The 72,089-nt window shown below is 37.6% G+C and overlaps 2 protein-coding genes across 6 annotated transcripts in view; one reads left to right on the top strand and one right to left on the bottom strand.

The window, feature by feature from the left end:
• Positions 1 to 15,339, bottom strand: part of LOC149815829 (uncharacterized) — a 22,936-nt gene extending 7,597 nt beyond the window's left edge. The window contains exons 1-4 of one of the 5 annotated variants that reach the window (XM_089989621.1): positions 14,280 to 15,339; positions 14,057 to 14,107; positions 13,643 to 13,931; positions 1,135 to 2,912 (exon numbers count right to left, since the gene is read on the bottom strand). In XM_089989621.1, the coding sequence (XP_089845747.1) occupies positions 2,731 to 2,912; positions 13,643 to 13,931; positions 14,057 to 14,107; positions 14,280 to 14,801 (1,044 nt within the window). In that variant the 5' untranslated portion in view covers positions 14,802 to 15,339 and the 3' untranslated portion in view covers positions 1,135 to 2,730. Of the gene's footprint in view, positions 1 to 1,134; positions 2,913 to 2,977; positions 5,143 to 12,990; positions 13,555 to 13,642; positions 13,932 to 14,056; positions 14,108 to 14,279 lie in introns of those variants that run through there. The other 4 variants (XM_089989624.1, XM_089989623.1, XM_089989622.1 and 1 more) reach the window with 4 other exon arrangements.
• Positions 15,340 to 51,769: 36,430 nt separating this feature from the next.
• Positions 51,770 to 53,697, top strand: CRR28 (Tetratricopeptide repeat (TPR)-like superfamily protein). The gene has a single exon (XM_089988537.1). It carries the CDS (start codon positions 51,835 to 51,837, stop codon positions 53,632 to 53,634), a length of 1,800 nt encoding a protein of 599 aa, XP_089844663.1. The 5' UTR covers positions 51,770 to 51,834; the 3' UTR covers positions 53,635 to 53,697.
• Positions 53,698 to 72,089: the final 18,392 nt, after the last annotated feature.

The raw sequence follows: 72,089 nt of genomic DNA, 5'->3' as shown, positions 1-72,089 counted from the left end.
TGTATTCTTCTCTTAAAATCTAACTGTACAGATGTGATCTATATGATTGGTTTTATAAGGATCAGCTCTTGAATCATCCTATTATGATGCATAAACAAGATTTGTTAAGGCTTTAAAATCAATGGCTCATAATCTTCATAAATATTCAAGCATCCAAGAATTACATTTTTTCATCTAAAATACATGATCCAACAATTGATGCATAGCAAATTCACCATGACAAACATATCTACATGGATTTGCAAAAAAACGTGATGGAAATGCCCATTTCACAAGCTAGTTCTAATATTTCTAGTGTGCTGAATCAGTCTTTAGCGGTGGTTGCGTCCAATGCTAAAACGTCTTTTTGCGCCAGCGTCGCGCATCCTTGGCCATTCATCAACTGCAATGGACGGCATGGGAGTTTTGGCCAGGGTTGGTGGACAAACTCATTGGCAGCTACTCCCCCAACCCATCTCTCTCTCTCTCTCTCTCTCTCTCTCTCTCTCTCTCTCTCTATATATATATATATATATATATATATATATATATATATATATATATATATATATATGCATGTGTGTGTGCATGTTTGACCATGTCTCTGTGCTAATTTTTTAGAATTGCCATGTCATACCACACATATCCACATCGTAACCCATTGCCGCATCCTTATCAATGTGACAGTTAACAACACAAATAAACAAAGTCTGTTAATAACACTAACTGCACCTAATGGTTCTAGGCTTAAATATAATCTGCACTGGTACCAACACAAACTTTTTCTAAACATTATTCGGAACCCCTGATGCTCAGCTTCATTGAGATGGCACATCAACTGGCTGGACTAAAAAGCATGTGTGGTGTGTGTGCACGCATGCATGTGCACATATGTGCATACACATAGTCACAAGCATTAAAAAATATAAAATATCACAATGTTATCATGATATTAATTAATATTCAATTATCAATATTTTGAAAAAATCTCTAATTTCATAATTAAAAAGTGACTTATTTCTCTCTTTACAAATTAAACAAGATTCTTCTTTATATTCTTTATTTTTTCTTTTTTAAGAACTTTTCTATCAAGCTCAATATTATACTTCTAAAAAAGCATTACTAAAATTTATCTTTCCTTAATTTTCTATTATCATAATTAAATTATTTAAAAAATTGTCAATATTTTCCAAGAGTTTCCTTATATTTCTAAAAACATTCTCAAGAAATTGGCCTGTTGAGATATTGGTGAGACTCACACACACATGAGAGAGAGAAAGCTGAATCCTAATAGTTTATTTAGATTTTTAATTACCTTTTAAACATTAAAAACCATGTTGATTGTAATTAGAGATGAACTGAATTCTTTTTCCTCCCATCCTATTCAAATTTTGGATGTCCAAAGAGCACAATTCATTAAATATTTTGACCTAAACTCTTTAAAATATTTAAATTAATCGATCAATTCCTGACATCCAGTTTATGTAAAAACAGAAACAAAAAATGAACATTGAAACCTTCAAACTCACATTGCATTGGTCATTTGGATGCTATATTTGGATGTGTGTACATGTGTGTGCTTGTGTGTTTGTATTGCTCTCACAAACTACTATCAGCAAGCATCTAGTGCACCTATTCAGCAGGTCTCCAACAAATATTATGTCATGTCTCACAAGATCTTTTTCCAACACATACAGATACAAAAATACAAACCTTGGTTCTGCCAATAATTTTGAATTTCTAGTATCTTCTTCAAGTCTTCATAACTAATGGCTAGGAATCCCTTGGTGCTCATAACTCATCAGTTGGTTGTCTTTTTAAATTTGCCATTAAAGTATCAATTATTTGACTCCCTTCATTTGGGTGACAACTGTAGGACCCCTAGTGTGGCAGTAGTATTTTGTACATCACATGGTTAATCAATGATGTAGCCTTGATGTGAAGGCCTTGTTTTATGCCTTGTAACTGAGAGAAAAGGAAGCCATACCAGAAAGCATTTGTTTATGATGGGATGAAGTCCACTCAATGGAAACTAAAGATAACCAAAGTTATTTAATGCATGTGTGCTTGTGTGTATACACATGCAAAAAGTCTGTCCTGGCCACATAACCGTACCATAAATGAAAATAAAATAACATTCTTGAGGCTTGGCAAGGCGCAGTAGATGCGCCTTTTTTTTTACTGTATGCATTGCAACTCAACATTCAATATATAATTTGAGTACATGGATGCTCTTTTATCTAAAGGTTTTGGCACTCCTCAACGTGTCAGAGGGCCATGGGATTCAGTATAGAAACTGCATTGTTCTTGATATTCTTTCTGCATAAGCACCATCTTGTCACCAAAGGTCATTTCATGATCACTCGATGACAATGCAGAATAGACTATTAAACCTAGTTTCTCATCACAAATAATATTTATGATGGAACACATCAACCATCATTTCCCAGTATCACTTAGTATCACTTATTAGTCATCTAGACAGTAAATGACATGGAGAAATGTGTTATACTGCATAAAATCAATTGGCTTGTTCGTAATAGCATAACCAATTCTCATAATATGTTTTCCTGAATCTCTGTAGAACCTTTAGTATAGGAAGGCCAGTTGGACAACATGAAACTGAAAAGATCTTTGCTTATTTCTCACTATCTAAATATTAACACTAGCAGAAAATTGGAAATGGAAGGGAAAACCTCACATGAACTCCCTTGTTGACCATCGATGCCATGATTGATTGCTTTAGTTGTCTCAAAAGGCTATAACCAACAAGGAATTGAACATTTTGACACATTCAGCCCTATGGTTAACCACATTACTATCTGAACATTTTTCTCTATAGCAGTTGACCAAGATTGGTAGATTCACCAGCTTAATGTGCATGATGCCTTTCTTCATGGCACAACTTCTTGACTTTATAGACCACCGATTCCCTGATCATGTTGTTAGAATACGTTAATATGTATTATACAGCAGGGGTATATTTGTCCATGTTTACATGTACTTTATTATTGTATTAAGGGCAGTTGTGTAAATTTGCTATTCAAGCAGTTATATTAAAAGAAGGATGGACGTCCCTAGAGGAATATGACCTCTATTGCTTAATATTTTCTTTTCTTCTCTAACGCAGGGCACACACTCCAAGACTGCAGACTTCGCATGGTATCAGAGCAGGTCCAGGTAAGTCCGATCAGGTCATGATTTATTCTGCCCTTATTTTCAAAATCTTTCTCTTATTCCTCATTCCCTTTTTACTTTTCCTCTTTCTTGCTGTTTCTATCATTAGATCTAATCTATTTCTTATTGGGTCAGATCTAACCTGTCACGTCATTCAGATCTACATCTTGTATATAAAAAAAAGGGAAGTTTTTTTTTGTTTTGTTATTTCTCCTCTAAATCAATCCTATATTGATTTGCGTGAACCCTATTTTGGTCACCACGTTTCTTGATCAGAACTGATCTCCTATATTCAGATCTGTTTCTGCTGTGCCAGATCTATTTCAGATCTGATCCTTTCCTACAGATCTGAATCTGTACCAGATCTGATTCCTCTTGACTTCAAATCATCACCCTTTCTTCCTTTAAGCCAACTGTTGAATGAGGGAATAACCACTCATTCTCCCTTTACTAACTGTTAATACTGCTGCCTAAAAAAACAAAAAAAAAAAACGCTGCAGATCTGTGTGCAGGCCTTTGGCTATCCCGATTTATAGTTCAATTTCTTCTTTCCTTTAACTTCATGGCTTCCTCCTCCCTTACTTCCTCATTAGTCGACCAACTATATTCAGATCTGTTTCTGCTATGCCAGATCTATTTCAGATCTGATCCTTTCCTACAGATCTGAATCTGTACCAGATCTGATTCCTCTTGACTTCAAATCATCACCCTTTCTTCCTTTTAAGCCAACTGTTGAATGAGGGAATAACCACTCATTCTCCCTTTACTACCTGTTAATACTGCTGCCTAAAAAAACAAAAAAAAATGCCGCAGATCTGTGTGCAGGCCTTTGGCTATCCCGATTTATAGTTCAATTTCTTCTTTCCTTTAACTTCATGGCTTCCTCCTCCCTTACTTCCTCATTAGTCGACCAACTAGTTTCCGAAAAGTTAGATGAATCCAATTTCACAACTTGGAAAAAACAGATAATTCCATTCATTTGCAGTCATGACCTGATGGGACACCCTGATGGATCCAAAGCTGCACCATTGGTGTTTGTACCTGTGACTAGGGAAAAGACAAAAGAAAAGGAAAAGGAAACAGCAAAAGATCCTATTACTGAATCTTCAGTTTATGTGAAAAATCCAGATTGCATCACGTGGTTCAAGAATGATCAGACTGTGGTAGCGTTCATCATGGCTACTCTTTCTAGGCAGGTTCTTCTTCATACTCCGACAGGAGTAATGGCTCGAGAGCTTTGAGATGTTTTACATAGATGGTATGAACAAATATCAACTCCAAAGATGTACCATCTGAAATCTGAATTTGGGTCCATAAAAAGGAGAAGTGGAAGTGTTGTTGATTTTCTAGATAAGGTAAAATATGTGGTTGACTAGTTGGCTGCCATTGGAAGCCCTGTAGCATATGAAGATGTATATAGCCAGACTCTTTGAGGTCTAGGGGATGAATACAACTTGTTCAAGACAATGTACATGGGACATGATTTGATCAGCTTAGATCCATGTTGAAATTCGAGATAAATTTCGGTATATCTACCAAGAAATAGGATTTTATGCCTCAACATGAAGTGATGGTGGCCTATAACTCTACTCGTGGACGTGGTAGAGGTAGAAGTTCATATGACAGTAGGTCTGCCGAAATTTTGCTTAATCCTAATGTCACCAATGCAAACGGGAATCACCAAAATGTGATGTGTAAGATTTGCGGAAAACGAGGCTATTCATGCTCAAATTTCTATTGGAGATACATTCCATCATATCGGCCTTCAATTGTAACATACCCTGCCTGATTTCGTCAGTATGCACACTAAGGCAGCAACATGAATAGCGAAAGAGGCCCTCGGTCAAGAACTTTTAATGCAGGCTTCAACCCTAGATATGATGGCTATGCTCCCATGAATGCTGGTTCATCTTCAGTGTCAGATCAAGAACCAGATATGGATGCTTTGAGTGCCTCATTTTCACAGATGAGTACAGGCAGCAATACCTGACCAACAATGCAGAACCAGCATCAATCACCTTCAGCAAGAACCAGCATCAATCGCCTTCAGCAAGAACACCTTGGTCGATGAGTCCAAATCAGCCCACATGGACAACATCTTCTTCTTCTTCTTCTTCTCAGATATCGCAGTTGAGCCCCTGGTTCCTTGATTCTGGTGTTGTTCACCATGTCACAGGTGATGCACGCACCACAGGGAACCAGCCGAGTTCGGATGAGCGCAGGGATACGACAGCCAGGGCAGTACGGCACACCAGGGTATTCGGTTAGCAGTTAAGCAGGCAGGGTGTTCAGCAGCAAGCCAGATCGGATGGAGTGGTTTCGGCAGTGAAGATAGGCATTACGACAACATGTTTTGAATTGTGGGCCGCCCAAATGCTTGGCACCAAATGAAGAGGTCATCCCTATAAATAGGGCATGCTTTTGTAAATGGATCATTATGTAAATCTGATCGGTTTTGAGAAATAAAATTCTTTTGTTTGGCTCCATTTGGAGATGGCCTCATTTACGAGGATTGGCCTTACTAGTTCATTCCATAAACTAGCAAGGATTTCACTTCACTCCATCTTCTTTCTTCAGTCTTCATTGCCATAGGAGACTAATCCGGAATAACATCGCAAGTCCAGAACTGTGATCATCCTTTAACAATTACTGCAATACGAAGGCATTCTGCAGCAGTGAAGCATACTCAGCCGAGTGCCACACAGGGCCTAAGCTGTGCATTGCTGCAAGTGTATCAATGAGCATTAAGCTCATTAATGTCTTATTACTATCGACAGATGAGTGCAAGCACATCATTCAATTTAGCCTCACTCTTAGCCCGATCTGACTCATTTTACTTGTAGTTACAGTAGCAGTCATCGCACGATCGGAGCTTAGGATCATCGCACATCCACGAGACTAAGCACTTCATATCTTACGTAAAGCTTCCGATGTCTTTAAGCTTATAGCTTAGAGCGTCGATCAAAGCGTAAACAACTAAGTGCATCAACAACTGTTATTTTCAAGAATTGCTCAATTAGATTTGTAGCTTATCTCTTGATTGCAGGCTCAAAGCGGTGGAACTCACACATAACCGTGGCATTCCTGCTTTGCACGCCAGGCGAGCGCAAAGCCAAAACCGCATCCTTGTGCCGCTTGCCGCTTAGGTTGAGCATATTGGTTTCCGCATACGTTGTGCACCTTGCGCACTTTAGTGTTGTAAGTTGTGCGTTGCGTTTGACGTTAACGTCCATGCGCCTATAAGCGACAAACTCCCGCGTGCGCCTGTGAGGGCCGAGAACCTCCTCGCGCCTACGTGTGTTGCGATCGTCTCCACGCCTGCGTGCGTCGTAACACCTTTGCGCCTACGTACTCCAATGTTAGTCATTACTGTGTGTGCTAGCGCAACTGTGCACTAAAACTTGTAAAACTTCAGTGGTACAGCCTCCGCAGTGAGATCCTTTCGGGACCGACGCAACAGATTAGAACAACCACCGTTCACAGTCCTTCTGGTCCCTTCTGTCTTCCCAATACTTTCCTTGTTCCTAATATTACATATAATTTAGTTTTTGTGTCTCAGCTTATCAACCAATCTAATTCATGTGTTTTGTTTTCCTCTTCATCCGTTTTTGTGAAGGATATTCACACGAATCGGAACCTCGTTGAAAGGAAAAGATACAAAGGTCTATATGTCATCAATGAAGTTCCTGTCAGTCGTCCTTAAATTCTGGTGTCTGAAGTGATTTTCTTCAGTGATGATGTCATGTTGTGGCACAAATGATTGGGTCACTGCAATTCTGGTTTTCTTGAGATTCTACGTAATAAGGGACTTTTTCCTTTGAAAAATAAGTCGTTTAAAGGTTTAGCGTCATGTATTAAGTGTGAAGTTTGTAAGAGTCATGAGCTCTCTTTTAGTACTTCTAATAAAAGAGCTCCATTTCCTTTAGAATTAATCCATTATGATGTTTGGGGTCATGCACCCGTGCAATCCTTGTCCAAATCTAGATATTGTGTGATTTTTGTCAATGATTTCACTCGATACACCTAGATCTATTTTTTAAAATCTAAAGACCAGGTATTACATGTCTTTTAAAACTTCAAAATCCTTGTTGAAAACCAATTATATCGTAAAATATTATGCTTCCGCAGTGATGGTGGTGTTGAATACGTATCTGTGGGATTTTCTAATTACTTAGACGATAATGAGATTAAGCGTGAGCTGTCCTGTCCAAGGCTTTCTCTAAATTGGTAATCATCATTTTTATATTTTGTTAAAAATTTAATTTTTACACTAAAAAATCATGAAATTTAAGAATAGTCACTTTTATTTTACTTTTTATTTGTATTCCATTTCAATTCCCATTCAATTCTTATATTGTTTTTTATTCCTCGCATCCCGCTTCCTATACATTTTAAAATGCATAGCTTCTCGCTTCCGCTTCCCGTATTGTTTTCCGCTTTCACTTCCTAGTCTGACAGCCTTGGTATGGACAACAACCTGACTACTCTCTTAAGGACTTTTGGAAGCAGATGTTTTGTACACATTCATGATTCTATGCGTGACAAATTTTCTCTAAAAGCTCAATTATGTAAATTTGTAGGATATGATGATATATATAAAGGTTATCGATGCTATAATCCCACTACAACAAAGCTGGTCGTAACCAGACATGTCACGTTTTATGAAGGTGAATTTGATAATAATAATGGTGTCAACAGCAGCATAGACCCAAAATCATCCATGTTTTTTTGGCCAACCAGACCTATTATCAATGAGATAGCTTCAATAAATAATCAGCCAAAGGATGCAGCAGTAGATAGTAGTGACGTCATTAAAGAAAGTTATAACAGATTTGAATATGATTCAACTGCGAATCAGCTAGGAATGTCTTTGAGTATTACCCCAAGGTATATCATAGACGCAAACAGGCTGGAGTTGGTGAGCCTTAGAATCATGATAAATCCCATCCTTCTTCACTGGAAGATTCTTCTCAAAGTGCAGATACCTCAGGTGACACTTATCATTCAGATCATATTAGAAAATCACAAAGAATAAGGCATCCACTCCAAAGATGGGTAAGTTATGAGACCTTTTCAGAAGAATTTCAAACATTTGCTTTATCCATTGATTTTGGCCAAGAGTCAGGATTTTATCATGAAGCAAAGAATACTTCTAAGTGGATAGAGGCTATGAATGAAATTTTTTTTGCGTTTTATGAATGTGAAACCTGGGAAGTAGTACCCAGGCCTTCAGATAAAAACATAATTGACTGAAGATGGGTTTAGAAAATTAAGTATAGAGCCAATGGCAGATTGAGAGGTATAAGGTCAAATTAGTTGCAAAAGAGTATACTCAAGAATATGAATTGGATTTTGATGAAACATTCAGTCTTGTTGTGAGAATGGGTACAATTAGGATTGTATTTTCTCTTGGGACAATATATGGGTAGAATATTAGCTAGATGGATGTCAAAAATGTGTTTCTTCATAGCAACCTACATGAAGAAGTTTACATTGAACACCCACCTGGGTATCTCGAGGGAGATACTCAAACTACATTAACTCACTTGAAGAAAACTATTTATGGTCTGAAGCAAGCGTCTCGTGCATGGTTTGAAACCTTTAGTGTTGCAGTTTGTTTTTTGGGTTTTGTCAGAAGTCAGTGTGACTATTCATTATTTATTCACTTCAATAGCTCTCACATCACCATCATACTTGTCTATATAGATGATCTTGTAATTACTGGTAGTCATTATCTCAACTTAAATACATGCTCAACAAAAGATTTCATATGAAGGATTTAGGTTTTCTCAGGTACTCCCTTGGAGTGAAAGTTGATCAGTCGAATAACTTCTTAGTTCTGACACAAAGTATGCCATGGATATATTCTTCAGTCGACGCGGGTGCGGCACCCAGTTGGCCGAGTCCCTGTGACATAGACAGGATATATTCTTCAGGACGAAAGGTTGTTGACATAGAATTAGTCGTGTTGGCATTCTCAGATGTGAAATGGGCTAGCGATCCATCCACTATAAGGTCAGTTATAGGTTATGTTGTTTCCGTGGGATCACATCTAGTTTCTTGAGTAAGTAGAAAGCAAAAGAATGTAGCTCATTCAAGTATTGAAGCTGGATATAGAGCCATGGCAACCGTAACGGCAGACATTTTGTGGACTAGACACTTATTATTCAACCTTCATCAAAGGCTTTCGAAATCACTCTTATTTTGTGATAAGATAAGTGCTATAGCTATTGCTACCAATTCGGTCCAGCATGAAAAAATGAAACATGTAGAGATAGATCAATATTTTGATAGAGAAAAGGTTGATAATCAAGAATTCATCCACTCTTTCTCAGAAGCGAAGATCAAGTAATAAATTTGTTTACCAAACCACTTTCCTCTTTGAGACATTGATTTTTAAAATGCACATTGTCCATGGTTCATCAAGAACTCTGTACAGTTTGAGAGGGTGTTAAAATACGTTAATATGTATTATAGAGCAAGGGTATATTTGTCCATGTTTACATGTTGTGCTTTATTATTGTATTAAGGGCAGTTGTGTAAATTCGCTATTCAAGCAATTATATTAAAAGAAGGAGGGACGTCCCTAGAGGAATACAACCTATATTGTTTCCTATCTTCTTTTCTTCCTCTTTCTTCTTCTCTAACACAAGGCACACACTCCAAGACTGCAGATTTCACACATATGTCCCCAATATGGCTTAGAATAGGCCACAAGAGCTTGGTTTCAAAGACTAAGTTCCCACCTATGTCACACGAACTCGGCTAGGGAGGCGCCGCACCCGAGTCGACACGCCCCGACACAGGTGCGGACACGGGTGCAGCTTCGGACACGGCCCAGACTCGGTCAACGAGATGAGGTCGTGTCCATCATTGTTTTGGACCCGATCAACATTGACCGAGTCTAATTTTGTCCATTTTTAGGGTAAAAAACAAAAAAAATGATCTTTTTATATATTTTTTAAATATATATATATAGCATGAGTCAGCGGGACCCGAGCCGGGGGGAGCCCCACACTCATGCTGGTGCCAAACTTTAGAGGACAATATCCACATATATGCACACAGGATATATATATATATTTTTTAAATATATATATATATATATTTTAAAATATATATATATATAGCCGAGTCCCCGTGTCCAAAATTTTTAAAATTGCGCCGCACCCGTGTCGCAACTGCACCTGCACCCGCACCCATGTGACATAGGTTCCCACCTTAAATTTAGTTGGTTCCTTAGCTCTAGAGCAAAGGATTCATTGTTTATCTATAAGGATCGGATCCTCATATTCTGTACTTGTCTATGTTGAAGATATTCTTGTCAGAGACAACTCTTCCCACATCTTCCAACTCATTGATAATTTAGGCCAGAAGTTTTCTCTCAAGCATCTTAGTCCATTTCTCTATTTTATGGGTTGAGGCTACCACGACTCCAGGTAGACTCTTATCTCAAGAGATACATTTTAGATCATTTGGATCATGCTTCCATGACAAAGCCAGACTCATATAGATGTCATTTGCAATTGATGCAAATTCAAAGTTTATGATGGCTACCTTAATAATTCGATTTTTATCAAAGCATTATGAGAGCACTTCAGTACATGACACTAGTAGGCCTCGTTCTTTGTAATAAGCATTATGTCAGCCCTGAGGCTGACTACTAGGCCACAAGTAAATATGTGGTTTTCTTAAAACCTGATCTACCTACTTTGAGCTTTAGAAAACAACAAGTTGTGGCCTGCTCCAGTACTGAGCTTGACTACCAGGTCATCATAGATGCCACAAGAAAAACAATTTGGATTGAAACTCTCCTGACATAACTAGGCTCGCCATAAGTTCTTTGAAGCCATAATATTGGGGCAACATATCTCACAGTTAGTCTAGTTTTCCATCATCAAACTAAACACATTGAGATCAACCTCACTTTGTTCATGACCGTGCTGCAAGAACACCAGGGGTCCGATATCTTTCCTCTAAAGATCAATTAGTTTATATCATAGTCACCTATATCGTTAAAGGTAATTTCTTAGTAAGGGTTTTTCTTGGAGATATTTTGAAAAAGTAATTTTTGTTGGGAAAATTGAAAAGTATAAATAATAATAAGAAACATAGGAAAATAATAGGTTTTCTACTATTTTTTCTTGCAAAAAAGATAAAGAAACAAGTCTTTAAAGTTTTTAAAATACAAAAGAAACCAAAAAATAGAAAAACTGAACTTAAAATATATAAAAATAAGAATTAAAAAAAAAACATCACAAAAATATTGTGATATTTTCATTTTTATGATATTTTGAAAATATCAACGATATTGGTTACCATGGTTTATGTTCTTATAAAGGCTTTGGCTGCTAGTCATTTTCAGTTCTTGAAATCCAAATGAAATACTCAGTGTTTAGTTTGTTGGAGCGTGATAAGGATTCAAAGCTGGATAATATCCAGACTCAATCCAATAAAAGAAAGCTTTCAAATAGAGTTGGTCTACATGATCTCAAAAAATCCTATACTATGAAGGCAAGTATACAAATAATAAAGATAAGAATGATAAAGTGGAAACTTGTTTAAAGGATTATGAGAAAAAGAAGGGAACACGACCATTGACAATTTAGAAGGATCAATAGGTAGGTTTCCCTTGCCTTTTATAAGTAGTAACCTATAACTATTTTTAACTTGTACATTACCTTCTTGTATAAGATGGAGACCTGCCAACGATAGGCATAAGATGGAACCTTTGTATAAGATGAAAACTTGCCAATCATGCATACACAAATGTGAAGAAATTTAAGATTACTAAAGTAGAGTCTACATTTTACACAAATGCACACATACATACATGTGTGTGTTTGTGTGCAAAATGTAAATCTATCTTTATTTTTCTTTTTATGTGTATGCATGATTGGCATGTTTTTCATCTTATACGAAGGCTACAGTTGATAGGTTTCTTATACAAAAAGGTAATGTATAGGTTAAAGCTAAGATACATGTTACTATTTACACAAAAAGGGAGATCTACCTATTAATGCTTTTGAATTGTCAACAATCTTGTTCCCTTACCTTTTCTCAAAATACTTCAAACAACTTTCTACTTTAACATTCTTATCTTGATCATTTGGACAACTAACCTCCATCACACAAGATTCCCTAAAATCATATAGATAAGCTCTAATTAAAACCTTTCTATTATTGGATTTATTCTGGATATCATCCAGCTCATGAATCCTTATCATGAAGAAACAAAGAAACAAAAATAAGAGCAACCAGAGGACAACATAGAGATCGTGGGAGGATGTAATAATGATGACAATGATGGCAACAAGAAGGATGAGGGTGGCTCACAAGGCCCATCTATGCAGTCAAAAGTTGCAGATTGTCTCCAAAAGAACACATTTTCACAATTAATTTCTGCAAACTAGGCTTTTCGAAACTAATATCCTAATATTTACTTGCAAGGACTACTAAAATCATTACTTGAGCAAGTTGATGTCATGGTTTAAACTTTAAAGCCACTAACTCTTTTGCAAAAGGGATATCGCATGATCAATACTGAGGGTGGGTTACAACAAACCTTTGATTAAATATGCTCTTATGAGTTTATGTAATCCATTCCTAGTAAAAGGGTTACATATAGGATAACAATATAGAGGCAGAACCATCATGCAAGGGCAGAAATTGTTAATGAATTTCATGGATACAAGCACCTATTGGAACACAAAGTTGCAGCATCCAAAAGAACATTACCAACTTTAGTGAATTTAGGACTCTCTCTCTCTCTCTCTCTCTCTCTCTCTCTCTCTCTCTCTCTCTCTCTCTCTCTCTCTCTCTCTCTTGTTACGGAATAATTTGTCCTTGAAGAACATTAAGATGTAGACATTATTACAGTGATATTTACCAGTTGTTAAAGGATGGACAGTGAATGACTATCTTAATCCATTTGGTCAATAGGTTGAGACATTTACTGATATAAAATTTGCTGATGTTCAGTATTTGTGTATGTTGGAAGGTCCATGCTTAACATAAGAAGTTTGAGGGGTTAAATGCTTCAAAAGACATGGGGCACAAAGAAGAAGGTATTGAGAGTTGAGACACCAGGGGAGGAGGTTGCTCGGGCCCTTTGAGGTCATCATTCCCACTTAGAAATGTGGTGAATGCAGCAATGACAAAAGAGTATATTTCAACAGACTTGCATATCGGTAGGGAAACTACAGAATACAAATGAAAGTGAAAAGATATAATTTCTCATAAAAAGCAATGAAACAAAAGAACTATAAACTCAAAGTGTCCAGGCATCCAATATGATTGTGGAAGCATTTAATCTTCTAATTCCATCCTCAGCTTGATCCAGCAGAGGGTCAATTGTAGCAAAAGAAAATCAAAGAAAAAGAAATGAAAAATCAAGACCTGCAGCCACCACAGCACAAACAATAGCAATAACAATAAACAGTATAACTACCCAGAAAGCGGGAAAGGCAGGTGAAGAAAAACTCACATCTAGATGATGACTCAACTAAAACGATATGCATAGCCGTATTGTTCGGTGGAAGTTGAAGACGCAACGGGTAAAGCTTCCCGTTAAGAGGATTACGAGAACAGATTATAACATCGTGAAGTCCCGTTTCCTCCTCCACCTTCTCTGATAGATCGTCCAAGTTGGTTCCTCTAAACATAAACGAAGGCCATTTGGCGGTATCATCCGCATCATCATTTCCATCCGCAATAGCATAATATATAACCCGGCCTTCAGTCCTGGGCAGTGAATTGCTTATTGAAGAAAGAGACTGCAAATCAGAGCATATCAATGAATGAATGTGAAATATCCACAAAAGAATCATCGAAATCAACAAAATGTACCACCAGTTTCAATTGTAACTAAAGCAATAGTTGCTCTATAAACCAAACAGACCTCTGTTCTATTAAGACTTCCAGCAGATGCAGAATTTTCACCCTCATTTACCTACAACATACAATCACAAAGACAACCAATCACGATTTCATGTCCGTCTATAACGAAAAGAAGGAAAAAACAGAGGTTGTATCGTTAGCACCAAATTACTATCAACAACAACGCAATGGAATTCAATGGGAAAAATGATCAAAAGGGATCGAAAGATAGATAGTTTGTCTACCACTGCCTCAATGTTGGGTGGTGGGACTGAGTGCGGAGAAGCATTCTGGTGCGATAATGGCGAGGTTAGGGGCACTTGAATCTCAACGACGTCGATCTCCCACAAAATCCAATCCTGGGTAGACGTCCGATGTGGGATATCGTGGGTAATGGAGTTTCTCCACGGTGGTAGGCCTCCGTTAGCGCGGAGGAAGTTGCCGTAACGCGTCTTGAGCTTCACATTGAACCCTTCTCTGATGGGTTCCCACTCGAGGGACGAATCAAGCCTTCTGGGGAGCGTCTGAAGGACCTTCTTCCCCGTCATCCCAAGAAGGAAGGGCTCGTTGGACGCCGTCAGGTACAGGCCATAGCAGCTCTTGAGCCGAAGAACGTTGCTCCCCTCGACGAATTCGACAGTCCACCGGGCGTTGCGAGACGCACCATTACGATTTTGGCACACCGATTCCTCGTCTTCCTCCGCGTAGAGGTACTTCTCGTGATGGCTACGCAGCCGAACGGCCTTGGCTTTGTGGAAGAGATCCATCAACAATCTCTGAACGATCTATACGCTATCTTTTATAGGGTTGAAAACAAGAACACCAATACGTTTCTATATCAGCAGAATCAGATCGAATCAAGATACAAACAAGGGGCAGCGAATCAATTTGTGGGGAAGCTAGAAACAACCATTGAATTGAATCAATGAAGCAACAAAAACAGACCGATTTCTTTGCGAAGGAGGAGAAATCTAATTAGACCATGATATGCACCAATATGGGTGATAACAAGAACACCCCAATGAATCAAATCAAGCCAAACACAAGGGTAGTGGGTTCATTTCACAGCAGAATCATGTCATTTCTTGTGTATGGTAACGCGTACTTTTCGTGGTTGAGGGTCAAGAGAAGTGGGAAAGGGTAGAAAGATGCGTTGAACTGAATCAGCGAAGCAACAAAAAGGTAGCCAAAAGGGAAAAGGATGGGCAAGAAGATCCAGATAGCAGTTGAAGAAGAAAAGAAAGGCAGGAAGTGGTGGCCGCAAGAGAGAGAGAGATGGGAAAAGAAGGGTCTGAAAGGGGGAAGGTTCGAGCCTTCTGCGGGGATTTGCGGTCGAAAACCGTGTTTTTTGACTTTTCTTTGGAACTTTCCACGGAGGAGGATAGTTGGATTTTCATGACAGGTCTGACACATAGCAGAAGGAGAGAGAATGGGTTAGACAGCGAAAAGGTGCGTTCGTACTATTTCTTTTTGCCATGACCTGGGATCAAAAATAGGTAGTTTAATTTTATATTTTATGTGTTGAAACTTGAAAGTTGGAAAGTATAACTAGTTTAAGGGTCGTGTGTTTATGCAGCGTTACATCTTAACCACTTCTTCACACGGACATCCATGCATCTTCAGAAATGTATAATATGAGTTCTTTGTTTTTATGTTTATTCGAAAATGGTAGTGTAGGAAGAAGTTATAAGAAGACAACTAAATAATAAATAGTATTCAATTTGGATTTTTAAACCATTTGTTGCTTGTGGGAGTTTGCTTTAAGTGGTCACCCATGAGAGAGGTTAAGTTCTAAGTTGCCGTTGACTGAAGAGAATCAAAAGAACATTGGATGTTAAGAATACCTACATGGAGCCAGGATCAGGTGCCATCACATGGCACGTTTTGAGTATGCCTCTGCACTTGGCTGCCCTCTATCTGCTTTTGAGACCTACAACTGACAGACTGTCAGGCAAAGATGAAGGGCATCAGGTGCAGAGGCACACTTCAAAGTGTGCCATGTGATGACACCTGGTCCTGGCTCACCTAAATGCCCATCAAATTGAATGTCCCCACTTAAATGGCTCCACAGGTCATATCCATGCTGTTTGTATTTTCTAAGGGCATGTTAACGCAGATTGGCAGGTCACACCTCTGAGGGTGCCGACTGGAGTGTCCCGCACTGATGAGTAGCGGGACTGCTAATGCTGTCCTAGACGACACGTGGTGCACATATCAAATGTGAGACACCACCCAAACAGGGACAGGGCTGTCCCCACGCAGGTGTATCCCGCGTATCAAATGTACCCTAAATTAACAAGTTCGGTGGTTGCAAAATGAATGGTTGGACTTTGAGAGGGAGAACAACATCCAAGGCGCTTTTAGAAATGCCTTTGACCTGGTGGAACCAAGCTGATGCCAAGTCATCCTGACAACAAGAAGTTGACGATAAGTGTCAAGATGTGTTATCTTGACGATAATTGTGTCATGGGATTCGTCCACTACAAAAAAAAATTACTTTTACAGGCATGAAAATCGCACCAATAAAGACGGAAAAGCGGCACTAAAGAGATTTAGTGACATAGTAGTAAACATTGTCTTTATTGGTATTAAATTTATGTAAGTAAAAATCTCTTTATTGGTGCTAACATGGTGTCAACAGAGAGATTTTCTGACATTATATCTAAAAAATTATATCTTTACTAGCATGAAATTTTTTTAAGCCAGTAAAGGTCACTTTTCTGGCACATTTTAATGTGCCAATCAACATAACTTTTTGACATTTTAACACTAAAAAGTATTGTTTTCTTGTATGTATTTTGAGTCATCTTATCGCGATTTTACTTTACGATTTTTGTCTATATTAACGATATGTCCTAAAGCAATTTACACAATGACTGATTCATAAAAGGTGACAAAGAAAAATAATAAACATATCGACACGATGTTTGAACTTAGTAAACTACAAATCGAAGTAACTTCATAAATAGAAATCAATTTACCTTTTTATAAACGTGACTTTCTATAAGTGTATAAACTTTTTTTAATAAGTGTAACACACAATTACTGATTCATAAAAGGCATAAAACCAAAACAATATACAAATCGACATGACATTTTTAAATTTATTTTCTATAGCAATTTGCAAATGAAACAACATTTTTTAATTAATGCGCAATGTAATTTATTTGTTTATACAATTATATACTTTGCGTGCTATTTTTGAAAATGAGTAATATGTAAAATGACGTTTTCTTTATAAATGAATGGCATGTCGCATAAGTTCAAGAGGTTGTTGCTTCGCTTTGCTTCGTGAGTAAGAAACAAATGAACCGACGTTTCCTTTATAAATGATGTGTTTGTGAGTTGAACATATAATCTGATTTGTCACAAAGGGGGTATCGATGGCGATGAAGGAGACTTCGATAACTACACGGCCAACGATGATGAATCAAGCATATATTTTCTAAACCGCGTTACGAGTTTCTTCAAAATTTATCTCTTTTATGTCATATATTCAATTTGTTTTGTATACTATAGAAAGGAATTGCAATATAATGTGACAGATCGTTTATTGAATATTCTACTATTGTCAATGGAACATCCACAAAAAAATATGCCCAAATACTCAGCATAGAGCTCCAAGAGAACATCAACCGGCTGCAAGATGAATTTGCAAAAGGAAACACTGATAGTACAGAAAGCTTCGAGGCAGAGCTGACGAAGCTGTAGAATGTATGGGATTTCATCATCATCGATATGTGTCTACAGGCAGAGAAGATGGAACTGTATGATTGTAGCATATTTGTCATTGTTATATTCTGCATAAACTTCGATATACTTCATGACAAATACGCCACAGTCATTGTCCCCTCGTTTGTTTTAGATTGAGCACATATAAGGCTTTGTATGACCAACAGGCAACTAAGCCCTTCATTCATGCCTGTGAGCTAGTGCAAAAAGCTTCGAGGCAAAATCGATGAAGTTGCATAAGGTATGGATTCTAAGAGGCAGAGAAGATGGAGCCCGCACGACTATAGCATGTTTTTCATGAACTATATCGAAGAAAAGAGGAAGAGAGGTTCAATATATTAGGGTTTTAAACCTAGAAAATGGGTCGGGTCGGTGATGATGGACAACCTGAGCAACGGGTTTTAGGCCTGGACAATGTATTCTTTTTTGAATAAGCGTAAAACACTAGTACCACTGAGCAAATCATTGTAATGTTTGGCCTTCGTAAATAAAAATTGTAAAAGCGATTAGTGTTATGTACAGTGCAAATCATAATTTGCTTTTATGGTCTTCCTATCGCGATTTACATAATGATTGATAAAAAGTTGAAACGATTTGTACGTATGAAGGCTACGTGCTATCGCGATTTGCTTGATACTGATTGGCTTGCAACCAATTATAATTCATTATGTAATATAACATTCTATAATTATATAATTCTTTCTATAACAGATCAAGAATTTATTTTCATAGACGAAGTGTCTGATCACGACATGTATAGCCATAGACATAAAGCAGAAAAGATTTGTCCTACCGTGATTTGCTTTTATAGGCTTTGTCTATGTCAACGATATGTCCTATCACGATTTATATAATGATTGCTTCAACGGTACAAATCGACGTCCCATTTAGAATTAGTAAAGTACAAATCAAGGTAACTTCAACGATACAAATTGAGTTAATTTCTTAAATACAAAACAATTTCGTTCACAAAGACAAACAAAGATATATTGTTCTCGCTGTAACTTCGTAGCTACAAATCCACATGATTTACAACCACATTCATATACAAAAAATATTAGTATTTAGTTACAATACATCATGACCAAAGGTTTGACTGAGATAAAATACATGACCATCACCATCAAAGAAAATAGATATTATCACCAGTATGAAACCCACGTCCAAATAGTGATGTGTTTCTAACGCAATCTAGGTGCGCATGAAATATGACCAATGATTGCAATATTTGAAGCATCTCTTTCTTGCTTTGATTGTTTGTGTTTGTTGTTTGCTGCTTATGTGCTTCTCAGTAAGCAGAATCTGGTCCTCATGCTCATCTCAATTGTATTACTGAGATTCCACCTATAAGATTTGGAGTCCTTCTTGCTGCTAACTCTTTACATTTGCAGGTTGTTTCTTTAAATAAATATAATAATGATAAATATACGAAGGAATTCAGTATCAGTGTGGAAAGCTATTTGTGGGAGGACATTTCTGTCAAACGCGTATCTATCTTTTAGAGACTCCTAATTTTACAGAAGAGATCACCAAAACATCCATTTCATTTCCTGGTGTAAAGTGACTCTATGTACAACTGAGGATACATCCAAATAGTAATGTGTTTCTAATGCAATCCAGATGCGCATGAAATACAGCTTGCTTGTGCAGAAAGTTTTAAGGTAGAGCCGATGAAGCTGCAAAAGGTATTGATCCCAACAGACAGAGAAGATGGAGCCCTCACCACTACAACATATATGTCTTAAAGTATATCAAAGATTAGGCGGATATTTTTCCAACTACAAACATCTGTGATTGCTCCGGTATGACGGCAATGATTGAGGATGATCATGGTCATTCTATTCTGCATAAGCTTCGAAACCCATCTATCAAGCACATGTAGAAAGAACAAAGAAGAAAAAAAAATACAAGAACGAAGAAGGAGAAGGAGAAGAAGAAGATGAAGGCGGAGGAGAAAAAAGAAGAAGAAGAAGTTGCACTACCAACAAAAAGAAAAACAGAGGTTAAATAGATTAGGGTTTTCGACCTGGACAACAGGTTGGGTCGGGTTAGGTAGGGGTTTACATAGAATAAGGTTTTACACATATCTATATTAGGGTTTTACAAACATATCGATATCATTCAATAAGACAAACAAAGTCATATCATTGTCGCAATAACTTCATAAATACAAATCGACGTCTTGATAATTATTTTTTGGGATTCTATAATTCTTTGTTGTAATTCTATAATTCTTTTTGTAACATGACATTCTATAAGTGTATAAATATATTTTAATAAGTATAGCACACAATTGCCACTAAACAAATTGTTGTAATGATCGGCCTTCGTAAATAAAAAACGAACAAGTGTTTAGCGTTATGAACTATGAAAATTATGATTTGCTTTTACAAGTTGTCTTCCTATCATGATTTACACAATGATTGATAAAAGGCCGAAACGATTTGCACAAACATTGATAAAAGGCTGAAACGATTTATATGTATAAAGGCCACATGCTATAACGATTTTCTTGATACAGATTGGCTTGCAACCAGTTATAATTCCATGTTGTAAATCCATTTGACCTATCGAGGTATTTGTATAGCCACGGACTTAGTAAAGTACAAATTGAGGTAACTTCAACAATACAAATCGAGTTTTAGGTTTTTGGGTTTTAAGGGTTTAGGATTTAGGTTTTTAGAATTTAGGGTTTAGGGTTTAGGTTTTAGGTTTTTGGGTTTTACGGGTTTAGGATTTAGGGATTTAGAATTTAGGGTTTAGGGTTTAGGGTTTTAGGGTTTTAGGGTTTAGGGTTTAGGGTTTAGGGTTTAGGGTTTAGGGTTAGGGTTTAGGGTTTAGGGTTTAGGGTTTAGGTTTTGGGGTTTGGGGTTTAGGTTTTAAGTTTTTGATCTATTTAAATTCTAAATGGATCCACTTAAATAAATAGAATTGGGGTTCATTTGATAACCAAATAAATTTAATTAAAAATATATATGTAGATATGTATCTCTCTCTCTTTATATATATATATATAATAGTTTAGATTGGGTTTGGATTTCATGAGAGTTAAATTGGTCTCACAACCAATCCAATCTAATCACTCCCCCACCTAAACCCATCAAACAATCAAATACATCTCATCCCACCAAATCTGTTTGAATATCCCATTGTGATTTGCCTTTACAAGCTTTGTCTAAGTGAACGATACGTCCTATCGTGATTTACACAATGACTGATTCATAAAAGGCAGAAAAGAAGAACAATAAACAAATTGAGTCGATCTTTGGACTAGATAAAGTAAAAATCGAGGTAACTTCATAAATACAAATCGATTTACAACTTGATATTGATTTAAGTAACAGTTGCAAATCGATTTCACTGTAATGATTTGTATAGCAAATCAAAGAAGCGTTTAGCATTGTGTCACGCGCAAATTATGATTTGCTTTTACAAGTTGTCTTCCTATTGCGATTTATACAAAAATTGATAAAAGGTTGAAATGATTTGTACGTATAAAGACTATGTGTTATCATGATTTTCTTGATACTGATTGGCTTGCAACTAGTTCTATAAGAGATCGCAATTTATTTTTTATAGAAGATGTTTTATCACGATTTGTATAGTCATCCCACCTAAACCCATCTAACAATAAAAAAAAATCCGTTTGAATATACTATTGTATTTTGCCTTTATGAGCTTTGTCTAAGCAAACGATATGTACCATCACGATTTATACAATGTCTGATTCATAAAAGGCAGAAAAGAAAAACAATAAACAAATCGATACGATGTTTAGTCTTAGTAAAGTATAAATTGAGTTAACTTCAATGATACAGACATTATTATGTAAATCACTTTGGGACACTCTGGTATAACGATTCAAATATAGTATATGTACAATGATTTGTCTTATCACGATTTACATAATGACTGATAAAAGGCGAAAAATAGAAAGAAAAAATAAATCAACATGATATTTATTGGTGAAGTACAAATCTAGGTAACTTGATAAATACAAATCGACTTAGAACTAAAATTCTTTAAGTTTCATAGTATAAAATATTTTTTCTATCACAATTTGCTTTTACAAGCTTTGTCTATGTGAACAATATGTTCTATCGCGATTTACAAAATGAATGATTCATAAAAGGCAAAAAAAATAATAATAAACAAATCGACACAATGTTTAAACTTAGTAAACTACAAATCGAGACTTAGTTGCAAATCAATTTTATTGTAACGATATATGCTATCACGATTTGCTTGATATCGATTATCCTATCGCGATTTACATTGGCGAGCTTTGTTTATTTGAATGACATGTCTTATTGTGGTGATGAGTTTTATAAAAGGTAGATGAAACGACAATTTTTAATTTAATTAATGTGCAATGCAGTTTATTACCAGTATGAAACCCACGTTCAAATATTAGTATTTAGTTACAATATATCATGACCAACACAATGCAGCTTATTACTAGCATGATTTTCACTAGCGTTCTTCACTCCCATTTTCTTAGACTGGTCTTAATGAGTTGCAACGAACTGACGATGAATTAACTGCATGTTTTCAAGTACACTTTTTTCATGCACACATAGGCTTTTGTAGCATGCATAAGTGACCTACATAGTTGTTGGTAATAGGACGCTATGTGGCACTTCTTATCAACACCAGATGGACCTATATTATCTGTATCTAGCAGTTTAATCTTTGTTTGTCTCATCCATCTTCACATTAAATATGACTCATGTATTACTTGTATCTTCTCTTGATTATGTATCTTTAATGCATGAAAACATAAAATACCTTTAAATTTATACATTTTGCACGTACATTCAACTTTTATGTTGTCAACATTGTATCTAACATATGCTTCTTGCCTTTTCGGATGCTCTTCCCCCTCCTATATAATATGGTATTTGTGCATATTCTCGGTTTGCATACGTCATTCTATGTTGCAATTCATGACCTGTATAACCTTCTTCTTAATCCATTCAAATACAGTTAGTGTATACAGATCTGCAAGTCGCATCAATATTTTCATGTCCAAAGTTATAAGGCATGTATTGAAGCATTTTTCATCATGTTCAAGCTCATTCTGTCTAAGACCGTCTACAAATAATTCATATTGTTCCATGAAGTGAAACATTGTTAAAAGTGAATATAAGGTTTTCTTCAGTGTGGCATGCATAGATTCAACTCTTTGTGTGCTTATCATACCTGCACAAAAGTATTATCTTCCATATGCCAATGTTCACTTCTCTTTTCTGCATATAAGCTTTGTAACCACACACAGTCTTAAAGGTCGTATATCTAAATCATTTCCTACAAATCAGACATAAAGGTAACCTCATCTATGCTCTCAAGTACACACCATGTAAACTTTTTTTCAAACCTTATTTTTTAATTAAATGAGTCCTGTGTTCTTTGTTGTATTTTGAAACATATGTCACAAACATAGGCGATGATGTGCATCTGGCCATACATGAGACACTACAGCCGCAATTGCGTGATCACCATCTGTAAGTACAACTTCAGGTTTTTTCTCATTCATTACTTGTGTAAATACTCTAAACAACCACTCAAATCTTTCCTTGGTCTGGTCATACAAAAAAATGTCGCTTAATATACAACTCTGTAAATGATGATTTACTTTGACAAATTACATAAATGGCCATTGTTTAGTATTCATTTTTATTGTCGTATAAAAAATAAACACATCATTGAATCATTCATAATCTACTATTGACTTTGAATCTGCCCAAAACATATTCACAGCATATTCATCTTTATCCAGTTGCATTGCACTAAAGAAACCAGGGTTATTGCTTGATTTCTTCTGTAAGTAATCAACCAAAGAACATATTTCTTCATTTTTCATGTTATCTGTCATCTTCTTTCTCAAGTGGTTTCTTAGATCCATAGGTGTGAATGACATATTCTCGCGACTACCAACTATGTGCGTGCACAAATTGTATGTCTTCCTTGGTGCAATGTCAGTGCTATCAACTATTTCAACAATTACAACATAAGCTTTAGTTACTTTACGATGTGACCTTAACATAGGAGTCATAAATGAAGATGCTAATTCATGTTTATAATCACTAATTTAAGTATGAACTACATATTTCCCATTCAAAAGTCTTCTTAACACCATTCTCGCAGGACATCCACATCATGAATCTAGCTTGCTCCTTGTTGGATTTTCACTTGACTTCTGCCAACCTTCCTTAGAATAAAATATGTCTTTCTCACCACGATACCCTTTGCATTTTTTGACCAAGAATACCTTCTAACACTGAACTCAAGTTTTAAGGCATAATCATTATAAAATTTATATGCAGCTTCCTCATTATTAAACTGCATTCTTTCTACTGGAACAGGGTCAAGTGTACTGTCATGTACATTCCCAGTGCATGCACCTTTATCAAGTGTATTGTCATGATTGTCTACCTCATTATCGAATTGCATTTCTTCTGCTGAAACATTCAAGTCAAGAGTGAATTGAATGCCTGCACCCTTCTTATGATATGCATCATTAGTGCACATGTTCACTTCTTTAGGTGCGTCATTAGTACATATGTTCATTTCTCCATAACTTTCCAATGATTTAGATACATCTTCATTGTAACTAGATGATAAGCTTACCACTGTCATAAGCAAGATATCAATTTGCGTTAGCTAGCACATACATTTACTATGGTTTATTCAAGATGCATATAACAACGGATACTGATTAGTTAAGCAAGTCAAAGAAATGATTAAATGAATCACAGTATAAAAGTAACAACCACTTGTTATTTGCTTATACTATGCATCGAGTTGTTATTTATCATGCCAATAAAAGAAACAATTTATCGTATATGTGTGTTGACGATAGCGATTCACGTGACAACGATTTAATTATATATACGACATTGTGAAGCCATTTCAATAGAAATTGCTAAATGAGCAGCGATTTGAATATGCAAATCGCCATCGCAAGCGCACAACAATGTATTTATGCATACACACATTTTAAAATCATACTATAAATATCTTACAAATTGATACTAGAAAATACATAATATCTTACAAATCGATATACATATCGCATAATATATTACAAATTGATACGACAATTCAGCATAATAGCTTACAAATCGAAACTACAAAACACATAATATCTTACAAATTGATATACATATCACACAATATATGACAAACCAATATAAAAATTTAGCATAATAGCTTACAAATCAATATTAACAAACACAACAATATCTCACAAATCGACAGTATGTTACTACAACCGCGATTTGTGTTACATTGCACATAATGAGTGAATGAACGATACCGGATAGGGTAGAGGCTCTTCCTTGCATCTGTAAACAAGCATTCTTGTTGAAATGGTTGTCAACAGGTCCCAATGTCTTATAAATATTTTTAATTTTCCAAACATTGAAAAGACAACATCCACCTGCAATAATAAAAAAATGCCTTAATGGCACTCATGACGACATGGAAAGGTACCCACGATGCCTTAATGGCACTTGTTGGAATGGTTATGCATCATTGAATTTTTCCATACTACCTAACGAAAATGAAGAAGAAGAAAAGACTGTAAAAAGAGATGGCCAATAAATGCCCCTATGATGCCCACCAATGATCGAACCAGTCGATCAATTTATAGTTATCTCCATAAGGTAGGAATGAACCCGGGGATGTTTTGTAACACAAGGTAGGAACGAGAAGGCGACAATGTGTTGTAACACAAGCTAAAAACCAAGGCAGAAACCTAGACTCGAGACAACAACAAAGGGTGCTTCAACGACAACAGACGACAACAAAGGGTGTGTCATCAAAGGGAGCTCCTGTTACAGCAGATGTTGTGTCGTCAAAGGGTGATCCGTTGACAGCATAGAAGTTTACCGTTTAGGGCGAAAACAAAACATTTAAACTTTTTGAAGAGTTAAGATCATCCTCGCTTTTCTGGATGGAGGGTATTTTTGTCTTTTTCTTAAACTGTCATTTCATGGCAAAAATGACGGAAAAGGGTACTTAAGTCTTTACAACCACACCCAACTCTGACACTAAGTGATGCCGAAACACACTGAGATACAAGCCCCACATGCTTATATACATGGTGCTCATTCGGACCCTCGAACATGCATTGTAGCAAACCCTGCATCTTGGGGGAGAACGCACAACACCCTCTCAAACCAAGCTGATTTGACTTATTAAAATAAATAAAAATGATTTGTAATAATACTGTTTTAGTATTTTAAATATTATTTAATAATTTTGTGTCATGCCAATGTCACATCCCTCCATGCAGGTTATATGTCCCCCCCCCCCGAAGACGGTTGTTAGCTATATCACGTGTTCGGGGGTCCCAATGTAACGCCCCAAAATTTTAACCCAAAATTTTTAGAGGAATTTTATTATTATTATTATTATAACAGCGGAAACAAGTAATACTATAAGGTTAAGTATTATGGAACATTACAGTGGAGAGTCAGCCAAAACATTTATTTCATTTCATTATCAATGAATAATAATGTCAGAGTTTTAATGACATGTTCAAATAAATAAAAATGAACTCAAACTATCCCAGGAACAGTAAATCCAAAATCTTGATTGAAGCCTCATACTGCAACCACTCATAAACTCTACTCTTCACCTGAAAATGGTAATTTATAAGAATTAGACTATAGCCAGTCTAAGTAAGAAATACTATAATTTTTCTTGCAAGTATCATTTGTCAAGGATGTGATGTGGGTGTCATGTATGATTTTTTGCATATATAGAAACAAGTAAAGGAACAACAGTAACATGTACATCATTTAGCTAACGACTACACATCAACAAAAATTAAATATCTCACATGTTACAAGTCTGTAACATGCTAAAAGTAAAGAGATACATTCTGAAATGATTATTTAACTATAAAACTGCAAATCTAGTAATTCTACTCAGTGTGATATCAAAAATGTTCTAATTAATGTTTATTTTTATTCATCTCGTGGGTACACGCAGGCCGAATCACCTATAATGGAAGAGAACATTCTAGGGTTTATTATTCATGGGTGTTTTATTAACTCGAACGTTCTAACCGAAATTGTAAATCCTAAGGGAGCGACCAGTAGCTGAGAGAACCACCCAAAGGCCAAAACCAAAACAGAATGCATCCCTAATTTCTGCAGAAGAACAAAAAGCTATCACTTAGGACACATTGGTAGTCTGGGTCCCCCAACTCCGAGGACTGGGGACCAACAAGTTATTTTTGATCGAAACAATTAAACACATGTCCCTAGAGTTTTGTACCACCTACCCTCTCCAAGGTAAGCCTAAATTTGAGTGGGTTGATCTTTTCATTTATTTAAATTTCCTGAAGTATAAAGGCAATTTCTCCAACTACCTCCTACTACCATAGTAGTAGGTTTCCAACCTTAGCCATTTTACCAAGGTATAAACATCCTTTTTTTTTCTTTATTACACAAACCCACTCAGAGTGCTCTGGTACCTTTAAACCAGTCAAGCATGGTTGCCTCGGTATCTTTAAACCAGTCAGACCCACACAAATTTAATTTAAGTTTATCAGCAGTTTTATTGTCATAGTGTACAAGTTAACAACCGAAGTACTTGCATTGGGTATTCAACTTATATTGCCCATTAGGCAGGTTTCCCAAGCAACTCCCTATAGAAGGAGATATCCAATTGAATACACCATAGTCTAGTCATGCATCTAATATTGATTAATGAGAAATTTCACTAGACTTATACAAAATTCAAGTATCTCCCTTTGTTCTATTTAGGTCTAACTAGATCCTCATCTTCCCATGATTTACCATATCATAATTGATTAATGAAAATAAAGACAGCCACAACTACAAGTGCACACAACAATAAAACTGAGAGTCCCTCTTCTCTTTTTTTTTGTTTATATAACACACTCTTATCATAATTATGGATATACCATGGCATAATGTCCAAGTTGAGCATGCATATTAAGAGTCCAAGTATTGAATTCAATCCCGAGCATTCAGACCAGCGTCTAATATGTATACGTATTTCAAAATGTAAGGCATGCCATACAGGGATTATATGTACCAGAAAATATGCTTAAACACTCCCAGCTTTCACCCGTGAGCTGACTTAAAAAGAAATCTATATTCTGTTGTAGTTCACACCAATTATGAAGTGTACGCAATAAACGTGGAACGACTATTCAAATTATAAGGCTGGTTGTGTATAAGACTCATGCATTCAGGCAGACTATAACATGACAATATAAGATTGACAGGCTATATTGATAAAACAGTTAACATGAATATCACATAATGTGTACAGTTGCAAGCAGTGTGACACATTAAGTTATCATGTATTAATCATACACGACATAGGATCTACACATACAGCTAACAGTAAGGGACTGAACATCACAATAGAGAGAAAATCAGCCAACACAATTTCATTTTTACGTCAACACAATATGGCTAATCTAAATGAATGTTGAGGGATTTACAATATGGCAACACAATGCTTATTAACACAACTGATAACAATATAGCTTTCAAGAACCACCAAGTCAGAGTACCCACATAACTAATTTAACAGAGGCATCACGTCTAAATCTTAGGTAATGCTAAGAAGACCTTTACATCTGAAACTGCCAGATGGCTACCAAATGAAAACTAAAATAAAATTATAACAGGAAATAAATTACTGATCATGAGTTGAAATCTACAAGCATTCACGTATATGAAGTTCAATTTTTTTTTTTTATTATTATTATATATATATATATATATATATATATATATATATATATATATATATATATCATGGCAGTCAAGAATCTAAAACCAAACCCGCACAACATTATGAAGCCCCTTTTTTCTCTCAATTGGGTTCCTGGCAGTCGAAATCCAACCCCTTCCCCCCTTCTTATACTTCTTTGTCAGACTTACAAAACCCCCAAATCAACGATTTGGGGTTTCAGTTTGGGGGTTCACCATGAAATCTCGAGTCCAAGGACTTGGGATTTCTGACACTGACATCCTATACTCGATCCACTAAATATTTTTTTTGAAACAAAAACAACCAACATAAGCATTTGCTTAGCCGAAATCAACTCTTCTCATGCTATTCGAGTTAGGGCTTCCCTGCGACCCACCTCAACATACTTGAACACCTTCAATACCCAAAAGAAAAATACAGAGATCCTACCTTAATCTGTCGAGAAGAGGAGGCTGACGCAGTTGGGAGGTCGTCAGCCCTGTTGTTTCCACTGTTGCGACACTAGTCGAGAGGGAGATGTGAAGCAGAGGGTGTCGACCACGGGTGGGAGTGCTTCTACAACCCTCAATTACCCTGGCGTCGCAAAAAGGGCTCGAGGGGGGAGAAGGACAAAGAGACAAAGGGAGAGAAAGAAAACGAGAGGAAGATGAGAGGCAGAGGGTGAAAGAGAAGGCGTTCAAGACTCCTATTTGAGGACGGTGATCCTCGAAAAGGCAGGAGCACACCATCCTCCCGACGGCTGCGCATCTCCACTCCCCCTTTCCATTAACCATTGGCGTGTGTTAGGGTTCTGAACCCTAACACGCCCTTTTATCGGGCAGCCTGTATCGAGCCCCCTTTGTTTCCTTTCACGAGGCGCGACCCAGGTCTGGGTCCGAGACCCGAGATCCAACAACATGTTGGATCCACGTCTCCCTCACAATGTGGATCCACGAATTGGATCCAACTGTGGGTCTCTATGTTTAAATTATTATTTATTTATTTTATTTTATATGTGATATTCTATTTATGGACCCTTTTATGGATCCTGGATCTGAAACGTGAATCTCAACCCCAAACTTGGAGAATTACGTATTGTTTTAAATAGTTTTCAAATAATTAACAAAAAAATTAAGGATAATACACCCAATGAGCACCACGTATGTAAGGACGTGCAACTCGTATCCCCATGTTTGTCAGCATCAGTTAGCATCGGAGTCTGGTGCGGTTGCAAAGACTTAAGTACCCTTTCCTCCATTGGTGCCATAAAAATGATGATTCTAGAAAAGGATCAATTGCAAAGACTTAACTACCCCGAAGATGGTTATTTAAGACCCAGTCTCTGCACTGTAGGATTATCCAAGAAAGGAATCTACCATGAAGAAGGCCATGAACATCAACCCTCTCTCTCTCTCCCTTCTCTTTCTACCTCTGTGCACATCCAACAAACGATCCTACACTGCTCCATTAAGCACCGACTGACCTGCACACTGACTGTAGCATGGTTCAACTTGATGAGTTGTGGAGCCCGATTTAGATTTTTTGCTCTTACAGGAGGGGGGTCCAGGGGCTCCCCCCGACGCAGATTATTTCGGGTCTTGTATAAATTCTTTCTTTTCTTTCCCTCTTGTAACTGTCAAAAAAGTGCAATAAAGTGTTGTGTTTAATCGTGGCACTCATATGTTTCCTTCGGTTGTTTCTTGCTCGAGGTTTTCGTAACACTCTTTTCCAAAAAAAAAAGTTTTTTTGCTATGCAATTTTCGTAAATCGCTACTTGATTTAGCAATTTTCCATTTTTTTCGCTACATGATTTTTGTAAACCGCTACTCAATTTAGCAATTTGCCATTTTTTTTTGCTACGTGATTTTCGTAAATCGCTACTCGATATAGCGATTTACGAAAATCGTATAGCAATTTGCCATTTTTTTCACTACGTGATTTTCATAAATCGCTACTCGATTTTGTGATTTGCCATTTTTTTGCGCTATGCAATTTCGTAAAATCGCTACTGTGTGTAAATCGTAAATTGTGATGTTGAACACCGCCCCCTTGAGCACAATCTTCGCCGTGATCAAATTATAGTCGCCAGCCGTCCCGATGGCAGTCTTGAGGTCTGTGATGGGGAAGCCGGAGAGGAACGTGTCATTCCTGATGCCCGTGTTGAGCAACGTCAGGGTGGCCTGGAAGGCATAGTCTTGATCAAAAGTATGGCCGATGTAGGGGTAGACATATTATACTTTAAAAGACTTCATTGTAGGTGTACTGGAGGAAGATTCTGTTGTAGGTGTCCCTCGAAAGCGACGGAGGGGCCACCGCAGTCGGTTTCCCACTGGATGAGGGCAGCATTCTGACCACAGCTAGCAGAAAGAGGATGACGATCACCATCGGATCGTCGGCTCTTTGCCTCCCTTAATTTCTTCTCTAGAGAGACAGAGAGGGTTTTACATTGTTTCACGGAGAAGGAAGAAGAAGAAGATGATGACAAAAAGTTCAAACAAAAAAGAAAGAGAGAGCGCTTCAGTTTCGTCTTGTTGTTTAGACTTTGAAGAGTCAACACTATCCTCAACTTTTTGGATGAAGGACATTTTTGTCATTTCTTGAACTATCATTTCATGGCAAGAATAGCAAGAAAGGGTATTTAAGTCTTTACAACCGCACCAGACTCCGATGCTAAGTGATGTCGACACACGGGAATATGAGCCCCATGTGCTTACATATATAGTGCTCATTCAGACCCCCAAACACGTATTGTGGCATTCAGTGCATCTTCGGGGGAGAACACGAGTGTGGTGTGTGTTCTATCCCGAAGACGGTCGTTAGCTACATCTCATGTTTGGGGGTCCCAATGAGTGCCACGTATAAGAGCTCATGGAGCTTCTATTCTCGTGTGTGTCGGCATCACTTGGCATCGAAATCTGGCGCGGTTGCAAAGACTTAAGTACACTTTCCTCCTATGCTCGCCATTAAACGATGGTTCAAGAAAATTACAAAAATATCCTCCATTCAAAAGAAGAGAAACGACAAATCAAGAAAAGGACAAAAAAAGTCCTCCGTCCAGAAAGTATGATGTTAACTCTTCAAAGTACAAATGTTCTATTTTTGCCCTAAGCAGTAAACTTTTGCTGCAACTGCTATAACAGGAGCTCCCTTTGACAATGCAAACTTTGTTGGTGCCTCGAGTCGAGGTTCTCGCCTTGTTTTTTAGCCTATTTTACAACACATTATCGCCTTCTCGTTCCTGCCTTATGTTATAAAACATTTCCATGTTCGCGATCTACTGGTTCGATCATTGGTGGGCATCATAGGTGAATTTATCAACCATCTCTTTTTACAGTTTTCTCTTCTTTTTCGTTGTCGTTAGGCATTATGGAAGAAAGCAATGATGCACAAACATTCCAACCAGTGCCATTAAGGCATTGTGAGTACCTTTCCATGTCATAGAGCTATCGTTGAAGAACATATGTCATCTTGAGTGCCATTAAAGCATTGTTTTGTTATTGCAGGTGGATCTTGTCCTTTTGATGGTTGGAAACTTATCGATATTTGTAAGACGTTGGGACCTGCTGACAAGAATGCTTGTTTATAAATGCGAGGAAGGGCCTCTACCCCATCTGATATCCTCCATTCACTCAGTTTATGCATTGTATCTCAAATCGTAGTTTTAGTAATATACTAACGATTTGTGAGATATTGTTTTGTTTTTTAATATCGATTTGTTTTCTATTATGCTAAATTTCTATATCGATTTGTAATATATTTTGCGTTATATTTATCGATTTATAAGATATTATGTATTTTGTAGTATCGATTTGTAAGGTATTATGCTGAATTGTCATATCGATTTGTAATATATTATGCGATATATATATATCGATTTGTAAGATATTATGTGTTTTGTAGTATATATTTGTAACATATTTGTAGAAAGACTTTTAAAACGTGTGTGTGCAAAAATACATTTTTACGCGCTTGTGGTGGCGATTTTCATATTCAAATTGTTGCTCATTTAACGATTTCTATTGAACTCGCTTCACAACATCGTAGATATAATTAAAGCGCTATCGTCAACACACATGTACGACATGTAGTTTCTTTTATTAGCATGGTAAGTAACAACTCGATGCATAGTATAAGCAAATAACAAACCGCAGTTGCTTTTATACTGTGATTCATTAAATCGTTTCTTTGGCTTGCTTAACCTTATCAGTATTTGTTGTTATATGCATCCTGAATAAATCGTAGTAAACGTATGCGCTTGCTAACGCAAATTAATGTCTTGCTTATAACAGTGGTGAGCTTATCATCTGGTTTTAATGAAGATGATCTATCTCAATCATTTAAAAGATATGGAGAAGTGAATATATGTATTAATGACGCATCTAAAGAAGTGAACACGTGCACTAATGATGCACATGATAACAAGAGTGCATGCATTGGATTCACTCTTGACTTGAATGTTCCAGCAAAAGAAATGCAATTCGATAATAAGGTAGATCATTCTGACAATACACTTGATAAAGGTGCAGGCACTGAGAATGTACATGATAGTACACCTGACTCTGTTCTCATAGAAGGAATGCAGTTTAATACTGAGGATGTTGCATATAAATGTTATAATGATTATGCTTTAAAATTTGGCTTGAGTGTTAGAAGGTTTTCTTGGTCAAAAAATGCACAGGGTGTCATGGTGAGACAGAGATATGTTTGTTCTAAGGAAGGTTGCAAGAAATCAATTGAAAATCCAACAAGGAGCATGCCAGAATCAAGATGTGGATGTCCAACTAGAATGGTGTTAAGAAGACTTTCGAATGGGAAATATGTAATTCATACTTTAATCAGTGATCATAATCATGATTTATCTGCTTCATTTATGACTTCTATGTTAAGGTTACATCGTAAAGTAATTGTAGCGCATGCTGCAATGACTGAAATAGCTGATAGTACCAGCATTGCACCAAGAAAAATATACAATTTGTTTGCGCACATAGATGGTGGTCGCGAGAATGTGTCATTCACACCTATAGATCTAAGAAAACATTTGAGAATGAAGAGGTCAGATAATATGAAGAATGGAGAAATATGTTCTTTGGTTGATTACTTATAGAAGAAATCAAGCATTGACCCTGGTTTCTTTAGTGCAATATAATTGGATAAAGATGAATATGTTGTGAATATGTTTTGGGCAGATTCAAAGTCAAGAGTAGATTATGAATGCTTCAATAATGTGCTTATTTTTTATACGACAGTGAAGATTAATATTAAACAGTGGCCATTTGCATTGTTTATCAGAGTGAACCATCACTCACATAGTTGTATATTAGGTGCAATTTTTTTATATGACCAGACCAAGGACAACTTTGAGTGGTTGTTCAGAGTATTTATACATGCAATGAATGAGAGGCAACCTAAAGTTGTACTTACAGATGGTGATCACACAATTGCGCCTGTAGTGTTTCATGTGTGGCCCGATGCATATCATCGCCTATATTTGTGGCATATCTTTCAAAATGCAACAAAGATCATAGGACACATATTTAATCAGAAGACAGGGTTTGACAAAAAGTTAACAACATGTGTACTTGAGAGCGTAGATGAGGTCACCATTATGTCAGATTGGGAGGAAATGATTCTGATATTCGACCTTGAAGACTGTCTGTTGTTACAAAATTTATATGCAGAAAAAGAGAAGTGGGCATTGGCATATGAAAGACAATACTCTTGTGCAGGTATGATAAACACACAAAGAGCTGAATCTATGCATGCCACACTAAAGAAAACCTTGTATTCATGTTTAATAATGTTTCGCTTCATAGAATAATATGAATTATTTGTAGATGGTCTAAGACAAAATGAGCTTGAACAAGATGTGAAATGCTTCAATGCATGCCCTGTAACTTTGGACATGAAAATATTGATGCAACCTCAGATCTGTATACACTAACTGTATTTGAATAGATTAAGAAAGATGTTACACATGTCATGAATTGCAACATAGAAGGACTCGTGCAAACCGAGAATATGCATAAATACCATATTTTATGGGAGGGTGAAGAACGTCAAAAAAGGCAAAAAGCACATGTCACATACACTGTTGACAACCGAAAAGTTGAATGTACGTGCAAAATGTATGAATTCAAAGGTATTTTATGTCGTCATATATTAAAGACACTTAATCAAGAGAAGATACAAGAAATATCTGAGTCATATTTAATGCGAAGTTGGAGGAGGCAAGCAAAGATTAAACTGTTGGATATGGATAATGTCAGTCAATCTGGTGTTGATGAGAAGTGTCACACAGGCTCCCATTACCAACAACTGTGTAGGTCATTTATGCATGTTGCAGATTTGGCATCAAAAAGTGAAGAAGCCTATGTATGCATGAGAAGAGCGTCAAGGGAGTTACTTGAAAACGTGCAGTTAATTCACCATAAGTCCATTGCAACTCATGAATACCAGTCTAAGATAATGGGAACGAACAACGTAGGTGAAAATCATGCCTCCTTTGATACTCCTGAGAAGTTGCACTAAAGCGTAAACATCATCTTCAACAAGTCAGGAGTAGGGATGGCAGTGGGGCGTGTGGGGCGGGGGACAAGGTCTCCACCCCCGCACCGCCTCAAAATTTTATCCTCCACCCCTGCCCCGCCTCTGCGTCGGGGATGGATTTTATCTTCCACCCCCGCCCTCATCCCCGTTTCATGTCCTCCATCCCCGGTTCAAACGGGGATGAGGCGGGGCAGGGCGGGGATCGTAGCGGGGACGGGGCAGGGCGGGGAAAAGTGCACGTCCATCCCCGCCTCCACCCCCGGACGGGGATGGATTTTAACCTTCATCCCCGCCTCCATCCCCATTTCATACCCTTCATCCTTGGTCCAAACGGGGCGAGGCCTTGCTTTCCCCCAGTCCACTGCCATCCCTAGTCAGGAGTGAACGTTGTGATTATGATGGAAATATTCACCAAGCGATGGGTATCAAAAGAAAACCTGCATCTGATCGCAGTCGTTGGAGGGCAAAGGGTGCAATAGAATTGGTTGGCAAGAAAAGGTTTAAGAAACAACCAACTTCTAATCAAAAGCAACAAAGTCGTTCGCATGAACAAGTATGTAAGACATTATATTGCTTCTCATGTAAATTCGCATTACGTGAAGCTTATCAATATCTAACTTATGTAATTTCCAACATGCAACAATACCCTACAGACGTAATTTCCAATGTTGTAACCTTCGATACTCTCGACCAGATTTCTCAGAACGATAGCTTCAGTTTTACAAGTCTTTTGTTATGTAATCAATATTGGGAGGATGTTTGCATTTCTTGTGAAACTTAATGCAGTGTCTTATATTTTCTGTTTCATGACAAACTCTGATCAATTCGAAAGCGAGCTATGGAACACAGAAATCGCGTGTGGACTATTTTTAAGTATTACCATCAAGTTAGTTGTCATGCCGCTTTGCATGACCCAATTTCCACATTGTCGGATTTGTTAAGAGTTTAACAAAACAACAGAGCTCGTTTACTGAGAAATAAGGTACGGTGGGATGTCATTACTACTGAGCTCGTTTACTTGGAGAGGATGTATCCTCAGCTACTCATAGACATTGTAACCAACTACTAATATTTTTTATATACGAATGTGGTTGTAAACCATGTAATTTATGTAAATCATGTGGATTTATAGTCACGAAGTTACGACGACAACGATATGTCTTTGTTTTTATTTCTAAACGAAATCGTTTGTATTCAAGAATCTAACTCATTTTTTATCATTGAAGTAAAACCCGAAATCCTTAAACCATCTTTCCCAATCGCCCATAAAAACGATTAGAAGAAATCTATAACATAGACATTGCCTGTAATAGCAAATCGCTACACCATGTAGCCTTCATAGATCATTGTGTAAATTGTGATGGTACGTATCGTTCACTTAGACAAAGCTCGTTGTCTAAAAGACATACGTCATTTTGTAAATTATGATGGTATAACGATTTATGAATTGATGTCTATGTCAGTCACAACTGGATGGCAATTGCTCTGTTCATGAGCAGCAATCGTGGTAAAGGTGCACTGTCATTGCTTGTGCAAATCGATTTCACAGTTTATTAATATTTTTGCAATAAAAAATATTGAAATTAGCAGAATATTCAACAAACGATATTGAAATTCCATTATATAGTACACAACACAAATCGCATAAACGACATAAAAGAGACAGATTTTGAAGAAAATGAACATGATGTTTAGATAATATACGCCTGAATCACCATCGTTGGCCATGTAGCTATCGTCGTCTCCTTTCTCAACTCCTTCTTCGATATCGATACCCCATTTGCGATGAAGCAGGTTATATGTTCGATTCACGAACATGAGGTTTATAAAGGAACCGTCGGTTTGTTGGTTACTCGTTCATGAAGCAGAGGATAATCACACCATCTAGTACTTGTGCGATGTGTCATTCATATATGAAGGAAACATCGTTTCACAGACCTCCAGTATTTAAACAAATAACACCAGTTACCAAAAAATGAGAGCCAATAAATTGCATTGTGCAGTAATGAAGTTAATAAATGTCATTTCATCTTCCTTATACAAAACTAATCAAAGCGATAGGACAAATCCATCAAATCACGATAGCAAGTCTCATTATGATTTGTTTTTCATCATCTTTTGCGTCTTTTATATGTGATTGTGTAAATTGTGATAGGAAAATCGTTAACTAGACAAAGCGCGTCAATACAAATCGCGATCAGACAAATCGTAGCAGCGAAATCGATTTTCATCTATGACTTAAATCAGCATGAAATTGTAAATTGTGATAGGCTAAATCGTTCACATAGACAAAGATCATGACCCTAAACCCTAAATCCAATTTCCTCCTCCAAAAAATATATAAACCTAAAACACACAGCTCGTCAATCGCAGTATTAAATATCACTATCGTTAACAAAGACAAACAAAGATATATCAGCGTTTGGGTAGCTTCTTAAACCCTAAACCCAAAATCAAAACCCTAAACCCTAAACAGTAACCCCTAAACACTAAACAATAAGCACTAAACATTAAATAAAGACATATCATTGTTTGTCTATGTGAACGATATCAATATGTAATATAGCAATTTACTCATAACGTTTTACAATTGTTAATTGGATTTGTACTTTACCAAGACTACACATCGTGCCGATGCCTGTACACATGCCTAAAACCTTGCAAAATGTAAAACCCTAATATAGATCTATATATAAAACCCAACCCGACCCATTGTCCTGGTCTAAAACCCTAATCTATTTAACCTCTCTTCCTCTTTCTTTTCTGCGGCAGCGTACCTTCTTCTTCTTCGTCTTTTTTCTCCTTTGCCTTCTTCTTCTTCTTCTCTTTCTTCTTCTTTTTCCTTGTATTTTTCTTTCTTCTTTGTTCTTTTGTGTTCCTTCTACATGTGCTTGATAGACAGAGGGTGATGCAAATGTCCATGTATTTGATTTATTCCTACTGCCAGACCCTACATTTTTCGCAAACCATACTTCACAGTTGAAAAAATATATGCCTAATCTTCGATATACTTCATGATAAATATGTAGGGTGAGCGATCTATCATGTAGCCCCTCAGCTCCTTCAAGGGAACGATTCCTGACCTTTGAAGCTTATTGTCAAGAGTGCACCAATGCTAGAGTCTCTAAGAATCGGCCTCAGTCCGAGAAAAATGGTGTAATGGGCTGTCATTTTTCTCGAGCTTGTTTGCTTACAGAGGATGTATCCTTAGCATAGAAGGACGCGATGATGAACAATATGGATGTTTTGGTGATCTCTTCTGTAAAAATTTGAGTCTCTAAAAGATAGATATATGTTCGACGAAATTGTCCTCCCATTGATATTGTAACTAAATACTAATATTTTTTCTATATGAATGTGGTTGTAAATCATGTAGATTTGTAGTTTCGGCGAGAACGATACGTATTTGTTTATATTTGCGAACGAAATCGATTTATATTTAAGAATTTAACTCATTTTGTATCATTGAAGTAAAACCCAAAATCCTTAAACCCTGAACCCCAATCGCCCGTAAAAGCGATTAGGAAATTGCGTTGACATAGACATTGCCCGTAAAAGCAAATCACGATAGCACGTAGCCTTCATACGTCATTGTATAAATCATGATGGTACTTATGGTTCACTTACACAAAGCTCATTGTCTTAAAGACAAACCTCATTGCAAATCGTGATCGCCGTTTATGAATGTTTGTGCAAATCGTTTAAGCCTTATATAAACGCTTGTTCGATATTAATTTACGAAGGCCGATCATTACAATTATTTGTTCAGTGGTATTTGTGTGCTACACTGATTAAAATAGATTTATACACTTATAGAAAGTCATGTTAAAGAAAACAACTCATTTCTACTTTACACAACGCTAATCGCTTTTTCAATTACGAAGGACGAACATAACAACGATTTGCTTTTACTACATAACAATCCAACTTATTTGTCGTATTTAGTGAAATTGAAATTGTATTTATTTCAACCTAGATATATTTACATAATTTGAATATATAGTCTTACAATTTTTTTATATAAAATTTGGTTGTACAGTACATAAAATTTGTTAGAAGTCGATGTACATCATATTACTTCTAGGGGGGTCGCGTCGTTTGTTGCCTTGCAGGTATTCTTGCTGGTTGAGTTTTTTTCTCTTTCGTAATTAGATACTTTGTCAATTTTCTGCATAGTTCTGTACAGAATCCAGGCATATCAACCTTCAACAAACATGTAATGTGACACCAATTTATACATTGAGTCCCCAATAATAGAGGGTAATATTGCTCGAAATCAGCATACATCATCAAAATCAGGTTCTCGTCCATTATATATTGCTTCAATATACTTTATTACAAATACGTCACAATCGACACCATTATTTTGTAAAAGAGCATCTTTTGCTGAGCGAAAGACCCACTGGCCAATGTCGACATTGAAAGCGTCTTTGACAAATCCCACCTATGGTTCATGCAAAAGAAAGTAAATTATTGACCTCCGTACAGGATACAATATCCATATAGATGGAAACTTACAAAATGCAAAACGTTACGACGTACACCACTATGCAACTCCAATGAATTGTAGCACCATAGTTGTTTTTCTTTTAAATCCATCACGTATAAGACCCAATGCGCTTCAGTTTACCAGAGTGTAGGAATCAATATCTGCAAATCGATAGTATAAATGGTGTTAGAACTGTTATGTCGTAACCTTGCACAAGAGGTTTGTTCACTTACTTTTTCACTTGACCAAAAGTCTCCGCAATGATCATCGTTAACCCAGTATGGTAGTCCATCTTGAAATCCAATGGAGTATGGCAATCGACGTACGATACTTTGTTGACCAAAACAGTGATAATAGCAATGTTAAAACATAAAGCAACAAGAGTAAATCAAAAAACAAAATAAACATAAAATAGAACCGATATATCATGAAATAAGGGTTGACGATGCATCTAGTATTGATTGTTGTGTTGCTTTGAATATACTTAATGAAATCAGATATAGTCTGTTTGCAACAAATATGAACTTGTTAACATGCATACCATGGCATACATAAATATATTACTGATAGTGGTTTCATACGTACAAAATTATTGATAGTGTTCCCTTCTGCATATTCATTTTGCATCTGCTTGATATTATCTTGGAGCTCCTTGCTGAGTTTTCGGGCATCGCCTTTTGTTGATGTTCTACTGACATTAGCAGAATATTCAAGAAATGATATTGAAATTCCATTATACAGTACACAATACAAATTGCACAAACACCATAAAAGAGACAAATTTTGAAGAAAATTGACATGATGTTTAAACAATATACACCTTAATCGCCATCGTTGGTCATGTAGCTGTCATCTTTTCCTTCTTCGTCTCCTTCATCAATATTGATACCCCATTTGCGATGAAGCAGGTTATATGTTCAATTCACGAACACGTTATTTATAAAGGAACCATCGGTTTGTCTGTTCCTTGTTCATGAAGCAAAGTGAAGCCACACCATCCAGAACTTGTGCGATGTACCATTCATATATAAAGGAAACGTCGTTTCACAGACCATCAGTTTTCAAAAAATAATGTCAGTTTTCTAAAAGCGCGAGCAAATAAATTGTATTACATATTAATTAAATTAAAAAATGTCATTTCATCTACCTTTTAAAAACTAATCAACGCGATAGGACGTAGCAGTCAAATCAAGATAGCACATCTCGTGTGGATTTGTTTTTCAACCTCTTTTTGGTCTTTTATATGTCATTGTGTAAATCGTGAAAGAAAAATCGTTAACTTAGACAAAGCGCGTCAAAACAAATCGCGATAGGACAAATTGTTGCAGCGATATCGATTTGCAACTATGACTTAAATCGGCATGAAGTTGTAAATTGTGATAGGATATATCGTTCACATAGACAAAGCTCGTCACCCTAAACACTAAACCCTAATACCTAAACCCAAAACCTAAAACACAAAGCTCGTCAAATCACGATATTATATATTTCTATCCTTCGCAAAGACAACGATTGATATATTGGTATTGTGGTCGCTTCTTAAAACCTAAAACCCTATACCCTAAACACTAAACCCTGAACACTAATCATAAACCCTAATCCCAAAAGCCTAGACACTAAATCCTATACCCTAAATCCTAAACCCTACACCCGAAACCCTAAACCCTAAACCCTACTATCTAAACCCTAAACACTAAACCCTACTACCTAAACCCTAAATCTACACTATCTAAACCCTAAACCCTAAATCTACACTATCTAAACCCTAAACCCTACTACCTAAACCCTAAATCTACACTATCTAAACCCTAAACCCTAAACCCAAAGCCCTAAATCTGAAACCTAAACCCCAAATCCTACTATCTAAACCCTAAACACTAAACCCTACTACCTAAACCTTAAATTTTTAAACCCTAAACCCTACTATCTAAACCCTAAACCCCAAACCCTAAACCATAAACCATAAACCATAAACCCTAAACCACAAACCATAAACCCCAATACCTAAACCCTAAAAAATAAACCATAAACCGTGCTACCTAAACCTTAAACCCAAAACCTAAACCCTACTATACAAACCCTAATTCCTAAAACCTAAAACCTAAACACTAAACCCAAAACCCAAAATGCAAATCCCTTTTGCGATTTTCATTCACGGAGGGTGAAAGTTAAAACGATTTCTGAACGATACACATCTCTAATCGCTTATAGGATTTTCATTTATGAAGGGCAAACATTACAAGCCTTTGTTTACCGCATACATTGCTAATCCCTTTTGCGATTTTCATTCATGGAGGGTAAAAATTACAACAATTTTTGAAGAGTACACATCTCTAATCACTTATAAATTTTTCATTTACGAAGGGCAAACATTACAAGCCTTTGTTCACTGCATACATCGCTAATCTCTTTTGCGATTTTCATTCACGGAGGGTGAAAATTACAACGATTTTTGAACAGTACGCATCTCTAATCGCTTATAGGATGTTCATTTATGAAGGGCGAACATTACAAGCCTTTGTTCACCGTATACATCGCTAATCCATTTTGCGATTTTCATTTACGGAGGATGAAAATTAAAGCAATTTCTAAATAGTACGCATCTCTAATCGCTTATAGGATTTTCATTTACGAAGGGTGAGCATTACAACCCTTTGTTCACAGCATACATCGCTAATCCCTTTTGTGATTTTCATTCATGGAGGGTGAAAATTACAACGATTTCTGAACAGTACACATCTCTAATCGCTTATAAGTTTTTTATTTACGAAGGGCAAATATTTACAAGCTTTTGTTCATCGTATACATCGCTAATCCCTTTTGCAATTTTCATTCATGGAGGGTGAAAATTACAACAATTTCTCAACAGTACACATCTCTAATCGCTTATAAAATGTTCATTTATGAAGGGCGAATATTTACGAGGGAGAACATTACAACGATTTGTTCACATAGACAAACTTCTCAAACATTACGAACATTCTCAAATAATAAGTAGAGATACATGTACAGAGAGTAGTCATCTATAGATGTGGCAAATAATAGTCCAATTTATTCGTGTGTTTAGTAAAATTGAAATTTTATTTCAACTCAGAGAGATTTACATAATTTGTATACAGTCTTACAAAATTTGTATACAAAATTTGGTATACATAGTCTACAAAATCTATTAGTAATCTCTGTACATCATATTAATCCTGGGGGGTCGCGTCGTTCGTTGCCTTGTAAGTACTCTTGCCGACTGATTCTTTTTCTCTTCCGCTTTTAGAAAGTCAATTTTTGGCATAGTTTGGTGTGGAATCCCGGTATACCATCCTGCAACAAAAATGTAATGTGAAACTAATATATAAATTGAGTCCCCAATAACAGAGGATAATAAAGAGCATACAACGTTGAAACCAGGTTCTCGTCCATTGTATATTACTTCAATATACTTCATTACAAATACGCTACAATCGATGCCATTACTTTGTAAAGGAGCATGGTCAGCACAGAGCAAGCTCCAACCGCCAATTTTGTCACCCAAAATGTCTTTTAGGAATCCCTTCTGTGGTTAATGCAGAATATAGTAAAATCTGGGTCACCGTAAAAGATATGATACACTTATAGACAGAAACTTACCAAATGCATAATGTCATGTTGTACACCAATGTGAAAGTCCAATGAGTTATAGCACCATAGTTGTTTTTCCCATAAATCCATCATGTATAAGACCCAATGCTCAGCAGTTTGCCAGAGTGTAGGAATCAATATCTACGAATCGATACAATATATTAGAAATTGATAAACAAATCGTGTTAGGAATGTTAGGCCTAAACCTTGGACAAGAGGTTTGTTCACTTACCTTTTCACTTGACCAAAAGTCTTCGAAGTGATCATTGCTACCTCAGTATGGTAGTGCATCTTGAAATCCAATGGTCTATGGCTTTCGGCGGACGTGCGTAGGTTGAACGAAAGAGTGATAATAGTTAGGTTAAAATATGAAGCAACAACAGTAAATCATAAAATAAAATATACAAATAAGAGTACCGATATACCATGAAATAAGGGGTGACGATGCATTTAGCATTGCTTGTTGCGTTGCTTTTAAAATACATGACAAAATCCGATATAGTCTATTTGCAACAAATGTGAACTTGTTAACATACATACCCATGGCATACGTAAATATATAACTGATAGTGGTTTTATACATACAAAATTATTGATAGTGTTCCCTTCTGTAAATTCATCTTGTATCTTATTGATGTTCTCTTGGAGCTATTTGTAGCATTTTTTCACACCTTTTTTTTTTGATGTTCGACTGACATGAGCATAATATTCAGTATTCGACATTGAAATTGCGTTCTACAGTACACAACACAAATCAAATATACACCATATAAGAGGCAAATGTTGCAAAAACTAGTCACGAGGTTTAGAAAATTACGCCTAAATCGCCATTGCTGGTCATGTAGCTATGGTCGTCTCCTTCATCGCCATCATTGGTCGTCTAGCTATCGTCATCGTCTTCATCGACATCACTGGACTTGTAGTTGTCGTCGTCTCCTTCCTCGATATCGATACCCCCTTCACAACAAAGCAGGTTATATGTTTGTTTCACAAACACGTCATTCTAAAGGAATTGTTGGTTCGTCTATTCCTTAATCATGAATCAAAGCGAATCGACACTCTCCTACACTTGTGCGATGTGTCATTCATATATAAAGGAAACGTTGTTTCACCTACCGGCCATTTTCAAAAATCGCATGCAAATTAATTACATTATGCATTAATTAAATAAAAAAATGTTGTTTCAACTGCCTTTTACAAAACTAGTCAACGCGATATGACGTATCAGTTTAAACATCGTGTCAATATGTTTATTGTTTTCTTTTCTGCCATTTATAAATTAGTCATTGCGTAAATTGCGATAGGACATATCGTTCACATTGACAAAGCTCGTAACAGCAAATCGCGATAAGACAAATATTGTTAAATTGTGAAACTTAAAGTATTGTGGTTGTAAGTCGATTTATATTCATTAAGTTACCTAGATTTGTATTTATTAAGTTACCTAGATTTGTAGTCTGAACAACATCTCGATTTGTGTGATGAGTTTAGGTGGGGGAGTGACCCAACCAGACCCGTTGTCCAGGTCTAAAATCCTGATCTATTTAACCTCTTTTCCTCTTTCTTTTCTGCGGCAAAGCAACTTCTTCTTCTTCATTTTTCTCTTATGACTTCTTCTTTTCCTTCTTCTTCTTCCTTGTAATTTTCTTTCTTCTTTGTTCTTGTGTGTTCCTTCTACCTTTGCTTGATGGATGGTGTTTGATGTTGATAACCTAGTTGTTTCACACCATAAGAAAAGATCTGTATAATCTTTGATGATGATTATAGTGGTTATCTTCTGTGGATACATCAATATATTCATGACACATACGACTGTGTCGTATTTGTCATGAAGTATATCGAAGTCTACACAATATATAACGACCATAATCATCCTTAATCTTTGCCGCCATACTGGAGCAAGTGCATATATTCTGCATGACTGACAGGTGGGTGTTGATGACCATCTATTTGATCTATTCCTATTGTCGGACTCTCAATCGTTCACAAATCATACTTTTCATGTTGGAAAAATATTTGCCTAATCTTCGATATACTTCATGACAAATATGCTAGTTGTGCGGGTTGCATCTTCTCTGCCTGTTGGGATCCATACATTTATCTGTTGACAATATACATCATGAAAAAAAACTTGCAAACAGATAATGACCTACATTGATAGATAGATTTGCTTTCATTCGTTCCCATTGACTAGCGAAGGCCACTGAGTAAACTGAAAGTGCTCATGTTGATGATGTCTGTTTCGAAGCACATCACTATTTGGACGTGGGTTGATGCTGATGATGATGTGTGTTTTCTTCGATGATGATGATGGTCATGCATTGTATCTAAGCCAAACCATTGGTCATGATGTATTGTAATTAAATACTCATGTAAATGAATGTGGTTGTAATGTATCGTTCAAATTATTAATAATAATGAGTGTTAAATATCTAACAATTGTTATCAAGAATGCTAACTATTACAACGATTTACACTAATGAAAGTTAAATGCTAAAGTGATAACGATATGTACTAAGGAATACAAAATCCCACTACGATTATTACTTATGAATGCAAACGATTACAACGATTTACAGTTCTGAAAGTTAAATGCTAAAGGCATAACGATATGTAATAAGGAATACAAAATCCTGCAAAGAACATTACTTACGAATGCAAATGATTACTATGATTTATAGTACTGAAGGTTAAATGATTAAGCGATAACGATTTGTACTAAGGACTACAAAATCCTGCAACGATCATTACTTATGAATGCAAACGATTACAACGATTTACAATACTGAAAGTTAAATGCTAAAGGCTTAACGATATGTACTAAGGAATACAAAATCCTGCAAAGATCATTACTTAAGAATGCAAACGACTACTACATTTTATAGTACTGAAAGTTATATGCGTAAGCGATAATGATTTGTACTAAGAAATACAAAATCCTGCAATGATCATTACTTAAGAATGAAAACAATTACAACGATTTACAGTACTAAAAGATAAATGCTAAAGCAATAACGATTTATACGAACGAAGACAAAATCCTGCAACGATGATTACCTAAGAATGCTAGACATTTCAATAATTTATACTACTGTATGATAAATGTTAAAACGATTGTAAACGATTGTAAACCAGTTACCTCATTTAATTATAGACCATCTAAAATGACCTTAGCATTATCTTGCTTTACATTAATTTTAGACCACTAGTCGATCTTTGAAAAACCATAAATCGCAGGGCCACACTTATGCCGCAACGTCACAATATGCTCCCACGCCTGGGTCTACAAAATCAATATATTAGTAAGACTATAACCCTCAATTTTTTTTTTTACTATGCTCCCACGCCCAGAGTGATATACACAATGTCGTCTGTATCGATCAAGTTAACTTGATTTGTTTTTTACTAAGTCTAAACATCATGTCGATTTGTTTATTTTTTCTTTTCCGCCATTTTTGAATGTCATTGTGTAAATCGCGATGGAAGGTATCGTTCCCTAGGACAAAGCTCGTGAAGGAAAATCATAATAGGATACTCAAACAGATTTGGCTCGATTATTTGATGGGTTTAGGTGGGATGGTTGTACAAATCGTGATAGAACACCTTCTATAAAAAACAAACCATCATCTCTTATATACAAATGATTGCAAGTCAATCGTGGTCTCTTATAAAAAACAAATGCGATCACTTTTATTTATGAAGGTTGAATATTACAACGATCTGTTCACTGGCACTTGTGTGTTATAATTATTAAAAAAAATTAAACAATTAAAGAATGTCACGTTACAAAAGATAATTATAGAATTACAACAAAGAATTATAGAATTACAACAAATAATTATCGGGATAAAAAGAATTGTTATCATTTATTCAGTGGCACTTGACAACTCATATGGACTATGACATACAAATCGTCTCTTTCTTTTTCTTAATGGACTCTCTATCCTCGGTGGCCTCTTGGTTCCCTCGATCTTATTATAAACACTGGTCATCATCTCTACCAGTGACTGCATTTGTCTTCCCAAATTGTTCACCTCCTTCCGTAAGTCTTTATTCTCCCTCTCCAACATTTGGAACATTGTGCCAAAAACTACATTCTCTTTTGGGAGTTTTGTTCACTCCTCATCGTGTATTGTTACTGAGGTAATCGTTGTTGTTGCCGGAGGGAGATGATGAACGAGTTTTCTATGTTGGGATGCAACATGATGGGTGGACATGAGGGAGGCATGGGTTCCCAATATTCTCAATCTCCAGATTTCGACACATGGATTCTCAATATTTTTGGAAATAGTGGGGATCATATTATCGTTCTTTATAATCATACGCTATGGCACAAACACCTCCTTTGTTTCAGCTATCCAATTGTTCCTTGTAGCGTTCGTGCCAATTCACATTCCTGGCCCAATCACTATTCATCGTCCTTTTCACTTCCACATGCTTTTTTAGGATAGACTGTCTCAAGCCAGATTGTAGGAGAACTCGACTACCATGCTGCGACTCAGGTTCATAATTGCTAAACAACCAAATATCGCGGTCAGGCAGTCTCGCACCCTCAGCAACAAGCGCTTGGTCCTCGTTCTCTCCATCTTCATACGGTCTCCACATAACCTGTACATTGGAGATTATGGTTTTGGTACAGACAATTATTCATGCTAATGAATGTTAAATATTAAAATTATTTAGAATAACGAGTGCTAAATATATTACAATGACTGTTACTAAGAATGCAAACGATTACTACGATTTACAGTACTAAAAGATAAATGCTAAAGCGATAACGATTTGTACTAACGAAGACAAAATCCTGCAACGATAATTACTTAAGAATGTTAAACATTTCAACTATTTATACTACTGAATGATAAATGTTGAAGCGATTGTAAATGATTTTAAACCATTTACCTCATTTAGTTGTAGCCCATCTAAAACAAACTTAGCATTATCCTCCTTGACATTTATTCTAGCCCACCGACTGATCTTTGGAAAACCTCAAATCGCAGGGCCACACTGAGGATGCAATACGACAATATGCTCTCATGCACAGGCCTACAAAAATAATATATTAGTAACACTACAACCTTCAACGAGCTTAGTCTATAAGTACTAAATATGTAATAAACAAATACCTAAATAAATGGCCAAAACCCCCCGACGATTTTTGTACCCTTACTCGCACGGTAAAGTTGATTGTACAAGTGTGCGAGCATAGCAGCACCCCATGCATAGTTGACGACTTCGTCTAAGTCTTCAAGGTACTGTAACCACAAGTAACTTATTCTCGAACCAGAATAATTAGAAAATAAAGTAAAACCAAAAAGATAAAGAAGAAAGTCGCGCAACTCTTGGTCAGCTCTTTCAGATGCACATATAGTGGACCGGCCTTCCCATTTATTATGGAAAGAAGAAATTTTCATCGATGTGGAATTGCTTCCACCAGAAATACATTGACTCTAGTCGTCCATCGACATTCCTAAAGGGCCGTATACTTTTCCTTTGTGTTATAGTTTGAATCCCGTAATAGGACAACACTCCCATGGCACTTAAGGTCAGTAATCCGCGCCACATCTTTTAGGGTCACGGTGATCTCAAAAGAATCAAAATGGAATATGTTCGTCTGATGATTTCACTTATTTACCAGGTGGGTCATGGTGTTCCACCATGTTTCAAAAATAATGCTGGACCAGAAGGCCATCGAAGTGCATATTTCGTAATCGATCCTTCTGATATGCACTCAGCTGATCATTCCATAATAGAGCTACAGGCCACTGACACCGCCCTTCGAGCTTTTCACCTGGTGCTCTACTTCTCTTCCGACCACCCTGTAACATAAAATAACATATTATTTGTATTAATTATAAATTAGTCTCATTTGTACGTATACACCTAGTTATGGATAGTAATCGCTATAAATAATAATTATTGCACACACACTATCACAGTAATCGCTATACATAGTAATTGATATCACAGTAATCAGTATATATAGTAATACATATCACAGTAAATCATTTACAGTAATCATTATACATAGCAATACCTATCGAGTAAACATTCGCAGTAATCGCTATAACAATAATCATTATGCATAGTAATCGCTATCATAGTAATACTTATCACAGTAAATCATGACAGACAAGATCGATTTACGTATCTTGGTCACAATTTTCTCCTCTTCATCCCCTCCCTCCATCCTCTGCCTTTCTTGTTGCTCTGCCACATCCCATTGTTTTTCTACTTCTTTCGTCCTTCGCTCCATCGCCTCCTTCTTCTGCTTTTCAATTTCTTCCTTCTTTTTCCTTTCTCTTCCTCCTGTTTTTTCTTTTCCCTTACCTTCTGTTCTTCCTCTTGCTTCTTCCTTTCTCTTTCCATATCTTCCTTGTCCTCATTCTCCTTATTTTGTCTTTCCTTCTCTTCCTCGTCCTCCTTTTTCTTCTTTACTTCTTCATTCATTTTTCTTTCATTTTCTTCCTCCTCTTGCTTTTTCCTTTCTCTTTCCTTCTCTTCCTCTTCCTGCTTTTTCCTTTCCCTTTTCTTCTCTTCCTCCTCCTGCTTCTTCTTTTCTCTTTTCTTCACTTCCTCGACCTCTTTTTCTTTCCTTTGTCTTTCATTCTTTTCCTCGTCCTCCTTCTCCTTCCTTTGTCTTTCCTTCTCTTCCTTGTCTTCCTTCTTTTTCCTTTGCCTTTCCTTTTTTTCCTCATCCTGATGCTTCTTCCTTTGCCTTTCATCTTCCATCTTCATCATTTTCCTTTCCTTCTCTTTTTCCTCCTTCATCAATTGTTTTTCCCTCTCCTCCTCATTCTTTTTTTGCCTTTCCCTCTCATCCGCCTCCTTCATTTGCCTTATTCTCCTTTGCTTTTTAAAATATTCCTGCTTCATCAGTTGCCTTTTCTTCTCTTTCTCATCCTTCTTCTTCAATTGTCTTTCCCTCTCCTCCTCCTCTTCCTTATTCTTTTTTTGCCTTTCATTCTCCTCATTCTTCTTCCTTTGCCTTTTCTGCTTCTCCGCCTTCTTCCTTTGCCTTTGTTTTTCATTCTCCTCCTCCTTATTCATTTGCTTTTCCTTCTTCTTCTACATCTTTAGTTCTTCTTCATTCTTCCTTTGGTCTTCAGCCTCAGTATCTAATGGATAATCCTCTGCATAATACAATTCCAATGCTTTCTCCCTATTTTTCTCATTCTCAGTCTTTATTATATTTTGGTACCTTTCATAACCCTCATATAGATAGGATTGATGGATAACTTCTCTAATATTCATCCCATAGAACGAAGGGTTATTTCTTATCTGACGAGTTGTAGACATTGCTAACCTGCACAACACATAAATCTAACTGCATCATTATATGTTACAACCGCCTCCTCAAGTATATAATAATACAAATTATCCCATTCGTTAAACAATCACCAACATTACAAATCGTAGCAATATTTGGCTTCATAAGTAAACATCGTTGTAAGATTTAGCAAACTTAAGTATAAATCAAGGTAACTTCATAAATACACATCGCTAGTGCTTTAAATGTATAAATAGTTGTTACTTCAAACTTATAAATCGTTGTATAAATCACAACCTTTGTATATATCGTTGTAACGTTTAACTTCATACATATACAATGTTGTACGATTTATCAAAATTAAGTACAAATTTAGTTTTATTAAATCATTACTGCTTCAAACGTATAAATCGTTTATGCTTCAAATGTACAAATCATTGTAGAAAATTAACCTTCATAAGTATATATCGTTGAAATGTTTGGCTTTCATAAGAACAAATCGTGCTAACTATTTTTCGACTCCCAAAAGGTGGATAGGTACAAATCGATTTGTTTTAGTATGAAAATACGTGTTATTTAGTATGAAGACAGCCACTCAGTTGTAAGATTTAGCATTCAGATTTATAAATCGATTTGTTTGCACAACGAAATATTACATGAAACTCACCGAAATGATCGAAGTTTTGGTAATCCGACAGTGGAGGAGAAACACCTAGAAGAGAGACGCAGACAATAGTGGCAACGATGCTGCCACTGTGCAGACGACGGTAAAGGATGTTCTGGCGGCAGCAGACGACGTCAAAGGGTGCTCCGGCGGTAGCAGACGACGATAAAGTTTACTTCGACGGCAGCAGACGATGACAAATGGTGCTTCGGTGGAAGCAGACGACGATAAATGAGGGTCTGGTAGCAACAAACGATGGCAAATGAGGGTCTGGTAGCAGCAGACGACGGTAAAGGGTATGTCGTCAAAGGAAGCTCCTATTATAGTAGAAGTTGCAAAAGTTGCAAAAGTTTATTGTTTCGGGCGAAAATGAAACATTTGGACTATTTTAAGAGTTAAGATCATCCTTCATTTTCTTGATCGAGGATAATTTGGTTCTTTTCTCGAATTAGTGTTTCACTTTTCTAGATAAAAGGCATTTTTGTTCTTTTCTCAAATTGATGCTTCACTGTTCTAGTTGAAAGGCATTTTTGTTCTTTTCTTGAACTAAAGGATATTTAAGTTTTCGCAACTGCACCAAATTTTGATGCCAAGTGATGCCGACCGACACTAAAATACCAGCCCTACGTCCGCTCATTCGGACCCCGAACACAAGATGTAGCTAACGGACGTCTTGGGAGGGGGGAACATATAACCTGCTTCAGGAGAGAACACACCACCCCACCACCCTCCCTCCTGCCTATCATGCACAACTCGTGCGCGCCCCCGCCAGCGCTGCCCCCGGCGCTGCTGCCCATCAAGAAGCAATGCCTGCAGCTGCTGCTCCACTGCACCACCGTGCGCCACCTCCAGCAGGTCCACGCCCGCATGCTTCGCTCCGGCGTCTTCTCCGACACCTTCTCCGCCGCCCGCCTCCTCCACCACTGCTGCTCCCTTGCCGGCGACCTCCGCTATGCCGGGAGGCTCCACGCCCAGATCCGGCACCCCAACTCTTTCGCCTGGAACGCCCTCATCCGCGCCCACGCGTGGTCGTCCGACTCCAAGCAGGAAGCCATCCTTCTCTACGCCCGCATGCTCCGAGACGGCTTCCCCCACGACCAGTGGTCCTTCCCCTTCGTTCTGAAGGCGTGCGCCTTCCTCTTCGCCGCCTTCGAAGGGCGGCAGGTCCACGCCCAGATCCTCAAGTCAGGCTTCGACGAGGACGTTTACGTGAACAACAGTCTCGTCCATATGTACGCCACCTGCGGGTCGCTGGCCTCCGCGCGAAAAGTGTTTGATGAAATGCCTGAGAGAAGCCTCGTCTCCTGGAACGTTTTCATTGAAGGTTGCGTGCAAGAGGGTGAGTTCGACGAGGCTCTTCGGCTATTCAGGAAGATGCAGCTCGACCACCGTGGTTGTGGCACGGTGGTGCCCGACGGGTACACCATGCAGAGCGTCGTGTGCGCTTGCGGTGGTCTTGGGGCGTTGGCTTTGGGGACGTGGGCTCATTGTTTTGTTATCAGGAAGGATGTGCGAATTGGTGTTTTGATGGAGAATGGGCTCGTCGATATGTATTCAAAATGTGGGTGCCTGGATATGGCTCGCCGAGTCTTTGATGGCATGTCGGAGCGCGACGTCTCGACGTTTAATACCATGATCTTTGGATTGGCATTGCATGGGCGTGGCAAGGAAGCAATCGGTGTTTTCTCCAGCATGAAAGATCTCGGCGTGATGCCGAACAGCATTACATTTGTGGGTGTTTTGAGTGCTTGCAGTCATGCTGGTATGATTGATGATGGTAGGAAGTATTTCAATTCCATGACTAGGGAGTATGGAATTGAACCACAGATTGAGCACTATGGTTGCATGGTTGATCTTTTAGGACGCGCTGGCTGTCTCGGTGAAGCTGAAAGGCTTATCTCTAGTATGCCAGTAAAACCAGATGCAGCAATATGGAGGAGTATGCTCAATGCTTCCTGCAGGAACAATGCGAGCGTCGAGTACAGCGAGGTTGTCGCAAGACGAATTCTCGAGTTGGAAGCAGACTCCAGTGGGGCTTTCGTGCTTCTTTCTAAAGCATATGCTTCTACAAGTCAGTGGATTGATGTGGGGGCAGTGAGGAGGAGGATGACTGGTAGAGGAATAAGAAAGCAGCCTGGGTGCAGTTCGATTGAAATGGATGGCATTGTTCATGAATTTTTAGCAGGAGACACATCACACCGTCAATCAAAGCAGATATACCTAATGCTGGGTCGTATTGATGACAGATTGAAATCTGTTGGGTATGTTCCTGATCGGACTCAAGCGATCATGGTTGATGAGTATGATCATGTTAAAGATGACTCCCTGAGGCTTCACAGTGAGAGACTTGCAATCGCATTTGGACTTCTTAACACGAAACGTGAAACACCTATTCGCATCATGAAAAACCTCCGCATGTGTTGTGATTGCCACCATGCTGCAAAATTGATCTCTGATCTGTTTGATGTGGAGATCATTATGAGGGACCGTGTTCGATTTCACCATTTCAAGCGTGGATCCTGTTCTTGTATGGATTATTGGTAAATATTGAACATTATTTGATGTCAATAGGTTTGGAGTACAGTTAGTGAATGTAAGTATATATCAGCATTGACTCATATTGCAAGAAGGCATGGGCTTGGATACATTAAACATACATGATGGGGGAAAGGTTGGTCGGCTAATTTGATTCTAAAAGTAATATGTCAAGGATGGCAGCTTGAGTGATGCCTAAATTAGCAGAAACTTTCAGTTGGGATTTATTAGATGTTTTGAACAAGCACGGAAGCCAAATTGCTCAACTTGGATCAGCAAAGCTGCATATCCATGCTAAAGTTGACCAACTCCAACCCTACCTACTGCTTTCGCCCTCAGATCTGGGACTTGATCCAGAAAGAAAAATAATCCTAGCGATCAAGTTACCAAATCAACCGAGTTTTGCCATTCTCGCAAAAGATGGCATGGCGATCACAAGACGAAAAGGATCCAATTAGGAAGCACTGTAGCACGGAGTCCGTTCAGACAGTTCCACCAATGGAAAATAGATCCCAGTCATGAAGAATTTGGAGTCTCCAGAAGTCATCAGTTTCATTATCCTTCTTTTGTGTAATACCTTTAAAATAGGACCTCATTGGTAAGTGCTACAAGATCTCTTGCATTAGAACCCATGGTTATGGACCTGAATCTGAGGATTTACTATTAAGTATAATAGGTTTGCTGCAGAGATGATGAACAAGAATTGGATGTCAAGTCAGGCGGGAAATAAGACGTTTTAAGAGAACTTAAATTTTTGTCACTAAAAAATTATGATCAATCAATGGATATTGCTCTACAAGAGCCTAGAACCAAACTCATAGGAGCTGCAGCTTAAGATCCTGATTTAAGTATAAACTTGACCTATTATTTGTTCATCTAGAAGAGTAATCTTCTGATCCGAACTGAGGAGAAATCACTTTATCCAATCCACCATACTCAAATCTTAAATAGTAATGAAAAAATGAAAAAGAAACTATTGACAAACTTCAATTTGGGTTTTAAGCCCATAGATATCTGCATGGTAAACATTGGCTATACTTATGCATTCCGAACCCACGAGTGACAAATTCCATTTTTCTGTTTTTCTTATGCAGATCGGACCCACTAAATGTGATCTGCATGTTTGGTTTAGTAAAAAACCCTACCCTCGTCGGTAAGGGACCTCCTAATAAAAAAAGTGTAATATTTTTATTTTTAGTTTCCGTTAGGCACACCCCTAGCAGCTATCTCTCAAGTCCCATGTGGCAGAGGGATTCCAACCTGGGCCTTCGACTTGGCACAGGACCCCAGCTTACTACCTAAGCGAGCAATGTTCAAATCCTCTAATCCTTTTAAACCCAACCCACCTTTAAGCTTAGGCCTATAAATAACTTCCCATCTCACAAGATGTGGTCTCATTGTATCCTCAACTCCATGCCAAAGAAAGCAGCTAAACAATGTCTCAAGGAGGTAAATAATTTTCTTAGGGATACTGAAATTCATCAACCAAAAAATAGGGATACTTGATTATACTGTTTGGATGAGTTGCACTCTACCTGCGAATGACAGAAACTTACTCTTCTAATTGACAATTCTAGCTTGAACCTTGTTGAAAAAAGTTTTAAAATATAGCTCATTTTGTAAAGTTTTAGTGCTTTATTGTTTTTCATCAAAAGTACAATGAAAATGTTTTGTCCCATGTCAAAGAGGGAGAAATTTTTTTGGTGGTTAAATAGAGTGTTTGTTCTCTATTCTTTACTTAGGTTAATCTTGTGTATTAGGATGACTTACGAACATTGTTGCGCTTCCTGTAAAAACAAACGCATCATTCATGTGTAGGTGCGCAAGGGCGCTTGAGGTGCAATGTGGTATTTTGATGGTGCACTTTGTGTGTGAGGTGCCAATGTTTGCTTTCACCTTAATCTTTGACGAAGTCGTCTTTGACGAAGTCGTCTTTGACGAAGTCGTCTTTGACTTTTTATTTTCTCGAATTGTTTGGCTTTTTGAAAGATTTTAAAAATGCATTTATATAACGTTTATGGGGCATTGTGACTATTAGACAATTTTTGAGGTTCTTGATTGTTAGTAAAAGGTGGGTGATTGATGAAGATAATTTTTGTTCAATTTTAAATAGTTGGATTTATGACCTTTAATTTCATTTATTACAAAAACATCTTGAACTACATATAATATATAAATCTCTTCATTTGCGTCTTTTGGTTCATCAAATTTTTTGATTCTCAAGCTTTTTCTCTTTCTATTCATTTGTTCTTGATTTGTCTTGCCAAGTTCATGTGTGGAAGAGGTCACCTAATCTTGAAGTAGTACCAACCGCATATAGCTTGATGAATCTAGATTGCCACTAATTAGAGAGAGCCCCAAATATGTTACGGGAAGGTCAGCGAGTTCCCACCCAACTATATAGACAAATTCAAGAGATTTGTCCAAATTGAGGATGATCATCTTTGATTTACTCTTGCTCACCTGCACCCCAAAACTAATAGCAAACTCATCCAATATAGCTTTCAAATTGGAAACATAAGTACTCTCAGCCCTGCATAACATCAGGGCATCATATGGAAAGAAAAAATGAGAAACCAACCTAGGAACATAATCAACTCAATATCCCTCTCTTCTTCAACAAAGAGACATCTACTCAACCTCTCCATAAACACAAAAAACAAATAAGCAGATATTGGATGTCTTTGCCTCAACCCATGAGGGATATAAAACTTCTTCCCATGTACACCATTAAAGACAACGAGAAAGCTGGGCTTGGAAACACATGACATAATCCTAGCAATCCATTCCAAGTGGAACCCCATAGGCAATGAAGACATCCGAAGAAAATCCCAACAAACACTATCCTACGCCTTCTTTATGTCTAATTTCAAGGAAATGGCTGGAAATTTAGCTTTCACAATAGAGTAATCAATTTCATGGACCAACAAGATACTCTCTTATGTCTTTGTCTTTCAGGAAAGCTCCTTGATTCTTATAAATAATTCTTGTCAAAATCCCCTCTTACGATTGACCATCACTCTGGTAATAATTTTATACAAAAAATTGTAAAGATTGGACGAAAATCTTTAATATCAATGGCCCCATCTAACTTAGGAATCAACACAATATCAGTGAAATTGATAATACTAACAATCTAAGTGCTGAATAACTCTAGTGATATCAACACCCACAATGTCCCAAAATAACTGAAGGAATAATCCAGAAAATACATTCGGATCAGGAGCCTTCTCACCATTAGATTAAAACACACAACAATTCTAACTTCTTCTGCAGGACTGAGTAAGAAATCATTCTCCTTTGAAACCACATGGCCCAGGTAACAAGGAAAGAAATCAACACAAGAGTTGTCCTCAGAAAGTAAATTATGGAAAAAATCTAAGCATAAACGATGAATGTTGGCATCCTCAGAAAAGTGGCACTCCCCCAATTTCATATTATAAATATTGCTTCTCTGCTGCCTACCCTTCACACTAGCCATAAAGAATTTAGAGTTCCTGACACCTTCTTTCATCCAGTGTCTTTGATTTCTGCCTCCAAAAAGACTCTTCAATTAAAAGAGCCTTATTCATTTCATCTTTAAGATTAATTTCAACTTCAAGATCACTAACACAAGGATTAGTAACATTAAACGCTCATGAATAGCAGCCAAGGCTTCTCTAATCCTAAAAACATTTAAAGAAACATTGCCAAATGAAGATCTATCCCAATCAGAGAGCCTGACATAGACCACATTCATCTTATTAAGCACTTGAATCATCCCTCCACCAGTCTTCAACAATGGATCTACATTCATCAGACGATAACCACATCTTAAAAAAATTGAAGTGTCCTTTCCTTCTATGTTGGACCTTACATGCCTCAAAGACAATCATATTGTGATCCAAGACTGACAGGCTGAACATAAACATGATTATTCATGCCCACATCATCAAACCAATCATAATTAACCAGGCATCTATCCAACTAATACTGAATATTATTCACACCTTGCTGGTTATTGGTACGAGTGAAACGTGTGATGATCCAAGACTTGAAACAGGACACAAGTAGACAAAAAATCTTGAAACTGGAAAGTATAAAACAAATTCTGGGGGTTGCCACCCACCTTCTCTAAATCGTACAAAATGTAATTAAAGTTTCCCATTAGAAACTAGGCCCCCTTCACACCCAAAAGAATATGTTGCAACTCAATAATTGAATATAGTGCAAATCAGGGTAAAGGCTCAAATAGACATCAACAAGAAAAAACTAAACATTATCCATAATATCCCTAGCTCTGCACCAAATGAAACTCGAAGCAACCTGAGTATCATCACACACAATCTTGCATGGATTCCACAATAAGACAACAATAGCTCTCTCATCACCACCTGAATTATAAATGATATTGAATTCCTTAAATCAAACTCTAATAGCCTTAAACTTCTTTGAAGAAATCATAGACTACTCGATTCACAAGAGATCAGGACGAAAAGACCTAACAATATTATGCAATTCCTGTTGTGCTTGGCCTTAAAGAATACCTCTAATATTCCAAGATATGAATTTCATTGTGGAGAAGTAGTGGTGGTAGTTTTACCGACCCTATCTTTAGAGTCCAAATCTCGAACACTGACGCAATTGAGATTCAACAACCTTCTTGGGCTTACCTGGCTTCTTATGGATAGCAGTAGATCCAACATCCTTCAACACAAGACACCCACCAGAAGAGCCAAGACTCTGTGGAACAAAGTGTGCCACTGAGTCACCACCAGTTGTAGGTTGCCAAGAGACGGCTCCCCAACACATTCCCCCCTATCAGACGCCACAATAGCAAGACCATTCTCACACAACTCAACTAAAGACTCCTCCACATCCCCACCAGCATCTTCCCGATCAACGGGCTGAACCAAAACAATCTGCTCAGCTGGTTTCATGGGAAGGTGCTCCTCCCCACCAACATCCTTTACACCATCGTTCTCTTCATCCACATCCTGAAGAATATCAAACTTGTTAGCCTTCTCCACAGGTTTCTTAAGACCCAAATCCTCTTATTCCTCTTCTTCTAAACAAACTGCCACCCATCCGACCCTGAGGTATGGTCTTTGGTAACCCTCTTCGGATACGTATTAGATGGATGAGTTCTAGCTTGGCAAAACTTGCATACAAGCACAAAAGATTCAAACTTGTTTCTCAAATCTCCTTTGAAATAAACTCCCAAGGAAATCACCACACTGTCAGGACAAATTCTGTTAATGGGGACTTCAACCATAAAATGTGCAGTGTATACGTTCAAAGGACCGCGCCCGCTCATCCACAACAACAAGCTTGCCCTTTAGGGCCTCTGAAATCTACCAGAACGTGTAAGTACACCACTCAACTTATGGTAGACCAATCACTATAATCCAAACTGTGGAGAATCATAGAAGAAACACATTATGTATAACATGTTGGTGAAGATATATCGTCACATACCTGTCCCTGCCATGGACGGGCAATCTCCTCAGCCGAACTGCTCCTGTCGATGAGTACAAGCCTTCAAGCAGTGGGTGAGCAGAGACCGATCTCTGTAAGCCTTCAATTTCACACAGCCACTGCCCATCATGTGGTGTATATGTAGGTATCCAAAGGATACTTCTGAAGGGTCACCATGCATCATACCAAAATGTATGATGTATTAGAAGAGGCACTTCTGAAGGGTCACCATGCATCATATCAAAAGGTATGATGTATGAGAAGAGACACTTCCGAAGGGTCACCATGCATCATATCAAAAGGTATGATGTATGAGAAGAGACACTTCCGAAGGGTCACCATGCATCATATCAAAAGGTATGATGTATGGGAAGAGGCACTTACGAAGGGGCACCTTGTTTCCCAACATTCTCCTACTTGACCCGAGTATGTGAAAGTTCATGTGGATAGGTCTTAAGTCCACTTTATCAGTCCAAATTTTATTGTTATGCTAAACTCTTAAATTTTATGAGCAAACTTGATGCATAACCAACAAAAGAAAGAAAGAGAGAATCATATCTTTATTACCAAAAATGTGATCACATAAAAGTCAGTGTACATGATTGCAGGATTTCAAACAAGCTCATCCTCTTAACATGTTCGGCATATAATCCCGGGGTCAAATGCTTAGTAAAAGGATCAGCTATCATTTCCTTAGTCCCAATGTTATCAATATACACCAAAAGATTCTTTGTCCTCTCCTTTACAACAAAATACTTCAACTCCATATGCTTACAAGATGTAGTACTTTTGTTGTTATTGGAGAAGGATACAGCGGCTTCATTATCACAGAATACTTTCAGTGGTCTCCTAATGGATTCAACCACCTGAAGTCCTGAGATGAAGTTTCGCAACCAAATGGCCTGTGAAGTTGTCTCGAATAGAGCTATGAACTCAGCCTCCATGGTGTGGGCAGCAGTAGTGGACTGCTTCCCACTCCTCCAAGAAATCGCACAACCGGCTAGTAGAAAAATATATCCTGTGGTAGACTTTCTATTGTCAGAACAACCTTCCAGATCTGCATCTGAATATCCAATAACCTTAAGGTGGTATGTCTTTCTGTAGGTTAGCATATAACTCTTTGTCCCTTGCAGATAGCGCATGATTTTCTTAGCAGCCTTCCAGTGAGCAAGACCAGGATTCGACTGAAATCTGCCAAGGACCCCGACTGCAAATGATATGTCAGGGCGAGTGCATGTCTGAGTGTACTGCAAGCTGCCGACCACTGATGCATATGGTATCATGGTCATCTGTCATTTTTCTTCTTGAGTCTGTGGGCAGTCTTTAAGGCTCAATTTATCTCCTTTTAATATGGGTGTCGTAGTAGGAGCACAATGCTCCATCCCTTATCTTTTGAGAATTTTATCAATATAAGCTTTCTGAGAGATACCTAGTACACCTTTAGACCTATCTCGACGGATCTCAATGCCGAGAACATAGGCAGCCTCTCCCAAATCTTTCATTTCAAAATAGAAGGATAGAAATTGCTTGGTTTCTGTCAACATATCCTTATTGTTGGTTGCAAGTAAGATATCATCCACATAAAGTACTAGAATTATGAACTTACCCCCACTTGTCTTGAGGTATACACATCAATCAACGATATTTTCTGTGAATCCAAAGATCAAGATGACTTTGGTGAACTTCATATACCATTGACGGGAGGCCTGTTTAAGTCCATATATTGACTTTTTTAACTTGCAAACCAAACGGTCTGACTTATCTTTGTAGAAACCTAGAGGTTGTTCCATGTATACCTCTTCACTTAATTCACCATTTAGGAAAGATGTTTTTACATCCATTTGGTGTAACTCTAGATCAAAATGAGCTACTAGGGCAAAAAGAATCTTCATTGACTCTTTTGTCGAGACAGGAGAAAATGTCTCGTTGTAGTCAATGCCCTCCATTTGAGTGAAACCTTTAGCAACCAGCCTTGCCTTATACTTTTCGATATTGCCTTTAGAGTCTCTTTTGGCCTTGAAGACCCACTTACATCCTACGAGCTTGACTCCTCTAGGCAATTCGACAAGGTCTCATACTTGGTTTTTGACCATAGAGTCTAGCTCTTCTTTCATGGCCTCTATCCAAGATGAAGATTGCTCACACTCAACAATTTCCTTAAAAAAAGATGGATCTTCAATATCTACGAAATCATTGGGCTCCTGTAGATACACCACATAATTTGGATGAATAGCAGATCTTTTACTTCTTGTAGATCTCCTGACATGTGAACTAACTTGATCAACCTGTGGATGCTCTTCAACATGATCCACAAATGGTTCTTCTTGAGTTGGTGTATTATTAACAGAATCAACTTCTGTTTCATTATTTGAATGAATAATGAAAGGAAGTTCTAAATTTTCAGGTGGAGTAACTTTATCCTAAATTTCCTCAAAAGAGAGGTTTTGCAATGCATTTATACCAACAGAACCACGTTCTAAAAATCTAGCTTTATCCATTTCTACTATTTGTGGTGTATGAGAGGGACAATAAAACCTGAAACCTTTTGACCTTTCTTGATAACCAATGAAGAAACCACTGATTGTCCTGGGGTCAAAAGCTTTAATGTGGGGATTATATAATTTTGCTTCTGCAGGACAACCTCATATGTGCATGTAACTTAGACATGGTTTTCTACCTGTCCATAACTCATAAGGTGTTGTTGAGATAACCTTAGTAGGGACCTTGTTTAAGACATGTACAGTTGTTCGCAGAGCTTCACCCCACAGGGTGATGGGAAGGGTTGAATAATTCAGCATTGCACGTATCATTTCTTTAAGCGTACGATTTCTTCTTTCAGCTACACCATTCTGGTATGCACTTCCCGACATGGTGTACTGAGAGACTATTCCTTCTTCCTTAAGAAATTGTGCCCATAGTACTCGCCACCTCGATCTGATCTAACTATTTTTATTACGTCCCCTGTTTGTTTCTCTACTTCTTTCTTGAAGTCTTTGAAAACATTATAGACTTCAGACTTTTCAAATAATAAGTAGAGATACATGTATCGGGAGTAATCATCAATGAAGGTGACAAAGTACCTTTCTCATGTATAACAAGGAGAGAAGGGTCCACATACATCCGTATGAACAATTTCCAACTTGTGGTTGCTCCTTTTGGAACCTTTCTTGTATGTGTTGGTTTGCTTAGCCTTTATGCAATCCAAACACGGTTCCTTAACTGTGAAATCAATGGATTTAAGAACCCCTTCTTTCACAAGTCGTTGGATCTTATCTTTAGAGATATGACCGAGACGATGATGCCAGAGCATATAGGATTGCTCATCTAATAAGCCACGTTTATTGCCAATCAACACATTTTCTGAGAAAAGGGTTTCATAAAATTGGACATTAGTTTCCAGACAATACAATCCATCACATACATTCGCAGAACCAACAAGAACTGAATTCTTATAGATAGTCATTTTTTTATTTTCAAATTTAAAACAATATCCAATGGAATCCAGTTTTGACACAGAAATAAGGTTTCTGCTGTATGTAGGTACATAAAATGTATCAAATAAAACCATTTCCCAAAGTTACTCTGCAAGTTCTAACGGCCTTAACATATGAGTGCATCTTATTTCCTGAGAAGATGCTCCTTTCATGATCTGTTGGATTCCTTCTGTTCAGGAAGACCTGCAAGGTATTGGCAATATGTACAATGGCACCTGAATCAATCCATCAGCTATTAGTTGGAATGTTGATTAAATTACATTCATGAGAGACGAATGACAAATTACCTTTCTTTGCCAGCCATTTCTTGTGCCTCATGCAGTTTGCCTTTAAATGTCCCTTCTTCTTGCAAAAGAAGCACTTGATAGAAGATTCTTCATGGGACTTGGGGACTGACCCATTGGACACAGACGCATTTGAGTTCCTCTTTGCCTTTTTCTTAAAGGCATTCTTCTTTGGTCCATGCCTTTTGTGACCTTTATGAGAAGATACGTGAGCACTATGTATCGTCTCTCCTTTCAGTCTCTCTTCTTCCTCAACACACTTGGACATCAAGTCATTGAATGTCCATTCATCATTATGAGTGTTGTAGGAGATCTTGAAAGGTCCATATTCACTAGGCAGAGATGTCATTATTAAGTGGACCAGGAAGGAATCAGATATGCTAACTTTCATGTCATTCAATTGAGTTGCCATATTTCTCATTTCTAGAATGTGTTGTTGGTTGTTCCCCCCACCGGTATATTTCATAGATATTAATCTTGTCATCAAAGTGCTAGCCCTTGTTTTATGTGAACTGACAAACTGCGCCTCTATAGCTTTCAGAAATTATTTTACTGTTCTGCATGTGGGTATGGCGCTCCTGATATTCTTAGCCACACGAGACTGCAAAAGCAGTAGACTAAGTCTATTTGAGCGCTCTCACTTATCAAAATCAATTTTATGTTCAGTTGTACTATTGTCAGTTAAAGGTGCAGGCTCAGGCTTGCGTAGGGCTAAATCTAGATCCATATAACCTAATGTGAATTGTACAGTTTCCTTCCAATCATTAAAATTCGAGCCGTCTAGAAAAGGAATATGACTTGGACCATCAGAAACCACAGAATTGGACACTGTAATGACAAAAAGAACATTAATAAATATTTAAGCACATTCAAGATTTGAAAAGGTAAATGCAATAATAAGACCTCTTTATCATTTACACTTTTCTAGGCAAGTGATAGGGGTCATTATGGTCCCAGTTTGGTGAGTACCCATAACACGCAAATGCACTTCGCCTCCCACTATTTTGATAAAACTGAAAAAGACATGTAGCCAGAGACAAGTCGACATGGCACCTTTGGGTGCTACATGTTTCATGTACTGGGATACATTCTTTTCATTTTATCCTGCTAGACTCTGAACATGACATCAATGTCTTTGGGCAGTCCATCATTTCATCAAGTCTAACACAATTCTAATATTGACTCATCTCATTATTGGTACAGAATAACTTAATTAAGCATACATTTGATCACTTTGGTGATTACAAATGCATTTTAATCACAATTCAATTACCATTCTTTATGTCAATATTGTCCATATGATGCACAAAAATACATATTTCTAAGATATTAATGAAAACATCATGCATCATAACATAATGTGAGAAATAAACTAAGTGTTATACATGTAAAGTGCTTAAAACTTCTTAATTGATTCTAAACTGAATGAATCAATCACAACCATACTCCAAAATGGTCCAAGAGAGCCCCAAAAACATTAAACCGACACCATAATCATTCAAACCGATCATTTTATACATAAAATATTCAAAAAGAATGAAGAAACGGTGAAAATGGTTTCTGAACCGGTCATAAAGCAGTGAAACAGTCCAGAAAACCCCCAAATCGGTTTGAAAAAGCTTTAAACCGATCAAAAAAGTACTGAAATGGACTAGAACAGTCAAAACTGGTTCTATAAAACATTAAACCGGCCCTCAAACGCCTAGAACCGGTTCGGTTATGCCTAGAATCGGTCCCAGGAAAAAAGGAACTGGTCTAAAACTGATAGAACCGGTCCCAGAACCGGATGAACCGGTTCTGGAACCGATTTGTCCAGTTCCGGACAGATTTGTTCTCGAACGGGCTTTTCCAGTTCCGAACAGATCGGTTCTGGAACCGATTTGTTCTCTGTTATCCGGTACGGGAACTGGATAGGGTCGCGTTCAATGAGGAACAATATCCGGGATCCAAAATCCAAATGGATCCAGGTATCGGGTCATTAGTCCGGGTCGGATACAGTGTCAGACCCGGATCCAGAAAGCTTTATTGGATCCGGGTTGCGGGTTCAGGTCTCCAAATCTGAAGGAGACCCGAACCCCGACACGGGCCGGGTCATGACCCCCCCGAATCGGGTCTGCAAACACCAGACCCGATCCAAAAAGTAAAATAAAACCTATTAGGGTTTTATTTTCATTCTTCTCGAAACCTCACAGAGAAAAAAAAAGGGGGAAATGGCTGGCGGTGGGCCGACCACCAGCGACCGGTGGGCGGACCATCGACGACCGACGCCTCTGGAGGAGCACAAAGCATCGTCGTTTCTCAGCGTTGAGGCTCGTCCCAAAAGCAAAAAGGGGGGTAAAGTCGAGGCAGCGGCGAGCAGACGTCGGTCCTCCGGCGATCAGTGTCTCCGGCAGCAAGGAGCAAAACAACGTCGGGAAAAGGTTTTCCCGGCGTCACTCAGCCACCTTACGCCGGCAGACATCCCTCAGATGCCGCATGTCGCTGGGCGGCTAAAGCAACCCATTTCCCGGCGATAAACCCCCTCCCCTCCGACGCTTCAGCCCGCGGTGACCCTAGATCCGGCTGTCCCGGCGATAAGGCCCTTCCCTTCTCTAGTTTTTTTTTAGCAGTATCCCGGCGACAGATGCCGTCGACCGAGACACGAGAGAAGAGAAAAATGGCATAGTCGAGTCGCCGAGTCGGGTCTCAAACCGAAATAGTTCGATTCCCAAGATGAATGATTCGATCTGGTTTAATAAAATTGGGTCTCTCTACGGGTCAGGTCCAACTGGATCTGACTCAGATCCAAAAGGATCTGAGTCAGAACTGATTCCAAAAATGGACCCAGCCCTAAGGAAAAAACGTTGGTTTCTGTTTTCCCTCTTTTTTGTTTTAACAGAAATACATAGAGAAGAAAAAAAAACATGGATCGTAGGGGGACGAACCAAACTTATAACCGTGGCTCTGATACCATAATGTGGAGAATCATAGGAGAAACACATTGTGTATAACACGTTGGTGAAGAGATATCGTCACATACCTGTTTCTGCCATGGCGTTTATGTGAGAGACGGGCAATCTCCTCAGCCAAACTGCTCCTGTCGATGAGTACAGGCCTTCAAGCAGTGGGTGAGCAAGGACCGATCTTTGTAAGCCTTCAATTTCACACACAGTCACTGCCCATCATGTGGTGTATATGTAGGTATCCAAAGGATACTTCCGAAGGGTCACCATGCATCATAACAAAAGGTATGATGTATGAGAAGAGGCATTTCCAAAGGGTCACCATGCATCGTACAAAAATGTATGATGTATGGGAAGAGGCACTTACGAAGGGGCACCTTGTTTCCCAACACAAACAGTTACTAACTTAAGGCCATGGAACTTTGGGATGTCATCTTTATCCCATTGTTCCATCATCAAGGTTCTGCCAGCCAAAACCCATGGACCTCCCATCCTAACAAAATCAAGGTCTATTTGATTATCAAAGATCAGGAACTCGTTCTCTGGCAGCATGTTGAACTTGGGTTTTGGCATCAACTTTCAATGCTTAATCAATTCAGCCGAGAAGAACTCACGCTCCATTAATCTCCCATCCCACTTGCAAACCAAAGAGAAGGTGAAGTGTTTCCTACCCTCTTCGTAAATATTCTTTAGCAAGTGAATGTGCTTATTGCCATCATCTTCCAACGGGGGAGGGAGATTAGGGATGGGTGGAGGAAGGGACAACGCACCAACAACCTATGCCCAAGATCGTGGACACAAACTATTCCTCTCCTCTACACACTCCTGAATATCATCATCAGCAAAGCTCAAGCTTTCACAGTTGGCATGAGAATCCAAACCATCAAATGACTCTCCCATGCAGGGGTTGGAGCCAAGAATCCCCTGATTTTGAGCACACAATCCTTGGAAAGATAACCCATTTTTAGTATCAAAGATTGCCCGAGATCTGATCTTGAAAATTATGGATATAATTCTTCTTGTCAAAGATCTGAATCATCAACCCTTCCTCTATTCTTGAAGAATCTGGGTCTTCTTGAGTAGTCAGCCACTGCTACCTTGGTTGGGGCTGCTTCACCTGGTTCTACCTTTTTTAACATCTCATCTTTATTCCAAATTGTGGCCATGTTTGTGGCATCATCAATTTTGAAGAGTATAAGTTCAGTTACCAGGATGGTGGGATCATGGCAAAGACAACAACCACTTGAACTTCCCAAAAGGATTTACGGACATTGGTGATGGGTGAAAGGTGTCGCTTTGGGGTCATAGATCCTAGGTTTACCCAATAATTGTAGGATGCAGAACATCGACTACATGAAAGTGGATTTTGTGGGTGATTGGATCAACAGTTACATCTACCAAGATGGTTCCTCTGTGGTGGTTGTGTTCCCATTATACCCATTTATTTTGATGTAGCGGGTTTCAAATTCGGACCTTGGTAACTCGGCTCCTAGAAATCATATTGGATAGACATTCATTCTCCCTCCCCCATCAACCAGACAATTTTGTACTGAGATGCCCCTAACGTACTTTTAACTTGGACAATTATGTACAAGACTTTGGTGTGGGTAAAGACAAGTTTGGGAGCATCTTCTTCCTAAAGGAAAAAGGAAGGTTGGTCATGACTTGTGAAACTGAGACAAAAATATTTTATAGCTCAGTAGTCTTGCAGACCTTGATCTTGTGAAGGATATCTTCTAGAGCCTTGTTACGTTTAGGTGAGGACTTGATAAGGTCCAAAATGTATATGTGAGCAAAAGTCTTTGACAATTGTTTTTCATTGTCACCTTTTTTTCTCAGGATACTTGTGGGCTACCACTAAAAGAATTTTGGCATTTAGATTTTTAGGGTTGTCTAGTGGTGGGCCCCTAGTAATTTTCCTAGTGCCTTGGTCTAGGTAGATAACAATAATTCTAGACTTTGCTTTGGACTTTTATCAGGCCTATACTCAACTTTTATGACAGGGACTTGGGTCCATCTTGGAATGACTTTTGCTCAGTCTTCAGTGCCAACAAGACTGCTTGGTTTTATTTTATGGGTGACAGGCCAGGTAATTTTGAACTTTTCTTGGAGATGGAGGCAGTATATTAAAAGGGTAATCTAAGGGATATTTTATGTTGGGATCTTCCCCCATAAAATAGGACGTCGGTTAAAAAGCTTTCTTCTTCTAGGATTTCTTGTTGTCAAAAATTTCAATTATTCCTGAAGAGAAGAGAATTTGTTGAAGGGATTTTTCATGTGAGGATGAGATCCATATCACCTCTTGGGGATTTTCTCGTCTTGGCCAATCCTCAACCCTTTCTAATGCTCCTACCTCTTGGATACTTTGGTAACTAGGAAATAGTTTTTTATTGATGCTCATATCTTGGTTGGAGGTAGAAGGTTTATCCCCACCAATTAGAACCAACTCTCCCTTAACCAAATTATTTTGGACAATATTTTTCGGGATCAAGAATTCTTTAGAGTCATGTTCACCCAATTAATGGAACTTGCAAAATTTATCTGGGTCTCTCCCCATCATAACTAGTGAATCCTGTAAGATTGGAAGTTTTAACACTCCTACTTGGATCAAAATACTCTTGCAGATCTTTGTGAACTTTCGGTCCCTAGTCCAATGAGTGTTGTAATATTTTGGTCTTGGTTGCATGCTTTGCTTAGGATGTTTCTGACTGGTTTGCTTTAGCTTGAACTGATTTTGTCCTTGATCTTTCTTCTCACCTTTTGGTTTATAGTCTTTATTGTTCTACTTATGATAGTTGTACTTGACAACATTGACTTGATTCTTTTGATATTCTCCCTTAGATTTTTTTACGTGGAGTCGGCGATGAAGCCGATCCACAATCCGAGATCCCAATGGATCTTCCCGCGTGGAAGCTTAAGGTTTTAACAGTAGAGTCTAAACAAGACTCAAACAATCTTTGATTAGAGGCCGGAACACTCTTTCTCGATAGTTGTTGCAAACACGAAAAAGATGTGCAACGAACATACCTTTCAATGGATCAGAGAACACAGATTTTGGATATGTGATGACCGAGATATGATAAATTTACTAAACTGAACTGACAGGTCACTATGTTTCAGCCGAGTGACAGACTGTTAACTTTAGGAGGATTTTTGGACCCTTATACTACTGAGTTTGGAAAAACTCAAAACAGATGAGTTATGCAAATTTCTCTTATCTTTCCAACCAGATAAAATTTGTAATTTTTGGATTAACACACAAAGAGTTATGATCAAAATACGTTGATATATTTTTGGAGTCAAACTACTTAAGAAAATAATTTGGGAGTTAATCATGCAGAAAATAAGCAGACTTTTGAGGCAGTAAACGATCGATTCAACAAATTCTTATAACATGAAAGTTCTTAATCCAGATGTTATAGGTTTAGAACATCAATCATATTGACAAACACAGTAATATTGAGCAAGTTATGACTGAAATACAAAACTCCATCAGAAATTGAAATAAACAAGCAGTCATACAAGTCATATTTTAGACAACCAAATTTTCTAAAAAATTTAACCATATCATGATGCAGATTTAGGCAAAGTGATGATTACCAAAGTTGTAGAAATGGGTCTTAGCTTTTCAACGAGCCTAAGCTCGCACCAAATAAGCTTGTATCTTGAGAGATACAACCCGATTAGTGGGATTAGGTCAGACAGTCCAGAATGCAGAAATGAGCAACCAACACAAAGGCACAAGTTTATGTCTGATTTTTACTTTGGGTGATTAAGAGTTCAACCTGCAAGAAAGATGCACTTTTAATGGTGTTTCCTTTAATTTTAACAGCCCTTTCTCTGAACCCAACTCTGGTTAAAAAATACTCAGCTATAACACAAAAGATATTCCACCACACAAGCTTTTCAAAGGATGATTTTTCAAAACCGACTTTCTTTGAAAGACAATCAAGTTTCAAACAAGTTGCAAGGACAATCCAACTTCAGTATTGAGATGATACATTCAAGAAATATTACAACAACCATAGCACAAATTAAATAAACACTTAGATTTAGCCAAACCGATGGAGACGAAATGATCTGGTTCAAACTATAAGCACTTTCGACAACCCCAACCGCCTCAAGACAAGCAATGTCGTCTAGAGTTGTTATCACACAGTCCCTTTGTGTCACGAACCACAACGTGAAGGCATTTCGTACAGCAATGGTGGACGTCCTTCACACCCAACACGGTGTCACAATGATGGAGGTTGTTCTACTCAGCTCCTCCAAGATTCGAATGTACCAAATCCAGCTCAAACACCTCTCCACACCATTTCCATATTTTTCAAAAACAAATCCCCCAAAGATTAGCAAAAAGGCCCCTTACCAATTTTTCTTTTGGGATTTAAGGGGCTCAAAAAGAGTAAGGCTCTCTCATTGGCCACGTGAGAGACAATCTCCCTTAAGGCCAATGAGAGAGCTTATTTCAAACAAGTCTTAGCTCTCATTGCACCTCAAGTTGGCCCAATGGTACAACACCCTTTTGAATCAATTGGATTAGTTGGGCGACACCTCAATCACGCCCAAGAAATGTTGAATGGCATGGCTGGTCAAAACCCATTCAAAAGTCAATTGACCAGGTCCATATTAGACCTGCTATGAGGGTACCAGTATGGACCCAGATTTGAGGTATTGGATCTTGAGAAAGATCCAATGCCTCAAATGGATCATAAAAAGAAATCTAAATAATTTTTAGATTAAAATAAAATTAAGAAAAATAAAAATCTACATGATAACCTCGTACACCCTCTAGTGCCATAAAAGAGATCCTACATGGCACTAGAACTATCTGGATCCGTAGAATTCGGTACCTATAAAAATAAAAAAATAAAAAAAGAAAAATACCAAAAACGATTCCTAAACTTGATAAAATAAAATAAAAAATAAAAATGCAATTTCTGAGAAGATAAAAGCAAACATCTCATAAAATAAAATATGATAATCAAAATGGATTTTGTTTATCGGAGATCCAATTGGACTCAGATAGTCCTGCATATCATTGGATCTGCAAGGTATCACATCCTGAATTGGGTCTGGTGAGTTGGATTTAGATCCAACTCATCTTTTCAGAATTGATGATCCAGATGGTCTGCATCAATTTCTCTCATTGATGGATCATCATTTGATGCTAATTCTCTCATAAAGATCCCTCTTGGTGCCAATCCAATCCACTTGGCTCTTCTTATAAGTTGCTCAAAGTTGTTTGCTTGGATAGTACTTATCAGACTCTTTGATAGTTTGGAGAAATTATCAAAAATAATCATGAGGGCATTATTTTCTAAGATCAACTCGATCATCTTGTTAGAAATAGTCTTCCATCTATTGATAAAGTATGATGGACTCTCATCAATTTTTTGTTTTGTTTCATATAGATGGCTAATGGTAGGGACCAACTTGACATTGTCTCTTAATCTATCAAAAAATGCATTGTCCATCTCCTTAAAGGTCTTAATTCTCTATAGATCCACTTTATATAACCATGTTAAGTTGCTGCCCTCCAAACTGCATGGAAACTATCTTACACGAGCTTGCCATTCTCATAATGATTTGAACATTCATTTATAAACATTGTCATATGAGAATTTGGACTCCCGGTCTTGTTAAACTTAACAACTTTTTGGGAGCTTTTGTTCGCTCTTTCTCAATTTGTAGGATGTGTCATTTGTTGACTTTGTTACAAAGCTTTGGCTAGTTCTATTATATGAGGAACTTTCTTCTTTAAGATTGCCTTTTGCTTTTCTTCCTTCTCATGGGAAACTTTCCCTTCTATTTTTTTCCTCCTCTTTTCTTCCTTTTCAGGGGAGCTTTCTTCTCTTTTTTTCACGTTGCCTCTCCTGGGTTCTAGAGACCTTCTTCTGGGAATGTATTCTTATTCTAACTTGGAGGTGGTATCATCATGCCTAGGCTTCCTTTTGGGTACTTTGTTCTCTCTCCTTTCATGGTACTTTGACCTCTTGAGAATTTTTTTATCCTTAGAAGAACAATCATAGTATTTCCTATACTTCTTTTCATGTTCTCTTTTTTTGATATGTACTCCTAAGACTTTTTTTATAATATTCTTTATCTACGGATAAATTCTTCTCTCTTCTTGATCTTCATTTAAATTCATGGTAGGATCTTAGGCAAGAACTTTCTCATATTGGGTGGTACTCCTCACTGTCAGGTGATTCTTGATACTTTCTGGGCTTCATTCTCGTCTATGTGCTCTCTCACTCTCTCTCTTTAGATTGAACTTTTCTGGGATA

Source organism: Nuphar pumila, chromosome 15 (assembly GCF_984573655.1).
Source record: "Nuphar pumila chromosome 15, dmNupPumi1.hap1.1, whole genome shotgun sequence".
NCBI classification, from domain to species: domain Eukaryota; kingdom Viridiplantae; phylum Streptophyta; class Magnoliopsida; order Nymphaeales; family Nymphaeaceae; genus Nuphar; species Nuphar pumila.
This window is presented reverse-complemented; position numbering and strand designations above follow the sequence as displayed.

Excerpts from the sequence above, each read along its gene's own strand:
- CRR28 (XM_089988537.1), top strand. The coding sequence starts at position 51,835 with ATGCACAACTCGTGCGCGCCCCCGCCAGCGCTGCCCCCGGCGCTGCTG.